The following is a 71333-nucleotide window of genomic DNA, read 5'->3' as shown; positions in this document are numbered from 1 at the left end:
TGACTAATTAATATATTGTGCTGAACACAGTCCAAAAGATTCAGTAAGCTACATCAGTGTCTACTGTTTACTATCATAGCCAAGTGACATTTCACTATCCCTACTAATTGATGTTATTTTGTTGTATCTCTGTTGTGGTCAGTGCTATCCTCTATGCTGTTGCATGCTGAGGCAGCAGGTTGAGGGTCGCAGATGCCAACAGACTAAATAAACTGATCCATAAGGCCAGTTATGTTGTGGGGATGGAGCTGGACTCCGTTAGGGTGGTGTCTGAGAGACAGATGTTGTCCAAGATAAAGACAATGTTGGATAATACCTCCCACCCACTCCATGACATGACATGCTGGCTAGTCACAGGAGCACGTGCAGTGAGAGACTGAGTTGACCAAAAAGCACCACTGACCGACACAGGAAATCATTCCTGCCCGTGGCCTTCTCCCTGTACAACTCCTCCATCTAACACACTGTAAACACTGCAATAGCTACACCCTTTTTACACACGCTCTTTTCTACTCTGTAATATTCTTGTCAATCTTCTTGATATTTATTTATAATCACCTCTGTTAATCCTTGATATTTATAAATTGAGTGATCTGTATATATTAGTGATATTTCTTAAATGTGTAAATCTGTAACACAATGTATTGTTTGGAGTTTAGTCTGTTACTGTTACTATTTTTACCATTTCTTCTTGGAGCAACTGTAACCCACATAATTTCCTTAGGGATTAATAAAGTATTCTGATTATTATTATGATTTTTTCAGGATACATGACCTGCCATTATCCAATGACACATCTGCTTACCTGTATCTTTTGCTCGTTTCTCCTCCTCTTCTTTTCTCTTTTTTCTAAACTGAGCCCCTGATGGCTTTGAACTTTTCTTGTCCATCTTCCATTGGTTTTAATTTCGCACTCCAGTATGAACACCCATCCCCCAACCCGAGGATCACCACAACATAACCTAACAGACCTACACCTTAGGCTACGTTCACACTGCAGGTCTTAATGCTCAATTCCGATTTTTTGATCAAATCCGATTTTTTTGTCTGCTTGTTCACACTACACATAAAATGCGACATCAAACGCTCTCCAGTGTGAACGCTCAAAGCGGCCCGCATGCGCAAAAGAAGATGTCACACACAACTCGCTCTGTTTAGACCCAGAGCAAACAGTATTGTTTGACTGATGGCCCTTAATATAAAGACTTCGGACTTTATGTTTCCAGATTTTTGCTTTAAGTTATTTTGTTATTTACATAATAATGTAGATGACCTAATAATGATCCTTTTTGCTGTTTTAGAGGAGCGGTGCTTCAAAGGATAGTTGCAGATTTCTGTCAGAATCTGCAGAAAATACAGTAAAAATAAAATGTTCACATTTCTCCAACGTTGTCTTCCCAACAGTTTCACCGGATGGTAGGAAATCGTTCGCGATGTCCTATCGGGAGCTTCTCCGGCGCTGATAATTGGCGTCTGTCTTGTGTCAGTGACGTAAAAGACGGATTTAATGCGACTTGACCGTTCACACAGCAGTCGCTTTCTAAAACATCGGATACGTATCGGATTCAGTACCACATACGAAAGTGACCCAGATCGGTTTGAAAATATCGGTTTGTGCCGTTCACACTGTCATACCATGATCGGATACGGGTCGCATAGGGGCGAAAAAATCGGATTTGATGCGCTTTCGCCTGCAGTGTGAACGTAGCCTTAGTTCACAGATTCGCTTTGTCTAAGGTGTATTTCTGGGATTTGCACAAGCCAGGATTCAAATCATGAATACATAATGGGTTTGGATTTACATCATTATGAATGAAATGTGCTCTATTTGGAAGAAGCCGCCCCCCTCCCCTTTCGACAGGTTGTGTGTGAGACTTTAAATCATCAAACTGTAAAATATAAATTTTAAATTGTTATTGATCCCTTTACCACTAGTCCTAAAGTGTATATTTATTTTCTTACTCTTCTTATATTTATTGTTTGTTTACTTGCACTGCTGTAACTGGAGCCTCGTCGTCTCGTCTCTCTATATACTGGACTGTATGTAGCGGAGATAACAATAAAGTTTACTTTGATTTCAGCAGCAAGCAGGCGCACCGAGGGCTCTCGCTCCACTTTTCGTGATATAGAATTTCGAAAAACATCGGTGCAAATTATAAGTCTGTATCATGATGTCTGGTGTTTTCGTGTTTGTTGGTTTGTTTTTATTTTATTTTATTTTGCGAGTTGGTTATTAGATGCTGCTCCAGCCAGAGAATCCCCTGCCGCCCCGCCCTCTCCTCCTTGTGCAGCAAGCAGCAGGTGCACCTCGCAAATGAGGGCGCCCTTACTCCCAGCAAATGGGCGATAGAAAACCAATTGGTGCCTAGTACATTCCCAATATGCGCTGGCTGACGTCGGGGCAGCATGAGTACAAGCAAAAATTATTATTATTTTTTTGCCAATGTCCGTGATGCCGCCCCCCACCACGATGCAACCGCCCGTGTCGCCCGTATCAAAAACCGCTACTGAGGGCCTATACCATAAAATGTGTGTGTACTCATACTCGTAAAAGTTAAAAGATGGCCGCTAGGGGGACATGTCGCGCTAAACAGGAACAGGGTTAGGCGAGTGAGACTGGAGGCTCCAGATAAATAAAACAAACTGGAGGCTCCTGTAGCTATGCTAAACAAAATGTCAGCAGTGTGAACTTAATTCATAATATGTGAAGATGACAGAAGCAAGGCCGAGTGCAAACTGTGTACTGGTAAGGTGTCCAGGGAAGGGAAGGAGAATACATCGTTTAATACAAGCAATTTAATAAAACATCTGAGGACACATCATGCGCTGGAGTACACCTAGTTTGCTAAGACTAACGCAAGACCAGAATAGCCAACTTTAACTCCGGTTTTGGAAAAGCGACGAAAAATGTCAAGAGAAAATCCACGGGCAGTTAAAATAACAGAGGCTCTGGCCACTGTCGGTCATGGAAGACGTAAGATTTCGCCGACTTCTCAGCGTACTCGAGCCGCGATATGGGATTCCCAGCCACCCATACATCACGGACATAATGGTGCCAAAACCTTTTGAAGAGGTAACCCCCCCCCCCCCCCAAATAAAGCAGTGTGTGCCCCGCGTGTACTTTACAATAGGTTCATTAATGTTATGTCTATCTGAAAGCTGGAGACAGTGCGAAATACTTCAGTTATTTTGTTTGTTTGATTACGGACACTCTGCAATAATTTAACATAAGTGTTTATTTTATTCTGAAACCCAATTTTTCTTATTATTTTCTTATTCTTATTTTTCTTCTTATGTTTTTTTATTCTTTTTTGTTTTAATCTTTTTTTTTTTACTATTTTATATTTTTTTGTGTTTTACGTTTTTTTTTGTTTTTTTTTTGTTTTTTATGTTAACCATAACTTAACCATATTTCACTTGGAAGAAGATATCTTCTGCCAACATACTCTCAATTAAATTTCTCTATGTTGTATTTTGTGAACACAAGCTCCTCCACATGTGAGAGGAGCAGTCTGGAGCGATGTGGAGACACAATATCTCCTGCTGTGCTAAAGATCCTCTCAGAGGAGACACCTGTTGGGGGGCAGGTGAGATATTTCATTGCCACATGAGCCAGGGCCTGCTGTGGCTGCATCATTTTTGACCAGAAGGTCACTGCAGGATCTGATGTCAGTGATTCAGTGCTGTCCTCAAAGTTAGTTAAGGGAGGTCATAGCACCTAATCAGGCAGATTTGGCTTTTGGTTTAGCAAGATTGTGCATTGACCCCCAAAAGGTTTTTTTTTTTGCCCACTGGTCTCAAACTGGCAGCTTCAGGTACCCCAGAAACATCATCCGCTTGGAGTTCTGCATCCACCTCTGCAGCCACATCCGCCTTAAGCCTGTCAAACTCTGATGTACTAAGTAGTGACATGGGCAAGCTCTTAAATTGGGGATCCAGTAGGGTGGCTTTAAAGTAATGATCCGAGGAGTCATCAAAGACAGCCTGGAAGTGCTGAGCCAACTAAGACTGCAATGTGGTCAACATTTTAAGTGCCTCTGGAAAAGCCTGTATATCCGCATCCGTCTTTAAGTTTGTTAATACAGTCTTCAGAGCCTGCACACAAGGGATAACAGAAGTCAGAGAAGCCACATCCTCACACACAGTGCATGTTGCCTCCTCAAATTAAGTGCATGTGATTGTGCATAGCAAATGTTGTTGACAGATTTTTAATATCTCTGCCTCTGCTGAAATGACTTTTGCACACATTACATATCACGTTGGTTTTATCTGTAGCACTGACTGTAAAATGCTTCAACACAGAACTTGAGCAAGTTTTTTTGGCTGGTGGAGGACCATGAGATGGCTCAGCAGCAGCCACGCTCTTTTCTATTTGGTTGCCCAAATCCGTGTGGGGAGTTTCAGCTCACGGGAAGCTATGCTAAGGTTAACTACATCTTGCTGTCTGCGAAAGACAGAGTAACTTAAACGTACCATATAACTCCCACAAGTGCATATAACTCCGACACAACTACACAAGCATTGTTTTAACCGTTTTAACTGAACGTTAACGTTACTCTGTCAACAGCCTACTGTCTAAATTACCGAGCTAATAGAGCTACGTAAACAGAGCGAACACGAGGGCACCCGACTACAGACGTCAATTATGTCGAAGGTACACAAACCTTGTACTAACACATGTTGTAGAAGCATTCAGTAAGGAAACGTTTCATTGAATACTACAGAACTTACTGTTTTAAAAATGTTAAGGAACAGATAACTGAACAAAAACTTGCCTTTTGGGAGCAGCACCATCCCAAGGATCAGCACAAACATCTGCATTTTGTGATTGTCAGAAAGAAGTGAATTTCAGTTTAGTTTCTGTTCAGGTTAGAAGTAATTCTCATTGTTTGGATCTTCCTCTTCCCTTTTACACCTTAGCTCTGCTGCACAAACCACAGTTTTGTTCGGAATGGTAATTGCTAAAAAAATTATTTTGACTCTTTGGAAGACGGATATTGTACCTCAATTCAAAATGTGGCTCACAGAACTGACTGCTCTACTACATATGGAGAGAATTAGGTATATATTAGCGGACAAACTTAGTAATTTCTTTGATGTGTGGCAACCATTTTTAGACCATGTATTAAAACAAAGTCCTATTTGATCGATCACCAATAACTTAGCCTTCCACCTTAGCGTTTTATTTTTGTTTATTGCCAGTGTTGAAGCAGTATTTTTGTCGTTGCAGTGTAAACTTTTGTCTTATTTGTGTTTTAGCCCTTGCTGTTGTGTTGTCTGTTGTTTTTTTGTTTGTTTTGTTCGTTTGTTTGTTTGTTTTTTCTTATATCAAAAAATCTCAATAAATATATTAAAAAAAGAAAGAAAAAAAAAAAGAAGTAATTCTCATTGTGGGGAGTGGTCTTCTCTCTCTGACCACTCCTTAATTCTGCCTTTGACAGTGAAAGAACCTGACTATCAAAAATAAGCCTTTGAAACAGAATTCAAGTTTTTTTTCCTACTTTTGTAGCAATTCTTTGTGTCCATTTATTTGTTTTATTTTCCACATAGTTCAAGTTAAGTGAATGGCAAAGTTTTTTTTATTGCTTAATTCTGTATCAGGACTGGGCCTTTGTAACAATGATATTTGGTGAATGTCCTTCTTTGTTAAATTTGTAAATAAATGTTCTTACTTAAAAAAAGAATAAATAAATTTGCTCATATATATAAATAGACTTCATAGGACCTATATCTAGAAAATTAAATTGGTATTTGTTAGAAATCTTCACTGTTAAAGTAGAATAACATCTAGGGTAAGTTATTCTGTTAGTCCTGATGGGATTTTATTAAAACTAGTTTAAAAACCTGTTTAGTTTCAATTTTGTTTATTTGTTTGAAATTCTAGTGTTATTAAATTTCTTTATAGATTTCTGTATCAGATATTTCACTGAATATTCTGTAAGGTTGTTTAATTCTATTGCTGAAATATTTTTAGGCTGCAAATAATTTTCTTTAAGAACAGAATTTGATGACCAGTGATTGTTTCAGCTGTCAGCAGAGTATGCTTTAACCAAGCAAGTTCTTGAAGAAAGCTTCATTTTTTGCGCTGAATGAAAAACAGAAATAAAAAACAAAATAAAAAAAACAAATAAAGCAAAATAAAAACAGACACACCAGTTTTCAGTTGTATATTATTCATTTGCATATTTACCCTACTCCTTTTACAAGTGTAATACAAAGACAGAAATCTGTGTTTTCACCTTATAAAACAAGTTAGCTATCAGTACATCGAAACTGAAACACAGTCAACAAAGACTTGAATTTAAAAACCATCCTCACATTTTTATTAGACATGTGCTGAGAGAAGACACATTTTTTTTCACCTTCACCACCTCTGCACATGTTGTAACTTTATCTGTAACTATCAAAAATCCTGAGGACAGTCTAAGGACACTATTTAACAAGCAGGACTCAAAGTCTGAATAATTATATTTATTTTATGCCCCAATGATGTTCATACTGACTCTTTCTTCTTTCTGATCTGATCAGTGAAATAAAATTGTACGTAACAGCAGTTCAACATGTGTGTGAGCAGAGCAGATGACTGTATTCAGAGAGGGCTGAGGACTTTTTCACACCATCCCACATACGAGCTGCAAACTGAAACCTGTAAAAACAAAGAAAGAATTGCGTTTGGTTAACTTTTTGTCTGTTTTGTTTTAGAATAGAATAGAATAGAATAGAATAGAATTCAACTTTATTGTCATTGCACATGTCACAGGTACAGGGCAACGAAATGCAGTTTGCATCCATCCAGAAAGTGCTTTAGTCGTGATATAGATATATTACAATATAAATTAGCAATAATAGAGATGTGTAAGTATATTACAGAAATGGGTCTATTATGGTATGTTATAATGTACACAGTGTGAAGTATGTTATGAATATTCTATAACTAAGTATGTACAGGCTTTAGTGAGTACAAGCTATGTACAGGCTATGAACAGGATATAAATATGAAATAAAAACTATACAGAAATCTGAGATATACAGTTATACAGAATGTGAACTATGTAAGTTATAAACAGTTGTGGGATTAAAAATTATCGTATGTACAGAATGATTATCTACACAGAACTATACAGTAGTGGTAAAGTGCTAGTGGTTGTGGGTGTGTGTATGTGTGTAGGTGGTTGTGGGTGTGTGTATGTTCAGTCCATGAGTTTAACGTGGGTCAGATGTCAGGAGGCAGAGTTCAGGAGTCTGACAGCTGTGGGGAAGAAGCTGTTCCGGTGCCTGGTGGTCTTAGTCCGGAGGCTCCTGTAGCGCCTCCCAGAGGGCAGGAGGGTGAAGAGTCTATGTGATGGGTGACTGGGGTCTTTGATGATTTTCCCAGCCCTTTTCAGACACCGCTTCCTGTAGATGTCCTTTATGGCAGGAAGTGGTGCTCCGGCGATGCGCTGGGCAGTTTTCACGACCCTCTGCAACGCCTTCGGTCCGAGGCAGAGCAGTTCCGTACCAGACTGTTATACAGTTGGTCAGGATGCTCTCGATGGTGCAGCGGTAGAAGTTCACCAGGATGTCTGAGGACAGGTGGTTCTTCCTCAGAGTCCTCAAGAAGAAGAGGCGCTGGTGAGCCTTCTTGACCAGCTTGGAGCAGTTGGTCGTCCAGATGAGATCCTCGGAGATGTGGACTCCCAGGAACTTGAAGCTGCTCACACGCTCCACAGCCATCCCCTTAATGTGGATGGGTGGATGTGGGTCAGCATTCCTCCTGTAGTCCACGATGAGCTCCTTAGTCTTCTCGGTGTTAAGCAGCAGGTTGTTTGTGTCGCACCACTCAGCCAGACGATCCACCTCCTCCTGTAGGCGGCCTCATCGTTGTCACTGATGAGGCCAATCACCGTGGTGTCATCTGCAAACTTAATGATGGTGTTGGAACCATCAGCAGGTCTGCAGTCGTGGGTGAAGAGGGAGTAGAGGAAAGGGCTCATCACACAGCCCTGTGGTACACCGGTGTTCATTGTGATTGTTGATGAGCAGCGGTTATCCAGTCGGACATGTTGGGGCGGTTGGTCAGGAAGTCCAGTAACCATTTGCAGATGAGGGAACTGATGCCCAGGTCTGTCAGTTTCCTGATGAGTTGTGAGGGTGGATTGTGTTGAACGCTGAACTGAAGTCTATAAACAGCATTCTGGCGTAGGTGTTGTTGTTGTCCAGGTGTGAGAGGACAGAGTGCAGTGCGATGGAGACTGCATCCTCTGTGCTCCTGTTCTGGCGGTATGCAAATTGGTGGGGGTCCAGGGTGGGGGAGACAGGATTTGAAGTGTGCTAAGACCAGCTGCTCTAAGCACTTAGTGATGATGGGGTGAGGGCTACTGGGCGGTAGTCATTGAGGCTAGATGGGTTGGAGTTTTTGGGTATCGGGACGATGGAGGTGGATTTGAAGCAGGCCGGTACCACAGCGTGGGCCAAGGACAGGTTGAATATGTCTGTGAGCACTCCTGCAAGCTCCCCAGAACACGCTCTGAGAACACGCCCGGGGATACCATCAGGACCTGCAGCCTTGTGGACATTGATCCTGCTCAGCACCGCTCCTACATCGGTGGGGGAGAGAGTCAGAGGTTGGTGGTCTGGCGTCATGTCTGTTAAATGTTAAATGTCTTGGTATTTCTTTGTGAAGCACTTTGTGATCTTTGTCTTGAAAGGCGCTATATAATAAAATTTTACTTTATTTTGCTTACTTTAAGACTGGAAACAGTTCATTGAACTCAAAAATCTGAATAGTGTCCCAAGATTTTACAAAATAATGGTGAAATAACAAAACAGAACTAAAATCCAAATAGTATGTATTTCTGCAACAACCCTATTTATTCACACTTTTATCTTCTTTATATCTTGGGTAGATATATATACTTCTTTTCACTGTAGTATTTTATTTTTTAATTGATATGCTACTGAGCATGCCAAGAAGAAAATTAACCTGATATCATGCAGCAAGAAATGTTTTTCACCCCTCTGAATATGTTGTGCTCAAGGGTACATGCAGCAGGTTGCACAATGCCACAGAAAACTATTTTGCCATGTGTAAGCTACAAACCACCGTTGCTCAATTCCTGTTGTAAAAAGAAGCAGGTTGTGGTCACTGCTGTGACTTAACTGTATAAAAGTAAAGTCGAATTGAGACGCTTTATGCAGGTTGGAGCAAATAAGCTTGGAGCCACAGTTCTTTACAGTCATCTTTTCCCCTCCTAATGATGTTACCAATTGTGGAGATGCAGTAGTCCCCATTTCCATTGCAGTTTAAAGTGAGTATGTATGTATGCCTGTATGTATACACACACACACACACACACACGCACACACACTTACTTTCTGGTAATTAAAGTTAAACTCCAAACTTGATAGAGCCCTCAAAGCATAGTTTCCAAAGAATCCTGTTATGTATTTGTAACATTTCAATTCATAGGCTGATAAATGAAAGATAAGGATGAGTTAAATCAACTTTTCTTGCCTCCACTGCATGGACAAAGTCTAAAACACTCACTAAAATAAACAGTTTAAAACATAAAGGGCTAAGGATCAGCACAAGGACATGCATTGTATGACGGTCAGGAAGAAGAAATTTTAGTTGAGTTGGCTGGCTCTCATCCTATATCTAAGGGAGAGGCCAGCCAACCTTGGGAGGAAGCTCATTTCCACTACTTGTATCTACGATCTCGTTCTTTTGATCACTACCGACAGCTCGTTGCCATAGGTGAGGGTAGGGACGTAGATCGATGTGTAAATTGAGAGCTTCGCTTCTACACTCAGCTCTCTCTGTCACAGTCAGCAGAAGCAGACTGTGGGTCTTCTGTTCTCATTCCACAAATGCATACTAAATGGAGCTTGGAAACGAAACTTGATTTTAACAAAAGGCGAGCCATTTATTGTGTCTGGTAATAAGGTACAAAACAAAGGGCGAGGTATAATGGAGATCAGTGGTTCCATTACCCTTACCTGTATTTGTATTAATTTGAGTGATTTGTATTTAAAACCTACATTTAAAAAAAAAAGAGAAAGAAACATTTGTTGGTTAGTGATTCTTTATTAGGTTCATTAGCTAGTATTTAAGTGAACTGCTTGTGGAACTAGGCTGGTTCTAGACAGGCATATATTAAGGGGTGGACAGAAATGTAAATGGGGCACATGGTGGCAGTGGAGGCAGGAAAGGGGTAGGGTGCTCTGGATAACTGATTTTGTCATGTAATTGTATTGCACTTTGTCAGGCCTCTACCCTAAGACCTGACCAACCTGGGTGAGGCACTGATGTTTATTCTCACTGCTTTTCAGGTGGATCTGATCAACCTATGAAGAGCAGTACATCGAAGTATAAGACATGACATTTCCTGTTGCCACTAGGTGGCGCTCTGACTATTGGTAGCGATCGGACTGGATTTCTTTGAGTTATAGCATTTTCGTTCTTCATGGTGAGACAGCAATGTTCGCCATGCTGCTGGGGTCAAGCCCTTTTGCGAAAACACACAGTTTTCAAAATAATCCAAGACTGACTCTTTAAGGCTTTCCTGGAGAAATGTGAGGCTGCTTGGGTCACCCACCTCTATACTGTACCCCAAAGTGTAAAACTTCACATTTCCTGTTGCAACTATGTGCCGTTCTCCCCAATGTCAAATATGGCAGTTGAAATATGTTCAGGGGCAGAGCCCTATCATATGTGAGAAGTTTGGTCCAGATAATGTATGTGTGAATGAGCGCAAATAAGAAGTTCATGGCGAATGATCAAAATTCGCCGTGGTGCCACAGCCAGGTCAAAAACTCAAAAGCTCTGCAATTTAATATGGCAAAAATTCACAGGTTTTTGAGCATTTTAAAACCCTCAAAAGCCTATTCATTTCACTGAAAAATAATAACAATAAATGGAGCAGATACAATAGGTGCTCAGGCCCTAATAAAGGCAATTACATTTAGAAACATGACTGTGTCTTAAACATAAAAATATAATGCTATATTAGCTTGTCTCACATATTCAGTGAAATTAAATAACTTAAACCATCATGTGACATGGTTTTCAATAACACTGTTATCAAAATAAACCCAGCAAATAAAAGTGTAGAAACATAAATACCTGTTTATTGTAGTTTCATGGAAACTCAAATTAACAGAGACATTAAGCGCACCTCATTGCTTGCCGTAGCCAGATGGGAGAAAGGGTGTTCTTTGCAGCTGCACTTCATCTCAGAAAGAGTTTAATAAATTGAATTGAACTTATCCACAATACTTTGACATGGTTTCTTTATAAAGTCCAGCTTGAAGGCAGTGGCCAGATGTGGCAAAACCCACGGTGCACCCGTGTTTTACTTGCTTTGTGTCACTAAAAAAAAAAAAAAACCCCAAAAACCAAAAAATATTTGTTTGCAACCTAAATTCTTTGTATATGTATTAAGAGAAGTTTGTTAACAGTACTCATGTTTCCTGGTTGCTTCCTTTGCAGGCTGCAGCACAAATAATCAAAAGTAACTCAATCACCTGCGTAAGAGCTCCTGGAGCAAACAAAGGTTCCAGGTTAGGAGAGTTTGGTTAAGGTGTTTCTAATTTATATATAAGTGGTTGAAGTCTATGTTATTTAATTATTTATAGGACTTGGTACAAATATAAATATGTCTGCCATGTGTTGTACTGTGGTTTGATGTTTTGCTCTTGTGGATTTTTATTTTTTCATTTGGTTTGCTAAACCCAGACACATGGGGGACACTGCTGATACAAATGAAGATGACACCACAGTGGAAATTAAACTAAAGACATTAAATATGGAACACATGTCAAAATAAAACAGAAAATAGGCAGACTAAGATACTCAGACTTAACAAGGGAACTGGAAAGTGGGAATGGGAGACAAGACATGGACACAATTACGGAACACATACAGAGGGCATGACAGATAGGGAGGCACGGAATGAGACACAAGGGGAAACATGTAAACAAGAGGAGACAAGACAGAGCGATAGAGAGACTGGGGACACGAGAGAGGGGGAGTGAGAGGAACACAAAGGGAGACAAAGGCATCCCTGAAACACACAAAGGGTGAGAGAGACTTGAACACAGGGGACTTGACAGAACTCAACACATGACACTATAACCAACATAGTGGGGATATACAGACATGGGAGGAACCTAAACAGATACGAATTATATATGGAAACAGAACTCAAACAGAACTAACTGAAGCTTAAACTATACAAATTAGAACATAATAATAGAAAAAGGCATGAAACTCAAAATCCTGGGTCAAAATACCCAGAACTATGACGCTGTCTTAACCATGACAGACCAGTACAGCGTCCACATCGCTGCAGCCACAGCACCAACCCATCTATTGGTCTCCCGCTCCCTTCTCCTGTCACTTGTTAACAAGACCCAAAGATACTGAAACTCCTCCACTTGGGGCAGGAACTCATCCCTGATCCCGAGTGGGCACTCCACCCTTTTCTGGCTGAGGGCCATGGCCTCAGATTTGGAAGTGCTGATTCTCATTCCCACTGCTTCACACTTGGGTGCAAACAGTTCCTTTGCTGGAGGCCATCACCCGATGAAGCCAACAGAACTACAGTATCTGTGAAAAGCAGAGATGAGATTCTGAGATTCTGAGAAACCCTTCTGCCATTTGGCTGCACCTAGAAATTCTGCTCTTAAAAATTACGAACAGAGTTGGTGACAAAGGGCATCTCTGGTGGAGTCCATCACCCACCGGAAGTGAGTCCGGCTTAATGCTGGCTATGCGGACCAAGCTCTTGCAACGGTTGTATAAGGATCCAACGGCCTGTAGCAAGGGGCTAGACACCCCATACTCCTGAAGCACCTCCCACAGAACAATACTGTGCAGGGTGAACTGTTCCCTTGGTAATACACTGGTATTACAAGTTTTGCAATGACTTAATTCTCTATCAGAACTGGCCATTTGGGGTGGTTATAGTGATCTTTGCAGGATGTTCACTGTTAAAGAGAGCAACAATAGCCTTTGTTCAATTTGTAGATAAATCATCTTACAAAAAATATCAATATATACAGTATATTGATACTAGAAGAGGTTTTTGGACTTCTCCATATTGCTTCTTCTGAAATCCTGTGAAAGCTGGTAAGACTGAAGGATAGCTGCAATTTATCTTTATTTCAAAGGGAAGGCTAGTCCAACAATAAACCTTTGCATGCTTTGAATATGATTTGGTTGACTTGAATGACTGGCTAGCTTTTTACAACCTTGTGGCAGACTGCAGGCTGGGCATTGACGGGGCTCATGCCTATTTCCACATTTATGACATTCATTTGTTGTTTGTTTCTTATTTCTTTTGCCTTTGTTTCAGCCGCTCATTCATGTCTGTTCTTTCGTTTTCTTTATTGCGTCCACTGATGTGCCCTGGACGACAGGTGCTATCTGCATCGCCTGTATTTGTGTTTTGTGTTCTGTGGATTTACATCTCTCTGTGGCTTTGTGTAAGGTAAGTTCATTGTCACATAGCAGTCTCTCTTTCATACAGGTGTCATTTATGCTGAATTGTCTGTAATCATGTCGTCCTCATTTTTTTCTGGCGCAGGTCCATGATGAATATGTTGACTGAAATTCCTGGTGACATCGCATGCAACCAGAACTGATGGCGTTGAAAGACAACATTTTTTCTCAGGCTACAGTAATCCCTGAATGCCATCACTCTGCTTCAGTGAAGCAAAGGACTTCAGTTTCCTCGTCTTCAACATCATCAACACTATACAGACTTGTAAATGATTTTCTTAGATGACCGATCACTGTTCAAAAAGTCAGCAGAGTATGCTCTAACCATGCAATCAGTTTGTGTGGTGATTCTCAAAACAAATTATGTGCAGTTGTCCAGTTTAAGCCCAAAGTGAAAACCCAGCCTGATTCTGTTATCGGAGAAACTGTCACAATGGGGCCCGGAGGCCAAAGCATGGATGTGGACCCACACGCAGATTCAATCATGGGTGCCAAGGTTACTCTTCTCACACTGTGGCATGTCCAGCGGGGTGGCCTGGGGGAGCACAGGCCACCCCCCCAACCAGACTGGCCACCCCAGGTGCCACCCCGAAGCTAAAACAATAAAATTCAATGAAATATCAAATGTACGATTATTTTTTCACAGTGAAGCTCAGATATCCGAGTGTAAGTGAATGCAGCATCGGCTTCTGCGCTCTGAGCATCATGTTAGCAAAGGTAGGAGAGCCAAGCACGAAAGACAGCACTGCAGAAAACAATTTTTCGGGGAAAGATTAACAGTTTAACATAGCTGGACTGGCCATCGAGCATACTGGGCATTTGCCCGGTGGGCTGATGACTTATTTATTTATTTTTTTTGTAACGGCATGAACAATGAGAGGTGGTGGATAGTCCAGATGCTGGCCGATGTGTAAAAATAACTCAGTTGTTTGGTGGTGGCTATGGCGGAGCTTCCACAGCGGCCAGCAGGTGGATGAGGGAAGGGGAGGCAGGAGGAGGAGAGACCCGAGGCAGCCGCCAGTCCGAGTGTCAGGTGAACTGAACTTCAGGTAAGAAGTTATGACCTGCAGTCTATCTGGGTCAGATATAAACCAAGTTTAGGTGGAGTTTATTTTCGCTGTGCTAACTTTTTACAGTCAGTTACAAAAACTCGTACTGCGTGCTAGCTAGCATGACGGGGTTTCTATACAGCTGGGTGGGTGCTGTGATGTTAGTGATAGTGAACTTTATTTTATTCATAAGGTTAGTTAGTAGAGTTGCCAATGGCTCCTTAAAAAATGGAATGGTCCCTCATTCAGAGAAAATATTACACGTTTCGTATTGAGGTGAGAGAGATGCAGTTTGTCCCGTACTTTAGCTATAATGAAAAAAAGACACAAAGCTGGATTTATTCTGTCCTTATGCTGCACAGCTGCCTCTTCTTCTCTCATTCTCTCCCCTCCCTCTCCTGTTGCTACTTCAATCATGAAACTGATCAATGATCAGCTGATCGGCTTTTCTCTTGTTTGTTTATCGCCCACTTTGCGCCAGAAAGAGGAAACCAGCGGATGTCGCGCTAAACAACAGCAGCACGTTTAAGCTTGATCAGCTGTTGTTAGAATTTATTCAATATTAATTTCTAGTATCAGCTGAGGTTTGCTGGAGCCACAGCTGTAAAAGCTGCTGGTCATGATGTCGGTTTGGACATGTGGTGAGAGGGAAACATGCAGATGAAACCAGGAGATGTCCTTACTGAATCATCAGAGCTGAACAGGTGAGGGAGAAACAGGTTTACCTTTTAGGTGACATGAATGAGTTGAAGGGAAGTTATGAAGTGTTTCTGAGAGACAAATAACACCAGGATCCTTTTCTAAGTAGCTGACAGCTGGTAACTGTGCAGGGGCGGGTCTAGCAAACTTTTGCCAGGGGGCCAGGTAGGGCATTAACAGGGAGAGGGGGGCACAAAGAAATACTTTTCTTACTTATTCTCATTTAAAATATCTAGCTTTTATTAAATAATTATCTGAATCTTGCGAACAAAGTTTTTATCTGACGTAAAATTTATAGAAATCATACATATACCAAAAGGACAGTGTACATCACTGTCACAACAGCGTTTGTTTTCATTCAAAGGCTTTATGGCTTTAATACCTGGTGGGCCGGTCTCTGGTCAAAATGCCCACTTTTTTGTCCCAGTCCAGCGCTGCAGTTTAATACTGACAGTGTCACCATGCCAGCTGACTGTATTTCATCATCAGCCAGTTTTGTTCTTTATACATCAATATTACCATAAGTTTACCATAAGGCAGCATAGAAAGTATTTACTTGCTTTCAGGTTTCATTAAATGTTAGTCTTTTCAGTTGTTTCCCCACTTTTTTCAAAATTTCAAAATCAAAATCAAAATCAAACACCAGTTTGTAAGAAGATTATCTTCTTTTTTTAATAGGCAGATAAAGTTTTGCATTGGCATTGTGTAATTTGCCAATTGTATGTTAAAAATGTTCGTATTTTAATATTCAAAAATGTTTTTGCCCAAAACATATGTGCACTATATGTCAGTAAAGATACTATGCAAATATTGCTGTCCTTGAATGCTGAGTAAACACTGACAAAGCACTGATTGTATCTCTTGTACTTTATCAACGCAGTATCTAAAAACTTTGCACCGTAGTGGTTAAAATCTCATTCTAATAAGAGTCAAAAGCTAATTCAGTTATTAGGTTTACAGGGTTATTGAATTATGGTTAACGGTTGGTAGAATTTTTTTAACATTATCTGCCAATTACATCTGCCACCCTTCTCCAAATCTGTGCCCCTACCTGGCCCCCCCAACAAAAATTTTCTAGACACGCCACTGTTCTCACACAAGCTTTACTGCAAAAACAAGGGCACACGGGAGAAACTACTGAGCGTGGAGGTCTCAAACAGGTGGCACTGTGAACAGAGGGAGAGAGATATTAGAGGGGCCGCAGCAAGGAGAAGGCTGGGGAGACAGTGGCAATTCTGAACTGAGGAACTACTGTGAGCACAAGGAGAATGAAGTAAATTAATCATAGACATAAATTGCAAGGTGCAAAGGCAGCCTGTTACCAATACAGTTTAGCTGACAAACTATTGAGAAATAGATAAGGACACGGGTCCTAAATACTGCCTGTTTTTAGCCCTGGGTCACTGAAAGGTGAGCAAACAGGGGCAGGGATGAGGCTCCGCCCAGGGGTGAGAACATGGAAAAAACAGCCAACTCACCCGGACCATGATGGAAACAAACGTGACTGACCATGTAACAATACACACATACACACAATAGATACCTTCTAAAACACACACGTATATTTTACAAGCATGTACATTTGTATATGGTACTATACAATTACTCTTACTCTTTATAGTTTTTTTGTGGCTTTTTATTTGTGCACTATCTTTACTTATTTTATTTTTTTTATTTTTCTAAGATATCTTTAATTCACTTTTCTTCCTGACACATGTGGTTCTGTCACATGTGAATTTCCCCAGTGTGGGGTTAATAAAGTCTATGTCTAAACTGCCTACTATAAAAGTATTTGTCCATTAGATGGAGAAATATAACATCTAATTCTACCCACTTCCAACATTAACCTTTAAAACAGTGAGTAACATGTAATCTAACAAGCTAATATCTATGATAAAAGTTAGGCAAGTGTAGATTAGTTCAGCCATATTTTCTTTAAATGTCTTATTAATTTGATAACCCCTAATATTAACTATCGCATACACATACATTTTAAGAATGTATTTATATGTGTGTTTATGTCAGAACCATCAAACAAATCTTATATGAGTTTATATTAGATTATCAGAGTAAATAAAAACGGCAAACAAAATGCAAAGCACCCAAACCTAGCTGGATCATTAATGCCTACGATGAGTGTATTTACACTTTTGACTCTACATCATCATAAGTTTGTGTCAGTCACGCAAACTTGAAAGGCAGTTAGTGGGTGACAGTTTGGAAGACAAGAATAATGAGTTCACTTTGCACTGTAAGCACTCCTTCACAAACTCTGTGCTATTCTGTTTACACATATTTGTCAAAATCCAGCATATTTGTATTTTACTTTTCTATTAATTTAGGAAAATGTCTCACTGACTCCTTTTATCTTACCATAACTTTTAAATGTGCATGCAAAATGTTTTTGAGACTTAAAGAAAACAGAGATCTGTACAGGATTTTAAGAAATGTATTTGTTTATTTCTTCCACAAACTGAAAATTATGTTTAGTTACAAAAATTTCCCTAAACAAAATTAAGCTCTGGTGAAATGGGAGGAAACATTGTGACAGTCATATAAAAAGCTGGGCTGTGATGTTGTTGTTTCCATCAGCTAAGAGAACAAGACCAGAGAGATCAGCGGTGTGACAAAGAGCAGAAGGCCAGCAGTTGTACTGCTGGCACTGTTGCAGAGGTCACCCTGGCAGCAGCTGATTTCTGCTCCAGTGATTGCTGCGATCTGTGCAGATTGCGTGCCTGAGCAAATCACCTTGGAGGCGCAGCCTTTTAGAGTCGCCTTTTGCCCTTGTGCAGTCACTGAGGAAATGAAAAGAGGGAATCACTGAACGTTTTTCTGAGCAGACAAGAACAAACATGCAGATACTGAATGCTGACGGCCTGTTACCTGCTGCTGAGATGCAGTAGTCCTCATTTCCGTTGCAGTTTAGAGTTTTTGCGCAATCGTTTCCATCACATTGGAAGCACTTTTTCCCATTTGGAGAGGAGAGGCTGCCCTCTGTTGAATACAGAAATATTTGTAGTATTTGTTTCACTGCTTATTTTAGCTGTGTGCCAAAAACATCAGCATGAAAAAAACAACAGAAAACAAAAGTAAAACCGTTTATGTTAATAGTATATTTATTGTTTGAGATTTTTCAATCACAAACTTTTCACAGATTGATTATTTTGCCCTCATCTATTCAAGCGAATACGACGATTGAGAGAAAGGTTTTGACTCATTTCAAAACTTTCTCAACATATTTAATAAAAAAATTTATTATTATTATTTTTTTTTTAGTTTCAAGGACAGGAAATTACATTTCAAAATACCAAGAAACATGATAGAAATTACCAGGGACATCTTGAGAGTTGCAAAGCTCAGAGGTGCAACACTTGGTGTTAATTAGAGTTCGAGAAACTCCAAAGTTGAGTGAGGCCTGAACACACTCCTCAGCTGCAGCACAACTTTTCCCCTTAATGTCAAACAGTTTTGAACCACCTGCAAGAAAAAGAGGAACCATTGAAAACTGAACCAGTTCAACAGAAGAATAAAATAAAAACTATAAAAAATCAAACCTGCATATGAAGTCAGTCTGACTGATCCACACTGAGTGTTGGAAGGACAATCTTTTGTTGTCTGAGTGCAGCTTCCTGATGGTCCCGGTATGCATTCGTAACATTTCAAAGCACAGGCTGATAAAACCAAGATAAAGATAAGTAAAAAATTTTCTTGCTTCCAATGCATGGACATATTCTAAAATATTCATTAAAACAAACAGTTTAAAAAATAGAGGGCAAACAGTACAATAATTAGTACAATCATTTGTAGAACATAGACAACCCTTTACTAAGACATAATAATCCTTGTTGTAAAAGATTTAAAAAAAAACAACGTTTCATCGAATATTACAAAACTTACTGTTTTAAAAATGTTAAAGAACAGATAACTGAACAAAAACCTGCCTGGAGGGAGCAGCACCATCCCAAGGATCAGCACAAGGATCTGCATCGTGTGATGGTCAGATAGAAGTGAATCTTAGTTCAGTTTCTGTTCAGGTTATAAGTGATTCTTATTGGGGGGAGTGGTCGTCTCGCTGTGACCACTCCTTAACTCTTCCTTTGACAGTGAAAGAACCTGAGTATTAAAAACAAGCCTTTGAAACAGAATTTAAGTTTGTTTCCTACTTTTGCAGCAATTCTTTTTGTCCATGTATTTATTTTATTTTCCACAGTTCAAGTTAGGTGAATGGTAAAGTTTTAATGATCTTTGGAGGATATCTCCCTTTGTTCAATTTGTAAATAAATGTTCTTACTGAAAAACAGAATACATAAATTTGCATATATATATATATATATATATATGTGTGTACATAGACTTCATAGAACCTATATCTGGATAATTAAATTGGTATTAGTTATAAATCTCCACTGTAAAAATAGAATAACATCTTTGCTGGGTTTTTTAGTCCTGATGGGATTCTATTAAAACTAGTTTAAAAACCTGTTTATTTAGTATAAGTTTTAGTGTTAATAAAATGCTTTATGAATTTTTGTATCAGTGTATTGATGACCAGTGACTGTTTTAAATGTCAGCAGAGTATGCTTTAACCATGTAATCACTCTGTGTGGTAGTTCTTGAAGACAGCTTCATTTCTTGCACTGAATGAAAAACAAAACTGACTGTGATTCATGAGAAATGAAAGTTACCGACCACACAAACTAATTTAACCGTTACTGCCACATACATTCTACCTTACAGCACATATCAATAAAAACCAGACACACCAGTTTTCAGTGGTGTATTATTCACTTGCATATTTCCCCTTATCTTTTCAAAAAGGTAATAAAAAGACAGAAATCTGTATTTTCAACTATCAGTGCATCAAAACTGAAACACAGTCAAGAATGACTTGAATTTAAAAACTATTCTCGCATTTTTATTACAGATGTACTGAGAGAAGACACTTTCTTTTCCCGCTCACCACCTCTGCACAGGCTGTAACTTAACCTGTAACTATCAAAATTCCTGAGGAAAGTCCCAGGACACTATTTAACAAGCAGGACTCAAAGTCTGAATAATTATATTTATTTTATGCTCCAGTGATGTTCATACTGACTCTTATTTCAAACATCTCATTCAGCTGCACTTCTTTCGTCTTTGTGTGATCTGATCAGTGAAATAAAACTGTGTTGTAACTATGTTGAGATGAATATTAACCTGATATCCCACAGCAAAAAATATTTTTCACCACTCTGAATGTGTTGTGCTTGTAGGTACATGCAGCAGGTTGCACCATGCCTTAGAAAACTATTTCACTACAAACCACCAGCACTCATTTTCTGTTGTAAAAAAAACAGCAGGTTGTGGTCACTGAAAGTAAAGGGAAGCAGAGAGTGACAAAATAATAGATATTTTGCATTTTTTCCACAGGGAAGCTGTGGGAGCTCAATGAATAACGACATTTATTATGGCTTTGTTAAGCAAACCAGTTTAAAATGTGCAGGATGCATTTCCTCATTTATACTTGGTTGTCTTCCTTTTTGTCACTGATTAGTCACCTACACTTTTTAAATACTGGAATATGAATAAAATAATTATTCATTTATATATAAGTAGTACCGATACGATGTTTACTAGTTTTTCTCAGTGAGAATAGTGTGTGACAGCTGACAGCGGGGCATGGCCAGTATTTGGCTGCGGAGTTTTGAAACCATGGTGGAGAAGGCCGGGTGTCCTCTATAGCCGGGGAATAGAGAAAACAGTGGGTATGTTCCTGACCCTAAACAACATGCAAAGATTTATTTACTTGTCACACAACAGGCCTCAGAAGTTTTACCTTATCAGAAGAAAAGATTTTTGTAACCTGCTTTGGTCAAATTATCCTCCCCATCATTTTCCTGCACAGGAAGCAAGAACATATTGACCTCAATGAGATTTTTAGATTTCTTTTTAGAGATGCTTCTGATATCTCATTAAAGCCGGTAATACGGAAGCATAGTTCCATCAGTCTTTATTTCAAAGAGAAGGCTAGTCCAACAATAAAACTTTTCATACTTTGAATATGGTTTGGTTACCTTGAAGGATTGACTAGCTTTTAATGACTTAAAATCCAGGTACAAAACTGTTGTGCAAATATACTGTACCAACATCATTAATCTACTACAAAATTGCAATCTGCAGATTTATTCATGTGAACATTATAACACATCCGTATTTTGCTTCTTAAAGGTTGTAATATGACCTCTGTGTTCCATGTAGCTTTTCTTCTTTTGTTTGCAAAGTTAAATAACCAACTGGGCAAAGACATCAAAGAACCTATAACTCACTGTTTTTGAGTCTAAATAATTAAATTGGTATTAGTTAGAAATCTTCACTGTTAAATTAGAATAACATCTCTCCTGCGTTTTTCTTTTAGTCCTGATGGGATTCTATTAAAACTAGTTTGAAAACATGTTGTTTTAGTTTTAATTTTGTGTATTTGTTTGAAATTTTAATGTTATTAAATTGCTTTATGGATTTTTGTATCATATATTTAATGGAATATTCTGTAAAGTTGTTTAATTCTATTGCTGAAATAATTTAGGCTGCAAATCATTTTCTTTAAGAACAGACGTAAATTGTTTTTTTTTCTTTGATGACCAGTGACTGTTTTAAATGTCAGTAGAGTATGCTTTAACCATGTAATCACTCTGTGTGGTAGTCCTTGAAGACAGCTTCATTTCTTGCACTGAATGAAAAACAAAACTGACTGTGATTCATGAGAAATGAAAGTTACCGACCACCACACAAACTGATTTAACCATTATTGCCACATACATTCTACCTTACAGCACATATCAATAAAAACCAGACACACCAGTTTTCAGTGGTGTATTATTCACTTGCATATTTCCCCTTATCTTTTCAAAAAGGTAATAAAAAGACAGAAATCTGTATTTTCAACTATCAGTGCATCAAAACTGAAACATAGTCAAGAATGACTTGAATTTAAAAACTATTCTCGCATTTTTATTACAGATCTGCTGAGAGAAGACACTTTCTTTTCCTGCTCACCACCTCTGCACAGGCTGTAAGTTTATCTGTAAATATCAAAATTCCTGAGGACAGTCCCAGGACACTATTTAACAATCAGGACTCAAAGTCTGAGTAATTATATTTATTTTATGCTCCAGTGATGTTCGTACTGACTCTTATTTTAAACATCTCATTCAGCTGCACTTCTTTTGTCTTTGTGTGATCTGATCAGTGAAATAAAACTGTACATAAGAGCAGTTCAACACGTGTCAGCAGAGCAGACGACTGTATTCAGAGAGGGCCGAGGACTTTTTCACACCATCCCAGATACGAGCTGCATAGTGAAACCTGTGAAAACAAAGAAAGTTAAGACAGGAAACGGAGGGATGAACTTAAACAAAATCCCAATAATGTCTCAAGATTTCACCAAAAATCCAAATAGTATGTATTTCTGCACCAACCTTACTTATTAACACTTTTACTTTCTTTATATGGCATGGAATTATATGTTTCTTTTCACTGTAGTATTTCATTTTCAATTGATATTGTGTTAAGCATGTTGAGAAAAAAAAATTAAGCTGATATCCCACAGCATGAAATATTTTTCACCACTCTGAATGTGTTGTGCTTGTAGGTACATGCAGCAGGTTGCACCATGCCTCAGAAAACTATTTCACAACAAACCACCAGCGCTCATTTCCTTTAGTTTAAAAAACAAAAACAAACAGAGAACAGAGAGACCCCTTTGTCTCTAATAGAAATTCAGCATTTCTTCCAAAGGGATTAGAAACTCTTTCTATGGGAGTTCAAAAATAATAACATTTATGATGGCTTTGTTGAGAAAACCAGTTTAAAATGTAAAATTGATTCTCAACCTGAGTGCAGGATATACTTCCTCATTTATACTTGGTTGTCTTGCTTTTTTCCCACAGATTAGTCACCTACACTTTTTAAATACTGGAATATGAATAAAATAATTATTCATTTGTATATAAATAGTACAATATGATGTTTACCAGTTTTTCTCAGTGAGAATAGTGTGTGACAGCTGACAGCGGGGCATGGCCAGTATTTGGCTGCGGAGCTTTGAAACCATGGTGGAGAAGGCCGGGTGTCCTCTGTAGCCGGGGAGCAGAGAGAACAGTGGGTATGTTCCTGACCCTAAACAACATGCAAAGATTTATTTATTTTTCACACAACACACGAGAGGTCACTTGAGTTTTACCTTATGAGAAGAAACATTTTTTGTAACCTGCTTTGGTCAAATTATCCTCCCCGTCGTTTTCCTGCACAGGAAGCAAGAACATATTGACCTCGGTTGTCAGATAGTCCTGCCCCAGGCCTGGGAAGATATTGCAGTCGAGCATGGATAATGTTCCTGAGAATAAAGCATCCGTTATAGGTGTTGCCTGCCTGTTAATCCACTTCGGACGTACTGCTTTGTTTACAGGACTACTAAACGAAACACATTCACTAAAAACCTTTGGACAGTCATAAAACAGTCATATTGCCATATTGTCATATTGCTCATAAGTACAAAGCAAACAAAAGGTTTTCACCTAGAAACACCATAAACCTGATGGAGCCTTTTACCAGTCCTGAATCCACATTTGGAACTTTTGGTTCAAATCATTCTTAATATGTATGAAGGAGGTCAGAAGAGAGGTACAACAGTGATTGTCTACAGCCATTTGTATAACATGGTAGAGGCTCATCACAGTTTGGGGACGTATTTCAGCCAGCTTTGTTGATAGAGTCACGAACGCAGAAAAGGATTAAATTCTGACACTGATCATGTGAGAATGATCCCAAACACACTGGCGTAAAAGCATACCTGGCTAGAAAAACACTCAAAGGAACACTATCAGCCAAGGGGTGGGCAATATACCCCCACCCCCAACCAGAAAATCTTCTACCCTGCGCTGAGAATATGTGTTTATATACTTCTGGATAGGGAAAAATAAAGCAACAGCATGAGTTTCAGATGAGCGAGGGAATGAGACTCGCTGTCGTTTGGATTTCACAAGGAGGATGCCAAACAAAATGTGGTAATTTGCAAAAGATGCTGTAAAATTATGCCCGTTAAAGGTATCAGTACCACAAATTTATTCAACTGCAAAATTAAGACTGTTTTAAACCCTGCATGTCAACATCTCCCAACGTCTTCATTTTCTTCTACCAGACCCCTTACTGGCATTCATTGCTACTTACACATAAAACATTAACATAAACATAAATTTGTTGTAGTTTTGCACCTTTGTATTTGAGGTGAGAATGAGCCATTAATTTGTCGACCACCATATGCATGTTCTTCAGATTTCTTGGGCAGAAATCATCCCGTCTGGCTTTGTTCTGGAGGAAAACTGGGGGAGAAAGCAATTTAAACTTTGACATGCTTAAAATTGGTTTGTGTGTCAAATATAGCGCATCAGCATTAAACAGCCACCTATATGTGGATAATACTCTGCTCCATCATCACTGCCTGAAGAGCCAGTGCTGTCGTGGCTTGCAGACGGTGTGGAAGGTTTCAGCATCTCAGCAGTCTGAAGAAACCTGTACACAAAGGTGACACAATGATATAACTTCAGCTGCGGAATCAATTTGTGTCACAAGACGTAATAATAATGAGAATTAGATCATTTTGCTGAGTGGGAAGAATACAGGTAAAATTTGCTTGGATAGTTACATATGTAAATATGTAACTATTTACATATGAAACTATGTAAATATATTTTCCTGCTGTGCCAATGTGAGATGTCACATAGTGATAACCCTGGTAAAGAAAATTGTTTGGTAATCTGACATCGATGTTTCACCAAAAGCCAAAACAATACATATTCATATCAATATTTGTGCTGATTAAAACTGCAGCTTTCTACTACAGAGATATCATTTTAAGCTATGTACAAAGTCAGTGAAAACCTGCTTTTTTCAGCATTAGGCAAGAATGCTATGCACAGGGAAAAGGTTTTTAATCACATAGCCAGAGTTGCTCAGATTATTTTTTTTATGATGCTGTGTGAAGAAAATGAGTCATGAACTGATTCCAAACAGATTGTGGTGTACTAAAAGTAATGAATGTCAGCACATGTTAGATGGGCACGTAGTCTGAGATTTTACCCAGGTCTGGATTTGCCTGTTTAAAATGTCAGACCGACTGAAAGAACCACATTGCTGAGCTTATGAAAAAGCAAAAACAAATATCCTTTTAAGATACAGCATGAAATGCTCAGCATTCCTTTGAGAGTATGGGGCTTTAAAATTATAATCACAACCATCTTGAGAGCACAGGTCCATCTCAGACCTAAAGTACTTACCTGTAAAGGTTCAAATCAGTGAACCAGTCTTGAACCACAATTACAACATGGCACACTGTAAACAGGAAGGCAGCGATCTGAAGAGACTGTAGAGGAATTATACACAGAGTACAAACATGCCTTATTTGTAGAAAAGAATAAATACGATCACTAAACCAACATCGAACAATGAATCCCCAGTGGTGGGAAGGTTACTTTTAAAATGTATTCCACTACAGATTACAGAATACATGCCCCAAAATGGATTCTGTAATGTATTCCATTAAGTTACTCAATGAGAGTAACGTATTCTGAACACTTTGGATTATTTAATATATTGTAATTCTTTTTACAACTACATGAATTTACAACTGTTGTGTGATTTATTACTATTACTGAAGGCTACTCACCAAACCAATACCAACTAGATTTTTGAATCTTAATATAAAATGAGTAACAGGTAAGGCTGCACTTTTTGCAGCGATCTAATATAGAAAACTATTTCTGTATCAGTAATATGTTTTCTTTTTGTCTGTAAATAATAATGTGGAACTGCACATGATTATTTGCAGCTAGCAGGTTGTTAATGCTATCCATCAAGTCTAAAAACAGCATGTTAATACGTGGAGATCCCAAAGGCTGCTCCACAAATGATCAGATTATATTTTAAATATTTGTTCAATTCTCTTCCAAACTCCAGCTGTGTGTTGTAAGTTTTGAGTGTTTACTAAAATAAAAATAAAAGCGTTCTACTATTTCCCTTGCTTGTTTTTATTCAGGCATACATGTATACTATGTTTATTAAGAGAGATTAAGCTTGTGTTTCTGTCATGTAGTGATTGTGCGTAACTGTATGAAGCTTATTAGACATTATGAAACAAATGATATGTAAAAGCAAATTTTGCCAAAGTGCTTACTTTATAAAATGATCTTTTTTCTCTTAAAGAAATCTACTACATAATGTGTAATTTTTTATGTCATGTGTAATTTCCATTGCAAATATTAATCACAGTTAAATTAAGAGAGGACGGCAGTAAAAACTCCAGAGCTCTGATGTCATCACGTACACTGCCGTTCCAATTGTAGAACGATCGCGCTGCGTTCTCGGGAAGTCCAGACTCACATGTGACCTTATGAAGTCCTGACAAGTGAAAATGCGAGTACGGACTCACGTACATGAGTACTGAGAAACGGCCTAACAGTCTGCAGTCTATGAACTAACGCCAGCTAACAATGTTAGCTCGGTGGTGAGTATCCTTCATTAATAGTAATAAAAAAAATCATACATCAATAGTACATCGAAGATACTGAAGTTTCGCCCATCCCATTCTTCTTATGAAGTGGTGTCAGAAATGCATTCCTGCCCGTGCACTGCTGGCTTTGGGTCCATTGTGTAACTGACGCCACCAACATTAACAGCATGCTTACATTAGAGCCTCTTATTGTTTTGTTTGGGTTTCCAGCAATCAGAATCAGAGAAACTGTATTAATACCAGATGGAAATTGAGTTTAATTAAAAAAAATAAATAAATCTGGGCCGGCCGCTCTCCGCCATGCGACATATGACTACATGCTCATCCAACTGAGCTAAACCTGCGCCCGACTGCGTTTAATCACCAAAATTGGAGAAGGCATAGAGAGGGGATAGCCTAACATATGAAACAGGACATGACCTCTGTGTATTCTATTTATTTCAACGAAGTAACTGTATTCTGATTACCACCTATTTAAACAGTAACTGTAATGGAATACAGTTACTCATATTTTGTATTTTAAATAGATGTATATGTATTTCGTTACTTCCCAACACTGTGAATCCCAAAACTAAAGTTCTCAGATGTTTAGCACCAGCATTCATGTTATTATATACTGCACTCTGCAAGCCAGCCACATACCTGCATCTCAACATATGTATGAGGAAGATTGTATTCTGGAGGTAACTTCCGATCATTGTTGATAAGATGATCCAGAATTGATGGGCTTAGCATTGGCTGAAGAACGACATTTAAACACAGTGAAACATGCTGTTGCTTCAGCACAAGAAATCCTAAACCAAAGTGAGACATCTTGCAGTTCCAAGGTTAACATTGCAGACAGTTTGTGACCAACTTACATTCTGACAGCAAAAAGAAAATACTACAGTAAACGGTAGAAACTGTCAGTCTAATCACAATACTTCATTCATCATACCTGCGTATCCAAGAAGATAACTCTCTCCTGTGTGATGAAGAAATCAATCCCTGTGCTCTGATTTCCGCCTCTTTCCTTGATTTCTTGAGTCTGTGGTCTGAATACAAAACTCCTGTTCAAATAAACACACGTTTTTACTCAACATCACTTCCAAAGAACTGTTCAAGTGATTTTTTTTTCAAATCAATGATTAAAGTAATTACACTGATCATTAAAAAAAAAAAATGCATCTGTAATTATCAGACAAATACAGAGTATTATATTGAGTATATTCCACATTAGAAAAATCACACGACACACAACCAAACAAAATGTTACAAAAAGCATATTTGTAATTTTTCCCTGCGCACCAGGTGTAGCGGAATTGGCTCGGTTTGTCTCCAGTATACCTATTTTGCTTTCTTCTGATCACTACTCATGCTAGGGCCTTCATCTAGGTCTGAATTTTCTCCAGGACCGAGGTCAGATTGACTACTTTTTCTCTTTTAAATATTTATCTATTGCTATTACGCGCTGCGTCGTCTCACAGCATGACTTTTGTAATTTCTTCTTCATCTTCTTCTGTTTTTCTGGCAGTTGGGAACCCATTTAATTAGTGGACGAGAAGGTAATTGTTCTGCCCGTTACTCACGCCTATGGCTTAGAGTACTAATCAGGTGGAACCAGATAATCTTCCAAGACACACCTATGTGCCGCGGCACAGTGGTTGGGAAACACTGAAGTAGATGTTCTGTTAGAAAACGCCACTCTCTGGAGGCCTTATAACGCCCCTGTGTGTTCACAAGCGGTACCTAACTTTTATGCACAGCTTTAAACACAAGGTTTTGATAGGATGGATAAAATGTATGCAGACAAGTTCTACTGATGTATGGACTCATCTCTCTTAACTTAAGGAGGGAATAAGAAGTGCTTCCTAGGCACCTCCTGGGTTATGTGCATCACACTCTGATGGATGCATCAGAGGGGAATTTAGGAATCAGTATGTTGCCCAAGGATATCTGGCACGCAGACTGGAGCAGCTAGGGTTTAAACCAATAACCTTCTGATTAGTAAATGAAATGCGCCACCTTTTGAACTACAGCCACCACGTCACATCACAGTTCCCTACAGTTTGTGTGTTGGATCAAGTTAAGTGGATGGCAATTATAGAGTTCTTTTTTATTATCAGTGACTAATCAATGTGCTTTAAGACAAGCCACAGACCTTTTTCTTGACAACATCTTTTTGTGTAGTTAAACACTTTAATGATTTCAAATCCAAACCTTCTGCAATTTAAAAATCACCAGTTAAGCCTATGTGCATGACAGTTTGCTGCCAAAACCAAAACACTACTGAGATTTCTCACGTGAGTCATGCGGATATTGCTCAACAGGGAGGGTTTTGTGTGGACAGGTCTCTAACTGGTGTCTAATTCATTTGATCCTAACCCATCAGTATGATTGTCACTAAGGCTGACACAAAGATTATTTTGATAATCGACTAGTCACTGATTATTTTTGTGATTAGTCGACTAATCAGATCATGCATCTATTGGAGGTAATTTGGACAGCCTTCGTCACGTCACTGTAAAATAATAGGCCTACAAATGCAGCCTCCAAAGGATGCGGCCCCTGAATTTGGACACAGCTATGATTCCGGAGACTGCTTCTTCTTCTTCGGGGTTTAACGGCAGCTGGCATCCTTGTACATGCAGTGCTGCCATCCTCTGTTTCAGTCCGTTATTACACTCTTAAATCCCACTGCTTATTCCTGCATCTTTCGGGATCTTACAAAGCTTCAAACAACACGTCGACTATTAAATAAGTCGTCTACGAATTTGATAGTCGATGTAATCGTGACTAGTCGACTAATCGTGGCAGCCCTAATTGTCACAGGTCCAAACTTAACACCGCATATTTAGTTGTCACGTGTCTGCAAAAACCTCAGTAGTGTGTGTAGTGCAGAAAACTTTACATCTTGATCTTACTCTTTAACCTTACCTTTGATCTTCCTCAGGAGTGTTGGCAGATAACAGCGACATGATGGTGGATTTCCCAGTTCCCTGCAAGCCAATAACTCCCACCACCAACATGTCTGTCTGGTCCCTCAAATACTGCAACACATCACAACAACATCACTCAGCTTCCTTTGACCACATATCATAAAATTAACTGAAAGCACTGTCCAAAATCAAATAAACTTATTAAATGCTATGAATTTACCTCCATGGCACTGTCACACCAATTCATCTGATCATCCACCAGTTTAATGCTGTGCTTCATTTTCTCTGGAGGAAGGAGTTTGGACTGCCCGACCATGGCTGGAAGTCACATGAAAGGTTTTGGCCTTAATTATTGTACATGCACATACTTTCGCATTTGAAGAAGAAAATAAAAAGACTTTTTGTAGAGTCTATAACAACTCACGGTCCAATGCACCGCTCGATGCAGAAGCACTCATTCCTCTGTTTTGGATCTGGTATACAGGCTGGGTAGGTCGCTGCCCTTCCCTCTCTATCTTAGAGGGTGGACCAGAGGACTGAGCAGCCGACTCAGTAGGTGTCCCTGGCTTCCCTCCATCGTCCCTGGCCTTCATTAGCATGATGGGCTTCTCCAGGACTGGTGCTCCACTGACAGGTGCATTCTGTGAGGGCTTAGCCTTAGAATATATAAACAACAACATGAATTGGAGATGGAAGTGCTTCGTAGGCACAAACAAGCACGGCTCGTTTTGTTCTGGCATTGTGAATATTCTTTGATTTTGGCTATTCTTCCTATTCGGTTCGGTAAGCAAAATGATGCCTCACAAATCTAAACTGCAGACTATAGTTTGTGGTCTCAAAGACAAGCCAACCTACCCTTTCCCCGGGAGGTTTTGCAAGAATGATGGGGGTCTTCTGAATGAGAGGACCTGGTGGATCCTCGCTTCCATCCTGGAAAGAAAATGATTCGAGTGAGTATTTTGATGTAGAGAAGATAAAATCAGAGGCCGAAGCAGCATATCGTTTGAAGTACCCTTCGCTCCCTCGGTTGGTAATCCCGATCTCGACTGGGTCCGGACAGGTTTTGTCCCGGAGGGCCAACATCTCTGTCCCCTCGGCGTCGCCTCCTCCTGCGGCCTTGCCCATACATGCCGGGTTGACTGTGACCGGACTCGGACATATCGCGACTCACCTGGAACAGCTGATGTTTATAGAAAGCTTGTAAACGACGGGTAGTAGAGCCGAGGTAAAGCTATTAATTATAATGAAAATTATGTTTCCTAAAAGACAGACCTCTAATACCGACGTCTCAATGTATGGCTTTAAATATCGTTAACATTTAAACGTAACAATTAGCTAGGAGCTATCATTATAACTCAAACCTAACTGTGGTTATAAACAACGCTAGCCAAAGCTTCCTAATGAAGTGTTTATTTCGGGGCTTGGCGTTTGCCGTGTACAGTTCAACTGAGCGGATAAGGAAAGCGCTAATGTTCCACCCGCCTGGAAATCTGTTTTGTACAAAACAAATGCATCGTGTTCGTCATGTAAAAGAAGTCGATTCGAAACACAGTTAAAACATGACTAGTTCCCCCGTTATCGACTATTTTATCACACATATTATATTATATTATATTATATTATATTATATTATTATTATATTATATTATATTATATTATATTATAGTCAAGGACTCGCTGCATATTCTCAATTTCAACCAGTATTTGAAACTATTGCTAAAGCACTTTCTGGATGGATGCAAATTCCATTTCGTTGCCTTGTACTTGTGACATGTGCAATGACAATAAAGTTGGATTCTATTCTATTCTATTCCATTCTATTCTATTTTTTCGTATTACTAAAAAAACCCACCGTTTTAATATGACACTGATCTAAACAAATTTGGAAGGATAATATTATAAACGAATAAGGAAAATCTATTCTTATGATCTTCTCCTTTGCTTCACATTGTTTAACTGTTTTGGTTTATTTATCCTTTTTATCTTTCTTTCTTAAAACCACTCTTGTTGCTGTCTTTCTGACACAAATTACCCCTGACACTTGTCTCACTCCACTGTGCCTGCACTCTCTTCTTCACCTCTCTTGTGCACTGTCTCTTACTTTGGATGGATGACCCCAGGTATCTAAGCTCATCTACCTTCACTACCTCTACTCTTCACAGCTTCACTCTCACACCTGCCTCTCGCTCATTCGAACATGTATTCCATCTTGCTTCTACAGACTTTCATTCCTCTTGTTTGCTGTAACACGCTCCCTTTAGGCAAACATCACATGTGTAGTGCCGCTTCTATGGATCAAGTCTTACTTCTGCTTACTGACCATCACTTCTCCTCTTAACCCAGCTTAAAAAACTATCTTCCCGGTATAAGCGTTATCCCTCTTTAGTTACTACAGCACCAACATTACCCATGTTCTATGTTGTTCAGGTATCCCCTCACTCTTTTTATTTATCATAAAATGCATATAAAAAGTATGAAAGAAATCTTTAGAAGATGCAGGGGAATAGGTTTCTTACTGTATAATCTTGGTTTGAGAAAAAAGAGTAAGGCGTGTCATAATTTTCTTTAAGTAAAAATTAATAAAATGAAATAAAATAAAATAAATAATGCATGAAGCATGAAATCGCTTTGCATTAAAGTTGTATTTTTGAATAAATATGTAGACTGAAATTGCAGCAGTAAGCTGCAAAAAAATAAAATATATTTACTCTTTTTATATTTACAGGAAGAAAAATTGAGACTTGCTTTGGCTTGTCCGCTCAGTGGATAAAGCACATCGATGCATTGTGGGAGATGGAGGCTCGTCTCTTCCGGTTTAAACCGGATGTAGATGAGTTCAGAACAGCGATCTTGGACGCCATAAAGGACAGGACGATTTTCCGATGTAAAAGTGAACTCTTCTTCTTCTCTTTGAAATATGGAGACCTGTTTTTTATCCCACGTACAGCTGTATTTGCTCATTACACCAAGTTAAAATGAGCATAAGCTACTTATATTTTAACAGTAAATGAGTTGCACGAACCGTCTGCTGTTACCGGTATTTGTGGACAGGGTAAGTGCATCTAGTATAGTAATAGGTCAGCCACAACAGATAACGTGTGTTGGTTCTTCCAGCAAATCTTGATAGTTAAATGGAAAGGTGGCACTGTGATACTGGAGTGTGTGTGGATGCCGTGAGAAGAGTAGTCGTTACTAAACAAAGTATGATTATTTTAAGTGTTGAAAATTTTTATTGAATTATTCTTTTGATTCTTGTTATTACCCTCTGTACTTTGAGAAAAGTGTAAACTTGTCACAGTTTCACAGGAGGAAGGTTATATGTTGAATTTTTTTGGGGGGGGGGCGGTTGTGATTATAATTTCATTTGTTTTTGTTTTGCTTTGTTTTTTTTCTAGCCATGGCCTTGGTTTACTCAACAACTAAGCTTCCAGATAATTGATTGATTGATTGATTGATTGATTGATTGAATCTTTGTATTGAACATGTTGAAAAAGTACAACAACATAGAATTAAAAGAGACAAATGAACAAAGCAAAACAAAAGGAAAATGAGCAACCACAACTACAAATAACTTTCATGTTCAAAAAGGAGAGATTAAGCTATGTAGATGACATTTAAATGTTTTGTTTAGTAATAAATATTAATCAGTTAACTTATGTAGTTGTGGAAGCCAATAGACTGTGCATAAAAGATGGATGTGGAAGCAGATGCCTCTTCTAGCTCCACTCGATGTTGAGTTACAAAAATATTCAGCCTTTTGTGGAGTTGCAGTAAACAGGGGAATTAATGGAAGTCAAAACAGTTTTTCTGTACCTGTCTTTTAAGAACAAATTTAGGACTTTTAATACTTGAGTATTTGGAAAGTGGATTTTTTTTTTTTTTTTTAATTATAACTTGGAACTGTAGTTTTTAGCATTTCCATGATGACTTAATTTTTTCTGCCTCACAGATTGCCACTTGACTACCTTAGGGTTCACACTCTTCTTGAAATAAATGTTGCAAGTTGGTTAACTAACTTTAATTCCATTAGGGCATAAAACTGCTAGTACAGACTTGTACAACCCAACTTGTGCTAAAGAATTACCAGAAAGACTTTAAAAGTTGGGCAGGTTTGCTTTACAATAAGGTTTAAAAACTATATACTATATATTTGCCATATCAGAAGCTCTTTAACTGAATATAAAAGATGGATGTAGCTTCTGGTTCTGAAAAGTGAAGCCAGTGCTAAAGTTCCTTAAACATTCCTTGAACCATTCCATCTAATGACCAACAGGGAGCAACTCACATAATAGCAAAACAATGGAGACCCCACAGGCATCCAATTATACAGAAGTCTATATGGAAAACAGCCTTCAGCTACATTGCTCTGTGTTCAGATGAGTATTTTCAATTTTTGAATACAAGTTAATTTAGTTAATTCAGGTTTCCATTAGTGCCATTACCATTTCAGTCTGGTTTCAAAAAGTTAAAATGGCTACTGTAAAAATTCTAATCTTGTGGCTTCATCATGGGTTAATATTTCATTGACTGAATGATGTATTTTTCTGTCTCTTTTATAGTCCACAATGCTGACACATTTCACTGTTGCAGTACTTATTACTGCTCATACCTATGTAAAGAAATTAATTTGGGGGCATTCTGCTGGAAAATGCTAAATCACATGAATCCTCATTTCTGTATTGTGTTCAGTTATAATGTTTCATATCTTCACACATCATAAGTACAAACAAGGAGCCTGCAGCCATGTGAGCAGGTGTGTGAGGCTGAACTCTTAGTTAATGATATGCTGTGAGCTAGTCATAGGTTCATCTTTTATTTGGTATAACTACTGTGGCATCACCCGTTCTTGGTGTTTTAAAACAACATGTGATGAGTGAGAGGAGCAGATCTAACTGTGACAAGCCATAGGTCAAAGAGCACATTTTTTTTTCTTTCTAATGCTCAGAAGCACCAACATTTAGAGTACCGAGAGACCATAAATTTAACAGCCATCTTCCCCTGGTGGCCATTGAATAGAATGATAGTTTAAGACACTTTGAGGTTGGCTTCACTTTCGAGACACAAAAGCGGCATCTGTCTTTTATACTGTCTGTGCAAGTTAACAGGCAGTTGTTAATGTTAACTAGATGGCACTTAAGAGTTTGTAGGCTTATGAGAATTTAATTCCAACTTTATGTAGACAAAACCAACCTGCTGGGCAAGTTAAAATTTTGTAGCAACACAAGGGAGCACAAGGGTTCAGCAACTGTTCTGGAGATTTTTCTCACAGAGCCTCAGATTTGTGGGAAAAATGTCAGGTAATCATCAATGTGTGGTTCAATAGAAAATCTAGTTCAACCATTGGTTGTTGAGCCATTTCAGACAGTGTTCTGTGTTTGTAAATCTTAGGAGCGTGTTCACACCCGTAGTTTGTTTCCTGTGGTCTGAATCAGTTGAGTTTGTAAACTTGTAGCTTTTCTCTGTGATTTGGTTTCTTTTCACACAGAAGAATTCAAGAGAACTCAAAGCGAACTGAAGTGCATCACTACAAAACGTGTGACAATGTTCAGTGAACTCATTGGCCACATGTGTCTGGGGCCTATAGGTACAAAAGTAAATACATGAAGAAGGTGTTATATTCTTCCTGAATTTACTACCAAAGCTGGTAGTTGGGATTGATCGAGATCAGCTTGAGTTCACACCTTAACAAACCGCTCTGGCGTTAGTCCACCTCCTCAATGGGATCTTGGGTGCGGTTGTTTTGGTCCACACCCGAGTGCAATTATTGTGCTCACACCTGCACAAACGAACCACATCAAGGGGGAAAATATACCAGAGTTTGATTTAAAGGGACTAAACACTGCATGTGTGATTTCTGCTTTGATGACTGTGCTTTGACCTCAAATGTGGATTTGATCTCAAACATTTCAAGAGATTTTTGTCTTTTCTGCTTAAAATTCACAGACTGCGCAGCTACTTATGTCAGCAGCCTCGAGCAGCGACGAAGATGTGCAACCGGCAGCAAAATGTTGGGAATGTGGGAAGAACATCCACAACTTTAAGAAATTGATGTCACATTATAAAAGCCACAATACCAAAGCCACCTGCCACATCTGCAAGGTTACTTTCCGTCGCCTGACATCACTCTCCACACACCTGGATAACGCGCATCTGCCACCAGTCTGCAAAAAATGCCATCAGTTTTTCAGCAATGTCTGGGAGCTGAACAAGCATGCAGGGAAACACTGTACGGACTCTGAGTTTATTCAAGAAGATTCCTCTTTGATTTATAAGAGGCAGAGCAGTGACAGCTCTCCTAAGGAGAAGACAATGCAGCAAAATGCAGATACTGTTCAACGTGACTCACTGTCAGCACTGAGGTCTAAACAGAGAGCTGAGATAAAGCCTGAGACACCTAAAAACAGTGTGGCGTATATACTGGGTGCAGATGATAAAGATATTAGCACTGAAAGTGATTCCGACATGGCAGAAGATTCAAAAAGCTCTGCTTCTGAAGATGAAGTCATGACACACTCTAAACCTAATAAACTGCATCCAGAACACTCTGAAACAGATGTTCGCTCCAACTCCAGTTTGCCCAATGATTCTGGTCATTTTTCAGACTGTCCAGTTTCCCAGACGACATGTGCACCCTTTCCTGCTGCAAACAGTGTAATGTGCACAGTGTGTGGCAGAGGTCCGTTTAAGTCAATTAAGCTCCACATGCTGCACTGCAGTGGCGTGAGAGTAAAATATCAATGCTTTCTGTGCAAGAAGGCCTTTCTAACTGAGAGTGCTGTTAAGAAACACCACTTGGCTCTGTATGCCTGTGACATCTGTGGCCAAGTTTTCAGTCATAAGAACTTGTACTATAGCCACCAGTGTCCCAAAGGGAGCAAATCGCCTTTGGTGCTCTTCTGCTCTGAGTCGATGCCGAAAGCATGCAACATATGCAAATTCCTTTTTACCTCTGAGAAATATTTAGTTGAGCACGTAACCAAAGTTCACACGTCAGTGGTCAGCACCAAGACGTGCACTTTTACTACTCCATCACTGGTGAATGGAAAGGATAACCGAAGAGCCCAGAGCACAAAAGTCCAGCTCCAGTCAGCCAAGTTCGTGAGCAAGGCCATTAATGGAACACACAGTGATGGCCAAACGTCAGGGACAAATGGTGCCCTAGCTCAGCCAAACCAACTGCCTTCAAGTCACCTTCATGCCCCTTTTGCTGTCCTTTCCAGCCCCCCTGACACAAACCAAGAGGGTGCGCTCTCTAACCCCCCCTCACAACCAATGCCCACCATCCTGGCCATGTTTGAGAATGACAGCCATCGTTTGGCTTTGATGAAACGCATGAACACCAGCTGGCGCTCCAAGGTGCCTTACCCTTGCAGGCAGTGCGGCGCTGTCCTGCGGCAGCCCTCGCTCATCATCAGCCACCGGTACCTCCACCGAGGCCGCCGGTCGCACCAGTGCCCGTGCGGACGAGCTTTTAAACACCGGCTGCACCTCCTGCGACACTGTGTTCAGCACGCGGAGGCCATAAGCTACATCTGTGTCAGCTGTGGGGACACTTTCACAGGAGCCAAACTCCTGGCGCAGCACCTGAAGGGCCGGTCTCTAAAGAAATCTCCCTCTGGCTGCACGTGGAAAAGAAAAGTCAAGAGAACGTGCAGAATGACTTTCATGTGCGACTGCGGAGAACTGTTTCTCAGGCCTTCAGCATACATATGGCACCAGCTTAAAAACAGCAAGTAACAAATCAAAGAAGCCTACGATGTGACAGAAGTACGAACAGATCAGCTTTTATTTCTCCAAGCAACAAATCAAAATAGATATTCCACACATGACACCTGCTTGTCACCATTCTGTTTAATTCATGTGTCCCCCAGTGACAGAAATAAAGCATAAAGCAAACATAAACGCACCCATTCTAAATGACTTTGAATTGTAAGCATGTCTTAGATGGTTATTAACATGTTTTTACCATGTGCAAATGTTACATATTTAGGTTCACATACATTTCTCTGCTGCTACACTAACTACTGGAGTTAAAAAATAAAATTAAAAAAAAAAAAAAAAAAATGAAGGTAGCCAACAAGGAGTTTTTTTTTTCCAGCACTGGATTAAGTTTAAACAAAACTCCAGTTAATCCTCCAGAGAGAGCGAGAGATAGAGTTGGTCCAGTTTTGCAGCTGTTCTCACAAAGTGCTTTCTTATTAGTGACATTTGTACGGCGGTTTGATTAATCTTGTTTTCTGTTTTAGTACAGCTGAAAATGTTATGCTCCTTTGAGACACTGAAGAAATTATCAAGAAGAAAATCGTGTATTTTTTTTTATTATTATGATTATTGTTATGCGATTTAATATTAGCAGTCCCAAACATTTTGTTGTTTAATCATGTGACCACTAGATGGAGCAGTTGGATTGCTAAAAGATGAGCTTATAAGGCCACTGAAGTTTCTTCATTCTCAACAGGTGTAACGTGTTGGATGTTTTCCTTCCGTCAAACTGTTGCTGACGCAAGTCTGCAAGTTTCAGTTAATAGCTATGGGATCCCTTCGACTTACAGTTTGCAATAAAACTCTTTTCATCAAGCTTAATTTGATATTCACTTCATTCTTTTCTCTCACCAAAGTCCATTTACCGTTAAACACATTTTCATTCAACTTTTACTTAAAGGGCTACAGGAGAGCACAACAGTGATGAATTATTGAGGCATTGTATGTCTCTGATGATGGAAAAATGGTTGGATTAACACTGAAATACTGCAAAAATTAAAACATGCAAAATGGCTTATTCCACAGGAATAAGCTAGGAATGTACAGCATCAATAATATCTTGCAAATAGCAGTTTACAGATCTGTTGTTATTGCAGATTAAAGGATCCTCCACAGTCCTTGACTGAGATCAGGTCAGTTCTTGGGCTCCGTCACAAATCCCTTTGCTTGAAAATCCAGCAAATTTCCTGAAAATGCACTCGGATTTCCCAGCAGTGAATTTAGGTCTTATTTTATCTGTATAATTTAACAGCAGTGAGTCACTGTGCAGTGCACTCAGAATGGGGCCAAAAGATGATCTTTAGTGAGTATGCCAGTCCTCCAAGTGGTTCAGCATGTTAAGAGTCTAAAGCAGCTCTGGTTGGAGAGGATTCATGGATACTTCAGATGAAAACACTACGGACTGTTTTTAACAACTGTGTGTAGTCGTGTCACCTACAAAAAAAACAACAACAAAATAATTTTGTTATTCTCCAAAGCGAATATACGTATGATATACGACATCCTGCAGTGTGTTTTTAGCAGATCTGTGCAGTGACACTGGCATCTGTAAGTGTTGTTTACCTGATCTCTGGGTTGCGGTGGCGTACAGCCTGAGACAGCAGATCAGACGTTTGTTGGAAGCAGCGACTCAGCTCGTCCAGCTTCTGCTCCATGGAGAGGATTCGCTGCTCCAGCTCCCGATAGGAGTTATTCCAGTTGGCACTGAGGTCGCACATAATCATCTGCATCTGTTGAAATCCACCACACAACACAAATATTTTGGCTTTGAAAAAAAACACACTTGGAGTTCAAACTAGAACCAAAAGTCTAACGTTACTGAACTCTGTGCAGATACATTTTAAAAGTATGTTGCAGAGTTTGTGTGGATTACTGACTGATTGACAGTGATTTTGAGGGAATCAGACAAAAACATTTGGATCGCTTTTTGTTTTGTTTGAAGCTGTTTGTTTTTCATGCTGCGGCTCAGCTGCACTCAGTCAGTAAGCAGGAGTAGATTGTTAGACCATAACTGACTGTAAAGTAACCATAGAACGGGTTACTTAGTGAAACTGGGCACATTTTCATATAATTCCAGCAATTACAGCGCTCCAGAATTACATTTGTGACTCTCACTGGGTGATGTCTTTTTAATGTGTTTTTTCTTCATGGAAACCTTTTCTGTGCCTGTTCACGTCTGACAAATTAAAATCTCATCATCCACATTTTTTGTATGCATTTATCCTCTATGTCTTCAAAGAAACCCCAAACAAACAACAATATTGAATTTTGGATTCCTCCTCGTAGCTGGCAGATGTCACACCCAGTGTGGTCTTCTGCTACTGTAGCACATCTGCTTCAAGGTTCAACATGCTGCGCTTTCATAGATGCTCTTCTGCATAGCCTGGTTGTAAAAAGTGGTTATTTGAGATTTGAGTTACTGTTGCCAGTCTGCTCAGTCTCCTTTGACATCAACAAGAAGTTTGTGGCCAGGGAACTGCTGGTCACTGGATATTTCCTTTTTTTCAGAGCATTCTCTGAAACCCCTAGACATGGCTGTGTGGGAAAATCCCAACAGATATATGAAATACGCAGACTAGCCCGTATGGCATCAACAACCCTGTTTTAAAGTCATTTAAATCACCTTTCTTCCCCATTCTGATGCATGGTTTGAATTTCAGCTGGTCGCCTGGACCTGACGTACAAGCCTAAATGCACTGAGTAGCTGTCAGGTGATTGGGTGATTAGAGATCTGTATTACAGAACGATTGAGCATGTATACCAAATGTAATGGTCGGTAAGTGTAAATAAATGGAGTTTTACAGTGAATCATATGTGCTGTTATTTACCTTTGGGAGATCCACCATCTCACTGACGTAATCTCTTAGTTTTCTTTGTTTAAGGCGTAAATGCCGAAATCTGTGAAGTTAAAAAAAACAAAACAAATGTAAATGTGATGTTTGAGCCACGTGGAAAAATTCAAACTGTATTTTTTTAAACCTTATTCTAAATGCTATACTGAGGCACAGGAATGGAAACAAAACAAATGCTGTGAAGTGTTGATCGTCCAATATGAGTGACTACATTGAGATAAAACACTTACCAAAACTCTGATTTGAGGAATATTCTGACAATCAAGTATTCCATTACTCAGTATGGAAAGAGTCACACTGAGTTTGTTGAAATGCTATAAAACATTGCTAGAAGGTTTGCGAGGAACGTGGAAAAGGTCTAAATTTAGTACCTTAAATAGACAATCCAGACAATCAGCTAACAAAGACGTGAAAACCAATTTTGCAATCAAGCACCTGGTCAGACAGCATAAGGGTCTCATTACAGTATATACTGTAACTCTTAAAGTAGAGAGGTGCCTTCTTCTCACACTTTCCACACAGGGTTTATTTATAATAGTTCAGAACAGTTCAAAGCAGGAAGTACGACCCCGTTCACACAGGCTGACATATTCTCGCACATGTAATGCTGTTGTCAGGATAATGGACCACATGATCAGCGCTTTGGACATCCTGTCTTGTGTAATCCACTTGTTCTTAGAAGAGAAGCTTGTTCAACTACAAGCAGACACAATTTATGGAGGAAAAAAAGCGATTCTTCTTAAAAGTATCTCCCGAAAGGTTTGCATAATAGCTTGTCAGTTATTGTCAAACACTTCAAATAATCATTTAAAAAAGGGGCCTTTATTTATTTACTTGCCAGGAAGAACTTTACATTGGACTCTGAAGAATAATAAAGCAGACACTTGTTCACACATATCCTGTCCACATAAAAGAGGCAAACAAATCTAATTAGTGATCTAAATTAGCCTCTTTAAACTGGTGACTCTGTGGTTAAGCATGTTGACAATTAGTTAATGACCCATAAAATACACATGTAAGGCACACAGACCACCACCCACATACTGTACATCCCTCACACAGACTGAAACACGCACGCAGACATCCTGCCTGAAGGTATTATTTTGCAATACAGTAACTCACACTCTGATGGCTTCCAGAAGGCATCTCTGGTGTTTTCTGTGCTCACCGCGGTTGCCCTTTGTCACGTTTGCACGATGAAGAAGCCAGCATTCTCTTAGCACATTAGCAGCGGCATGGCGGATCTGGGAAAAGAAACATTAGAACTGACTGCTTAAACATACAGAAATGTGGTGACAGCACTTAACATCGATCAACTTTGCAAGTTCGACCGATAAAAGTCGTGCAGAGCCGCTAACTGTTAACTTTTAAAGATTTTAGTACAGCACACGTCGTCCAGGCCAGCTGATGAAATCCAGATAGCCTTTCCTGTTCCACCCTTTTGTACAATGATGCTGTTTTCAGATAGTGGCTGTTATGGTCAGTGAGTCTTATATACAGGAATTTACAAAACAGGCCATAACGGCTAAACTAGGAACCTGAGATTTCTAGATTTCTCTTGTATTCTCCTGTTTTGTTTTGGTTTTTCTTTGATTCTATTCATGTCTGTTTACCTTCCTGCTCAAATCACTGTAACTACCCTGTGATGATGTCACTATGACCTTGTTGTGAGGGTTATTAATAGAGGTTGTCAGTGTTTTGCATCCAGATGTCTTCCCTTGTTCCCATCAGTGTAAATCTGGACTGCACCAGTAAGCTCAGGAGGATGCATGCACATGCACACACACAAACCAAAACAACCAAAAGCGAGGCATAAAGATGCACCTTGTGACAGGATGCAGCCACCAGGAGAGAGGAAATGGTTGTATCCTCCAAAGCAGTGCTTCTACTTCAGTCAGACATTGCTACACGGTTTGGGGAGGAGCTTTACCGCTTTATACAAAACACAGCTTTAAACCAAGACTGCACAATCTGTCAGTCGTTGCACATTTTTGCGTATTACTGAGACACTGAAAATGATTTCTTGTAAGCTTCCCTTTTTCCCATCAACAAGCAGACACTTGAAACTTCCACACTCCTCTCCTACTCACTTTCAGACACCCTTAAAAGCAAAACACACGCGTAAGCAGTTTCCTGCCCACTGCTGCACAGGCCTGAAGTGACACAAGTTTCTTTCCTGACAGAGATAAGATTATTTCCTCTGTTTGACGCCTTGAAAAGGCCATCAAGAGCCTGGCAGATCTCCCTTCTCTCTTCCCACACTATCCTGTAGTAAAGGAATCAAACACCAAAGCGTGCATGCAACATGGAAAGCAGTGACTCATCCATCCTGACATCTCGATCCGTTTTATCCTGTCTCTTGTTTGGCTTACAACACTGCAGCTACCAGTGATGGGACGGAGGGTAATTGATGGTTACAGCATGTTTATTGGATTGTTGGACAAAAATTTTCATGCAAATGCTACAAAAATTAGAGCCACTATTTATGAGAACGTCCACACAGCTCAGAAAATGTATGTGTTACTCTTTTATATTAAAATAAATTGTTATCAGGATTATTTTTTGTTGGACAAGAGAGCTGTTGATGTCATTTATATTTAGCTATTAGTAAACAATATTTTCTTTAAACTTTCACAGAATTTTGAACCATAAAAACTCAAATTCTCCTTTTCTTGTGGCTTCCTTTTTATTACCCAGAATACCAAGTATTCAAAGCATACCAAAGTGTATTAGTTTGTTATATCAATGCTGTGTAGCAATGCAGCACAGACTTCCAATTACAACTGCACTACCACACATTGTCCCATTGACTCTGACAGCAACAAACACGGACATGGTGTTCATTCTGAGGGATTATCTCAATTAAATGGTTCTCAAATCTGCACACTGAATGTGGGTATGAACAGTTACCAATAGCTGTCCGGAGACCTACTTCATGTAGCCCAAAGGATATATGATTTGCAGTGATTGCAGGGGGGAAAACAAGCAAAACCACAAATATCAACTTTGAAGTAAAATAATAATAAGCAGGAAAAGACCCATACATTCAAATGTCACATGACAATTACAGACTATTTCAAATGGAAGCAAAGAAAAAACAAAAAAAAGAAAAAATTTGATAAAAAGCCCTGCTGGCTGATTACTGTGTGTTTATACAGGTTTGCAGAAAATTGTTGCATGCTCTTACCCTTTTAGAAATCTGGATATCCATCATGAAGAAGTGCACATGTTTCTCTCCTTTGTTCAGCGCCAGCTTCTCTGTAACAATTGCAACCAGCATGGCGGTGCAGGCAACACCCTAAAACCCAGGACACACAGAGCTTTTAGTATTTTAGCTGTTGCCTCAACAGATTATCAGCGATTATGTAAGACTGATCCAGAATACTGAGACAAAACTGATGAGCCTGAATTTGGGGTTTAAGATCATCGACAGTGGCCGGCATGTCTTTTGACGTGTCCATTACCCTCTAAGGAAAGAACTTCTTCAGAAAACTCAGTGTTGATCCTCGTACTTCCATCTAATAAATCAAAACTATATTTACACAAAAAGTTCAATGCTTAGACAGGCCTCAGTGGCACTAAAATAGTGTGGGTTTCCTCTGAGAATAGCTTAGCGCTATTCCTGGATAGGGAACTACAGAATGATGGTGAATATTCGAATGGGTCTCAAAGCAAAACACATCCACATCTATAAAAAGATGCATCAATGGAGACAGAGACAAAACACTGCACTCATATCCATTACGGATAAAGATAAAAGTTGACCAGATTTTACCTGTTTTCCACTTTTCAGCTTGCATTAGAAAAAGAGGAGAGAGAGAAAGAGGGGAGAGAAAGACCAAGCGTGAGCAATAAAGCTTGAGCCAGAGTTCTGAAAGATATATTTATCCTTCATTCCACCAGCCACAAAATATCTATCATTACATCGTCTGCTAAACCTGGGAGGTACAAACTTTTTCCTTGGATCCATCCTCACACAGGGATGGGATGCAAACAGTGGTGTCAACTCCTTAAAACAGCTGCAAATTGAGTTATAGCTGGACAGAGGCCAAAGTGCTGAACATTGAGGCTTTCAACCATATTACAGGTGTGAGTATCACCCCAAGTTTCTCGCTCCCAGAGCTGCCCTGATGGGAGTGGGAAATCTATTTTTTTCCAAACCCTGGGCACAGGTTGGCACACCCTCCTGTTGTAGTGGTGCCAAAGGCAATAAACCACCTAAAATGGATATGGTGGAAAGTTTTGCCTTATAAGGGGGGAACTTAATGAAAACAAGGGAGATGGAGAAAGAGAGAGGAAAAGATTGGGAGGACTGTTTTCCACTCTGTCACAGAGGTGTCTAAACCGGACTTATGCCCACATCCAGAGCCATGGCCGAGATTCTTATCTGCTTGTACCAGAATTCAAGGCAGCAGCAAAATGTGTTGCCATTTCAAACACGGAGCCACTCCTCGCTTGCCCTCGCTTGACCTTTCCTTCCAGCTTTTTTTCAGTCTTAACTTACCAACATTTTTGCATTGACATTAAAAACTAACTTGTTTTAAGAAAAACATGTCACTTTAAGATGTTTATATATGTCCTTTTTTGCTCTTTTACACATAAAAAACCTTAAACCTGGCTGTAATTCTCTGAGACACTATGGCGCACTCAGCAGAACCATCACACTTCACACAGATCTTTGTGCAAACTGCACAGGGTACACTGCATGCTGACAGCTTCCCTCCCTCAGTCTTTTCATGTGAGCGCCTGGTAATATCAAGGTCTTGCAGAAGTACACTGTGTCAACTTACAGCTGCAATCGAAATCACACACACACACACAGAAGGGAAGGAAGGCATTCAGGCAAGAAGAATTTAATGTATCCAAGATAACTAGTGGAACAGTGCAGAATAGGCTGGATTGCAAACAGTGGAGAAGTGAACTGAACCAAACTGAACTGACCTGAAAATGAAATAGGAAAAATGAAATAGGAAAATGGAGGAATAGTTGTTGCAGTGGAACAGAAGGGAATGAAACAAACCAGAGATGATGCACGTGGAACAGAACATTAAGGGTGAGAAGGCAGAATAAAGTAGAACAAATTACACTAAAATCCACGGAGAAGGGATTCGATAAAACATAATAAACCTGAGCAGACGATAACAGATGTTAATAGATAGCATATCGATTTCATGCTATCCATGAAATCAACATGTAATACAGTGTGACAGAAGAAGAAATGGAACAAAAGGGGAGATAACAGGAAATTCAACCTATTTAGAGACAACATAGTTTGACAAAGTGAAAACAGTGACAGAAACTCTTGGTTTTGTGTGTTATTGTCTGTTTTTGCACTCAAAAGTGTGTCAGGTGGTTTCAGTTATAACAAAGACAAGCAAAGCAAAGATTAAAAAACCTCCACTCCCTGTGCCTCCCGATTGAATTGAGTGTTTTTGTCTCACAGCTACAGTAAGGAGATAACAGTATGTACAGTGAGACAGCTTTTATCATTTTGTCTCCATACATCACCACAGAGGACTCAAACAGTCAAGACTGTTGTGCAGACTTTTAGCAGTATAACAAAAGTATTCAATTAAAGAATTTAGGAATTACAGTATACACATTCCCTAATTTTCAGAGGCTCAAAAATAACTAGAAAATTGAATGCCAAGTAGTTTCAGGTAAATTATGTCTTTTTCCTTTTTATTCCATGACAAAATAAGCAGATAACAGATTTGGAATTGATTCAAAGTGTTGAATTTGCATTTGCTGAATTTTTCCTGTAAACAGCAAACAGGAGGCCATCATTGGGCTGAAAAAACATATTAAAGTAATCAGGGAGATAATGAAAGCTGTGAACATTCAGCTATAGTCTTAAAAAGAAGGCATGACCTGGTCATCTCAGTAACAAAGCAAATGCCCTGAAAGACCACTAGCAACTAAAGTGCATGATCACAGAATTATTACCATCGCTAAGAAAATCCCCTTCACAACATCTAGAGCACTCCTCAGGAGGTAGACACTGACAATGTCTACAATCAAGACTCACTGAATGGAATTACAGAGGATTTACAACAAGGTGCAAACCACTGGTTAGACTCTAGAACAATAAAGCCAGATTAAGCTTTGCCAGAAAACATCTAAGTGAGACTGAAAACTTTACAAACATCAAACTTTGAAGGCGACTGCAGTCCATGGGTGCTAGAATTTAGGCAGTCATCAACTTCATCAAGTTCATCAAGTTGTATATAAATGATTGTAATTCCTCATGGAATACTTTTGTTAAACCTCTGGAATTTAAGATGAAAATCTTTATGTTTGTCTTTTTCCTAATACTTCTGGGCCTTACTGTACACAGCAGGACTTGTTGAGGTCTCTTAATATGTTTGTTATTAATTATATTATTTTTTTAACTTTAAGATATTCTATATGTAATTTAAACTGTTTTGTCATTGTTTTATATTTGTAGCACTTTGGCCAACATTGTTGGATGTAAAGTGTGTTATAAATAAAGATGCTATGCTAAAGATGCTACACTTCTTTTTTCCCTTTTTCATACACTGTCTGACACAAGGCCAAAACAATCATTTGATGAAGAACAAGCATTGTGTGTTTTATTTTATTCAGTATGCCCTTAGTTGCTATATGAATCTAAAATAATTTTCAGAACTATATTTTCTCAAATCAGCTTAGTTACCATGACTCCAGTGAAGAGACACACGGCCTTGCCACAGTTGGTTTTGGGTGCCACGTCCCCATAGCCAACTGTGAGGAAGGTGATGGCTATGAGCCACAGCGCTGTATCCATATGGCCTGTTGATTCTTTGGTCTGCCTGCAGGGGAAACAACGTAGCACTGAGACTGAAGTGTAATGAAACGATGTGTTAGTCGAGTTAAAAAATAAACACTTCCACAATTAACCCCCCCCCCTCAGCTGTTAAACTGTATGAAACAGAAAACATTATTTTTTTATTTATTTGTATTTATGGTTGTTTCTTTGTTTGTTTTCTAATATCACTGCTTAGTTCTCTAATCCTATTCAACAACTGCTCTGGACCAGCTGAGTATAAGTAGCAGCTGATAATTTTGACTAATATCAGTCTAATCCAGCAACCTGTTCATAGATACAGTTACAGGCTATATCACTTCTTATATTTAACTATTTCAGTGAATCAGCAAATACAATTAAGAGCTGAAGTGATGTAATGCATAAATTGTATTTATGACACTCTCCCTGACTCTCTGAGGTTCTCATTTTGTTTCTTCACATCTCAAACACAGTCTGTTTGATGAAGGTGTGGTATACTAATCAAACCTCCTTATCAGTGCAGATTTTTTTACAGCACTCAGGAGTTCGGGAAGTCAAAACCAGTATAAACTTGTAAAACATCAAAAGTACAAGCCCAATATAAACTTTGCTGAAGCCTCACAGCTAGATAACATAGCATGTTATCCGTCTGGCTCACGGATCTAGTAATCAGCTAGCATAATGGTTGCGTGTTGACAGATTTGGTGAAATTATCTGCTATCAGTAATAAGCTCTTTTATTACTTCTGACAAATCAAAATGTCAAAATATACACGAATGCGAGAAAGAAGCGAAAAACTGAAGGCAAACCTCCCATTAAGGTTCAAACGAACAAATGACCTCACGCTGTTTAAACAGCCAGGCAGATTGCAGAGGATCAGGCTGACATTTAGCTGGCAGACGTCAAAGAGAATTTTGTTACGGGAGAATTATGAAATCATTTATTGGAAATCCATTTTGAACCAGAAAGTCAAACTGACTATCAAACCCTGAAGAGGAATGTTAAACTACTGGAGAGCATTTTTGTTTTTCTGTGTATAATAGTCAGTTGACATCTGGGTGAAGATGGAAGAGAGATTAAGAAAAAGAGCTAATTAATTTTTTTTTTTATGAGAAAACCTTCATTTTGCCATTGAAAATGTTTGGTTCGTGACTTTAGAAAAACACGTGATCTTTCAATCTGTGGTTTCTGATTCCAGTAAAAGGTCAAGTTCACAGAAAATGTGAACATGTGATGATTAAAGGTGACAATAAAGACAATTAGAATTCTTTTAGAGTGACTTTTTTGTTGTGTTGTCTTCAGGTTCGACTTGTTGAACAGGCCCTGCTCTCTCGTAAAAGTCAAAGCAGCAAATAAAAAGATGACACTACTACTCTATGTCAAAGCATTATTGAATTATAGGTCCCAAACACAGATCCCTTTATTACTATACAGTTTTTTTCCCTCATGACTTTTGTTTTGGCCAATTATTTTAATATTTTCCATTAAAACAGTATTCAAAATGTATAGAAAATTTATATACTAAATCTGTACAGCATATTGGTCCTTTTATGATTACACATATTTTTCTATTATAATGACTGCATTCGTGCAAATGAAAAATCAGTTTAATGCGATTCTGAATCAGTTTGATTACACAAAGTCTCAGTTGTGCTTCATACCTCTCACACAGTGTAAGCATCCAGGACACAGTGAGCCAGAAGAACAGGATGAAGACTAGCAGCATGCGTGCCGGGTGTTTGTTCATCAGTACCTTGAGAACAAATCGAAAGGTGAAGTTGATATTGTTGAGTGAGCCTATGCTCCTGTAGGAGGCACTCAGCAGCACTTTGCTGTGCAGCAAGATGGCTCTGTGCACCAAGTACAAGCGGAGGAACATCAGCACTGATAACAGCAGCTCCATGTCCATCAGGGCCTCGCCGTGGTGGCTGGAAACACAGAGTGGAGATGGAGTGGGAACGGTGGAAGAGGAGTTCACATGGAGGCCCACCCCCCAGTATGATCCAACAGGATGGATAACACAAACTAACAGCTCCAGGGTGATGACAATAATCCTGTGGCTGGTCATGGCGATACGCCAGTCCACCTGGTTGTGGTCAATGATGAACAGCTGAGAGATGAGGAAGGACAGTAAAGAGTAAAAATAGAAAGGAATTTGATCAAAGTGCAGTTGGAGATGGAAGACAATAACATTACAGTTGCATCTTCTTCTCATACTGTGGATATGATATGTAATGAAATGTAATGATATGCAATGATGGTATGTAAATATGGTGTAAATAAAATCTGTGATTTTTTTCTTCAAAGCTTATGTCATTAGCTTCATCTTCCATTTCTATTTCACTTACTATATGTTTATACATCACTTTGCATTTAATCATTTGTTACTGTCTGGCTCTCTTCACAGTCTGTTTTTTTTTCTTCTTTTCTCTTCTGCCTGGTTCTGCTGGCGGTTTCTTCCTGTTTAAAGGGAGTTTTTCCTTCCCACTGTCGCCAAGTGCTTGCTCACAAGTGGTCGCCCAATTGTTGTGGTTTCTCTGTATTATGAAAGTGCCTTTATCTTAGAATATGAAGCACTTGGGGGTGACTGCTGTTATAATTTGGCGCTATATGACTAAAACTAAACTGAATTGAATTTGCCTACAATATTTGCTAATGACATTAGCAGGGTGCTTTCATTTTGCTGATGTGTTTTTTCAACTATATGACTTCCATTTCTCTCAGTTTCCTCAGTAAAGTTATTATGGGGAATAAAAAGTTGTTAGAAAGAACAAAATCCTTTGGGATACACATAGTATAATCTCATTATATTTATTACTACGACATGCATACTTTGCATTATAAGCGGGAAAGATTGCAAGTATACGATAGTTGGGCTGTGCTAAAAGGGAAATGATAAGAAAATTATTTTTGGCCCGCTAAAGATTTGAACCAGAGATATTTGACAGAAACCTGTGAGATAAACTATGAATGTGTATTGAAATTTAGTCTCGGATATTTCCACTTCTTCAATTTGCAGCTTTATTTTGTTTAAGAAAGTGAAGCAGGGACATTCTTAGAACTTCCTCTTTCATCATTTCGTTAATTATTACTTTTTCTTTACTCCACCGACTGAGACACTTTGACGCTTTTGAGACAGTCTGAATGATTTAGCCTGCCACTTCTGACACCAGTTACAGCATGCATCACTGTACACTGTCTCTATATCAGTCCCCACCCTAAGCCTGTCCTTCCTTATCTCCTCTACACACTTGGACAGTACCCCTCTTGTATCAGGTACACGTGACTTATGACCAAACTAAACACTGTAGGTAAGAATACAAACCCAGCAGGCAAAAATAAAAGAAACTGTTACTATACAGACACACAGTTCTTTCTGCACTTGTTTTTGTTACCACTCTTAAACATGCATGCTGTTACTGTGCAAGAGGGGAAATGAAAGAATGTTTACTCTGTTTAATTTCAACCAAATCCCTTCATGTATATTAAATTCCCACACAAATCGGCAGCGAGCCATGTAGACTGGAAAAACATTACTGCTGCAATATTGTGCATGCCTGTGTGGGCTGAGGTTTTTATTTGGGGTTTTCCTGCATGCAGCAAATATCACAGATAATCAGTGTTGGGGCCACCAGACATGGCCTGAGAGGGGCTTTTTAAAAAGTTGCCTTTAAGTATCTCTAAGAAAATAGAATTTTAATCAAATTAATGTTGAGTGACATTAAATTACAATAAGTAATGCCAAAAAACATAAAAAGCATACTCACCTGGATGTCCTTATAATGGAAAGCTGTAATGAGGATCAGAAGACACCCAGTTGACAGGCTGATGGAGCAGTTGATGATCAATGCAATGTTTGAGCCCTGAGAAGAAAACAGATAGAGTTAGAGAAAACCGAACCATGAGTGATGAAAACACAGCTGCTCTTCTGTAATGTCTAAAATTTCACCACTTTTCATGTTTTCAGATATCAAGGTTTGATATAGCTCAAGAACTTGATAGCTGCTAGTCCCTTCTGTAGCACTGAGTGAAAACACTTACATGCAAATCAAGTCCTTCATTAAGCACGTACTTTATTACCCTAAGACCCAGCAATTCAATTTTGTCCTCTGTGGAGGACATGAATCTGAGACTTCTACATCAAAGGACATTTATGTAATCTATATGAGTTCTGCTGCACTGTCAAGAGAACATATTGCACTTTCTATTTATGCTACGTTTGTGTCTGTTTGGCTAACAGAGCAAATGGACTTTCTTTTCAAAATAACAGGAATTGCAGCTTCCACATTTTATGGCCGCAAGGGAGGTTAAGTGATCATTTTTTGCAGATATTATGATTCTACTTCCATAAACCAAATCATTTAATCAATTAGAGAGTCTTAACTTTGATTTAGTAGAATTTCAGAAATGCCCAGTGATATTATCTCTTCCAAAGCATTTTATTTAGTATCCTTTGTAGTGGACAGCAGGACTTGCTACCTCACATTTTCAACCTATTTCAGGAAACAGAGGGCAGGGTGAGACAGAAAAGATTAAACTCAAAATTGTGGAAGGAAAGTCAGATTAGAGCTGTCAGGAGATGAGGTGGAGGGAGGCCAGACATCAGAGCAGGAAGGTGAACGCTCAAATTAGGACATACTCTATCAGCTTCTGAGGAGCCTGAGCAGGCAATATGACGGCACCCACCATCCATAATAAGAAGTATTTTTTAAAGTAAGTTCTAGAAGAAGAAATAATTCAGACACACACACACACACGCACACTCAAGCACATGTCAGGTATTCATATCAACATCTAATTGACATAATGCACTCCCTAGCCCTTACCCTGACCCTAATGATAAAGAATGAATGCCTAACCCTTACCCTAGACCTGACCATAACCAATTGTAACCCTGTCACTAAAACCACATTTTGCATCTCAAAAATGCCTTCAAACTTGTGGGGACCAGAATTTTGGTCCCCATAAGAGCTGTTGGTCCCCACAAGTATAGTAAACTTTCAACTTTTGGTCTGCAAAAAGATATGAATATATGCTCTCTCAGACACACACACACACACACACACACACACACACACACACACACACCAAATATATCTTTGATTTCTTTTTCTTTTACTCTGTTGATTTATATCATTAATAACATATATGTAATGTTAGTGCATTAAACTCTCCTGTCTTTATCAATTATATTTAAATGACACGGAAACTAGGTCAACTTTTTTTCAAAAAGCATGAAAACCCACAACAACCAATCTGATTCCACCAAACTGTAAATAGGAAACCAGCTTTTTGAAAAACACGTCACAGCACACAAACCAGTATGCCAGGGGTGCCACGTCCAAGCCAGGTTGAGTATTAAGTGTGCAGAATGAAGTTTAATTTAAAAAAAAAAAACCCTACAGAATGAGAACCCAATAAGTGGATTCTGTTCATGTGGACATAGCATTTTCAGTGGGAGAAATGTTTCTTCACTCATCCAAGTGACTTCTTAAGTCTAGACTATGAGAAATTATTTGCTGTAATTATGTTTTAGTCTTCCTTCATCCACCTGTTTTGTGAAAAATTTTTTTTTTTACTAGATATCCACACAAACATAACAATATCCTGAAATTACATCATTCAGTGATCAAACCAGACCATAAGGGGATGGAAGATGAAAAATAAATAACTAATATTTTTAATATATATTTTTTTAATATATTTTAATATATATATATATACATATATATATATATATATATATATATATATATATATATATATATATATATATATATATATATATATATATATATATATATATATATATATATATATATATATATATATATATATATACATATATATACATATACATATACATATATATATATATATATATATATATATATATATATATATATATATATATATATATATATATATATATATATATATATATATATATATATATATATATATATATATATATATATATATATATATATATATATATATATATATATATATATATATATATATATATATATATATATATACATATATATATATATATATATATATATATATATATATATATATATATATATATATATATATATATATATATATATATGCATCATAACATTCTTTTCTTCTTGGTCTAAACATGCACACAGAGATAAAAATAAATAACACAATAAGAGCTCTCAACAGACAGAAACTTGCTACATGTGGTTACTGTTAGCCAGTATGGGTTCCAGACTGTTAACACGCTCCTCAGGTAGAGTCAAATTCTCCCATTTGCAGTAAAAAAGTTTGTCCTTGGTGCAGTCTGTATATGACATTTTTCATTTGATTTCAAAACTGGGAATGGCTTTATTTCATCTAAGGAAAATTCATTTATTCTGAGGCATTGTGAAGAGAACACACGTCTTTGTCTTGTTCTGCTGTGTGACACTGTAAATTTGATCCTTTCATCTTTCTAAACTAAAGAGTGCACTGAAAAAAAATCTGAAAAAAATCTATCAATATATTGTCTTAAGTGCTTGCAAAGCTCAGGTTTGCAAGGGAGCCTGGAACCTATTACAGCTCTCACAGGACAAGAGAAGGACATGTCACAAGTCCATGACAGTGGAAAAAATACATAAATAATAATAAAACACAACCCCAATTCCAAGATTGGCCCTGTAAAACTTAAATACAAACCGAATGTAATGATTTGAAAATCTCATAAACTGATTTTTTAATTAACAACAGATAGATAGACAGATAGATGATAGATAGATAGATAGATAGATAGATAGATAGATAGATAGATAGATAGATAGATAGATAGATAGATAGATAGATAGATAGATAGATAGATAGATAGATAGATAGATAGATAGATAGATAGATAGATAGATAGATAGATAGATAGAATACTGATTTTCAGCTCTGTCCCCTACACAGATATTTCTCCAGATTCTCTGATTCATTTGACTGTATATGCTGTACATGATGAGATATTCAACATCCTTAGAATTTTATGTTGAGGAACATTATTCTGAAATGTTCAAAACACTGTAGCCACTCTTTTTTTTTCATTTGTAGACAACTGCCCATATTTACTGAAAAACTGTGCCTCTCTAAGATTAGACTTGTTTTATGTCCAGTCATGTTACTGACTTGTTAGCGGTTAACCTAATTAGCTGCAAAATGCTCCTCCAGCTGTTTTTGTTGCCTGCATCCCAACTTTTCTGAGATGTGCCATCAAATTCAAAACGAGGTAACATTTTTCATGAAAAAAAAAAAAGTTTCATAGTCTTTGTATTCTGATTTTATTTAGATATTGCACAACATTCCAGCCTTTTTGGAATTAGGATTGTATTCACAAAGTATAATTTAAAAAAAGTTGCATGCCAGTGGGGGGATCAATCAATTGCTTTGTTTGGAAAAAAGTGCCAAATTGTTCAATGATCAAAAACAAACATAAAAAATAAAATTCCCCACTATTCTTGGGAAAGAGTAGGAATATCCATTTTGCTTTTGTATACAATAGCCGTCAGTCAAACACCTGCCTTCCAGAAACTGCCCAGATGGGAGTATTTCACCAAATAGTATTACTCACTCACCAAGTTAAAAATAATACTAGACCTAAGATATTCAACTTCATAAAACACGAAATGCTATCCACAACTACAAAATAGTAAAAACAAATCAATAAGCTACTAGCTTAAATGCATGTAGTTTACTACTGCCCAATAATGGCAGCACATCTGTTACTTTGCGTGGTCACCATACAGTCTCTGCAATCTGATGTGTTCTCAAATGTACATTAGCCCCCTTTTTGTTTATGATGAACCTATTGTTGGAGTTTCTCTTTCCATACTATATTATATTGAACAATTTTTGTCTTTCTAACTGTTACATAACAGGACAATTGCAGGCTACTATTTGACTCTTTCCAAAATGAGCTTCACATAATTTACAGTAATTAGACCTAATGAAAAAGGAGTTACTAATTCTACAGTGAACTCCAAAAAATACATACAAAACCACTTAATTAAAGTAATGTGTGCGCTTGTAATTAAATACTTTCCATTCCACGGAACCAGCAGTTACAGGCTCAGATACTCACACCATAATGCTTTGCTCCATCGTAAAATTGAGACGGTGTCACGTGATGAATCAAAAACCAAATCACCTTGGTCTCAGCAGTTTTAAAAGGCCCTATATTTGTCTGTAATGCTGAGTCATACATGTCAGTGCAGGTGATGTATTAGTGGAAGCTTTTTTGCTTTTTCACAAGAAGCATAGTTCAATGTGGTTTTACTGACAAAAAGATAATTACAAACTTTCAAACTTGAGGCAAGTTCAGTGTGTAGGTGGTATGGTGTGACGTCCATTGGCAAGGTACATTGTTTTCCACAGTCTCTCCCGTAGCATCCACATCACGTCTGTGATTCATCCAGCACTAATTAGAAGACCCCGCAAAAGCTCAACATTTCACCACACACCATAACACAGAGCTCAACAGCATGTTTCGTGCTGAGTTTCTAAAATTATTTCTGTAACATTTTCCTGTTTAACCTACTTTGGGTTAACAGACTTGGACAGATGGTCTTGGACAAATGAGGATCCAGTGTCACCAGAACAGGCCACCCAAGGTATGGCAAAACAATATAAAAAAACAAAACAAAACACTATATCCAGCGCAATAGTCAGCGGTCTGGGTCGAGTTCTGTAATAAATAAATACTTTCCAAAGTAATAATACATGCATCTGACTTTAGTTTTCGAGTTTGGTTTGTTAGCCACTGTGGTTTCATTAACGTTCATGTACATTCTCTGCAATAAATTTAACTGTGGGTTTACAAAGAATATCAAACAAGATCAAAAGTAGTGTAGTAGAAAAGGTAAAAAAAAATAAAATCTTGCATTCTTAACATCAGAGAGATGTTGCTTTGTTTTTACTACCTCTTCATCCCATTTTTTTTTTACATTCCTGCTGTCTAGTTGGTGATATACATTGAAATCTCTCTGTTGTTCCATATGCCCATATGAGTTCAGAATATATTATTTAGAAACGGAAAATTATAAAGTGAATGTTTGCTGAGTAAGTCTTAAATCAAGAGTAGGTGAAAAATTAAAGCATTTGCTAACAAATGTTTAAAGAAATAATAGTAATTACCCCCAAAAATTCAACCAAATGAAGGGAAGCATCCATTTATCTTCTTTAACTTGTCCAGTTCAGGGTTGCAGACAATCATTCATGCTCACATTTATAACTATGGTTAATTTAGAGTCACCCTATGCCCACCCTGGATCTGAAGCCAGGACCTTGATGCCATGAGGCAACAGTACTAACCTCCAAACTACCATCCCACTAAAGGAAAGCAGTAAACGAAATAAAATCCATCTTAATCAAGCTGCCACCTTTGTTTGAGGTCTACATTATACCTACCAAGCCTCAGGCTCACCACCCAGCCTGATGATATACGCATGCTGTGTGTTCATATTTTCAAAGAATGCCAGTGACTGCCCAAGTTTCTTAGTGCAAAGGGCATAACCATGCAAACCTATGTTCACTATCAGCAGCTAATTTGCAGGCAATGTAGATTCATAAAAACGAAACAGGAAAAGCAACCACCGAAACATTAAACTCATCACAGCAAAATAATCAGCAAAAATGGATCATCTAATCAAAGATCAAACAAAACGGGGGAGAAATTCTTTTTTCACACATGCAGGGCACCCACACTTGGTAGCCGTGACCCAATCCCCATAGTGGAAATGACTTCTGTGTGAGTTTTGCTTTTGATTGATATGGGTTAAAAGTGATGTAAAGCTTTCTCTTTTGAATTTTACTTATGTAAATGTAGGCTGTGCAAGCCAGCTGTGTGGGTGTGCTGCAAGTACTACACATCCTGTTCTTTAAAAAAAGTCAGTGTAGTTAGTGGATGAAATGTAGCCACGTTAAAGTTGCGATAATGATATTAACATTCATTATCAGGACTTTCACCTGCTTGGCACACGGGATGCTTTTTGACTAAGTTTAAATATAATCTGCAAAGTAATGATTAGTGAGAGGTGCTGTTTCTTACAACAATAGGATGCTATAAAAATGTATGGGCTGTCTAACCAAATGATGTTTCCTGTATGAGACAAAAATCTCCCATTTATGTTCAGGCGGACCAATCTGTCACCAACTCTGATTTTTTTTTTTGACCTGCAATCTCAGAATCACTCAAATGCGTGCAATAATGATCGAATGCTCACATTTTCAGTCTTGGTGCATGGAACTTGTTTCAAACTGTAAAAGCCAGTTAATTAAAAAAGCAGCAGAAAAGATGACACAAGGTCACATCCAAGTCAAAGTGCACCCCCCTGGCAACTAGAACAACCGAAGTCAAGACAGAGAGACCATTAGACTGGCCATGCAAACGCTGTAATTATACACTAAATGATGTGGAAAGATCGCCTGAAGTACCGTTAACAATCATGCTGCAGGGGAAGAGGAGAAATGTGGAAAAACGTTCCATAAATAGCCTTGTTTTTGTGCATAATCACGAAAAAGGTTTGCTTGAATATAACTTTGTAGACGATTGTTAACTTTAATAGGACTGTTTCAAATATATGCTGAAGCATACATAAAAATGACATAAAAACAAATAATAATATATGGCGCACTTCCAGGGAAAGATATAGATGCTATGTTTGATTAACGCTGCTGTTATATGATCAAAAAATCCCAACCCCTCCCCAAGAGTCCATGGTGCAGCTCACATTCATGACTTTGGCACTGTATGAAGCTACAAAAAAGTATGAATCCTGGCATGAGTTATATAAGCTATGGTTAAATCAGAACTAAAGCCTCTCCAAAATAATATGCTTTTACTGTGGGCAGAGAACACTTTTCCAATGCATCAGCATTTCCATCATACCAAAGCCGATGCCTGCTGTTAGGAGCAGTTGAACAGCACCTGTTCTTGGTTCATATTTGTAAACTGAAATTCTGAACTCATATTTATGCCAGTACATTTAGTTTCACCATCATAATTTCTCCAGATCAATCTCATTGAATGTAACAGACAGAGTGGTGTACCTGGTGTGTATTAGAAATGTGAGGCTCTCTGACAGCATGATCAATCCCTGACTTCACAGCATGGATGTGGTCTGATGTTCTGCAGCACACGTGGTAGCTTTTTTCCACATGTGGAACTGGCGTGTACTGGGGGAGGGGTCAATCATTTGCTGATTGTGTAGAGTGGCGTTGTTATCCACTGAGATCTGCATGTTAATGTCATGAGTCTGTGCTACCAAATAGACTGTCTGGAAATGAACTAACTAATCAGCAGGTCACAGAGGTTCAAAGACCAGGTGCAGATTATGCTGTTGAGCTGCAAACGGTTTGTGTTGTCTGCTAACCAAGAAATTAGTCATGAAAAGCTGTGTACTGGAATGTGCTTCTAAAAAAAATCTAATCTAGGTGTGTATTATTGTTTTTGACATTGATTTGAGGTGGTGCTTGCCTGCAGCAGAACAGGTATTTACAGGCTTTAGTTCCTCTGAATTAAGGTAGTAGTGTTCATTTGTTAATTTATCAACTGAGTATGAGTCCAAAGGCAAACAATAATAAAGCGAGCTCCTGAAAATAGAAAGTGGGCTTAATGTTGCTGTCAGAGGTTTGTCTGCTCTTTCCAGAGAAGGGATGAACAAGAGGAGGACTAACTTTGCAAATGCAGAGTAGGTGCTATCATTTAAACGCTTTACAACATGCGCAAAAGAGCAATGTGTCACATCACTTCTAGCGTGGCCTTTAAGATCTTTTAAGAAAAATATTCACATGAATCCACATAATAAGAAGCTGACATAGACATGACGAAGGTAGCGAACTATACAAGATAAAGTTTTATGGTTAAACATTTAGTTTAATTTCAAATGTAAGCTTTGGATTTCGGTGTGGATATAATGTCTGAAAGACACTGGGGTGTTTCGTGTCTTAAACCTACCGGAGTGTAAACATAGGGACATATTTCTGCGTGGATTATCATGAGCAGTATCCCGAAGAGAGCGGTGCCCAGAGCCCACGCGCACAGACGCTTTTTATCCTCCAGTAATAATTTTCTGTCTCGAAGTCTGTAAAGGTCGTCTCCCTCCATGTGAGTTGTCCGTTTCCCGGGGAGTGTCAGTGGCACCGACACGTCTGCGGAGTCCCCACAGTTTCGGCTGATCAGGCCATCGCAGCTCACGCAGTCGACTTTGGAGTCGCCGTGTAGGCTGCGGTTTGTCATCTCCATCTCCGGAGCGCACACGAGACGCCCGCTTGCTCCCTTCTCCCTGTCGTCGCCTTGAGCTGTCCCGTCCTATGCTCTCCCTGTTGCTCTCCTCCAGAGGTGGGTAAGGCATAGTCCGATGGGAGAGTCGTGTAGCAGGCCCTTCTCACGTGCGTTCCTCATCCACGATGCGGGTTTACCAAAACTCTCGGGTCTACTCCACAATCACCGCTCCAGCCCAACCGGCGCGGAGCGGTTACGCGCACTGATCGCGCGCACCGCCATCAACACACTGCAGCGGACTTTGCGCTCTTATTTGCATGTCTTATTATTTAAGAGTGTGCGCTGATCTGATACAAACGCATTCTTTGTGCGCGGGTGGACGCGCTCGTCACGTGCGTGGCGCACTCTCTTTGCAGTGAAGCACAGGAAGGTTGCAGGTGCAGTGAAATGAGATAAACCTTCGTACATTTCTTTATTTGATGATGAGGGAGTGGAGAGAAAAAATCCAATGATTGTTATTTTAATTGAGATAAAACGGCAAATGTATGGAAATTCAGTTATGTAACCTGCGTGCTTTCATTTCAATCTTTTAATTTGATTCTGACGCAATGCAATCTGGAGTGCGCAAGTTTCACAATAGCTACAGAGCCATGGCGGGGATGAGTTGCACTAGGTTATATTATATTCTACTAGCAGTAGTCAAGGTTCACTAACATCGTTGCTGTCACTATTCCATTTCTACCTGATCATGTTTTTTTGTTTTTTTTTTGTCATTTTGAAAACATTCCTGTAACTGTGCCCTTTGATTTCGATGTCTCCATATTTCCTAAACTGCACAGGTAAGTCCCCAAATAGACTACACAAAGAGTGAGAAAAAAGCCTTTCCCCTAAAACTCTTTCAACTGACTCTGGAGGAACAGCGTCATGACCTTGGGCAACGTGACGCATCCAACGCACCGGAGTACTTCCGCTAACCAGATCCTGCTGTTCCGCTGACGGTAGTAAGAGTTCTACCCGAGGATACACTTTATACAGGTGATTTCCCAGCCAAGTGAATAAAAAAGAAGAAACACAAACAGGATTTAAACGCAACAGCAAATACTTTACTGAAAAGTACAATTCATGTCAGAACAATGATTTCAGTAAAAGCTGTATCTTCTGCAATAAAACAAGCGGCTCAAGCAAGAACTAAGAACAAAATCAATAACGCGTAAGCGTGAAATGTAAATAAATAAAAAATGAAGCGTAACAATTCATGGTTTATAAAGCTGTAGCAGGACATCATAGCAAGCAAGGAACAATAAAAAAAAAAGTCACGGCCTTAAGCAAGCCTATTTCAAATAAAAAAACAAAACAGTGACATAAGCGTTCTGTATATTACAGCAGAAAGCGTTTAAGCTATTAAATAAACATGTTCACGTTTGGAAAAGTGAAGTTTCTAAAGTACAACCAAAGTTTGAAATATATGTATAACTGACTGTATGTGACTTGACTGCCATCCATTGGTGGCTGAATAAATTACAACAAATATACGATTATAAAGTGCTCATCAGATGTGGTAATATTTACAAGCAGCTTAGTACAAAAAAAAAAAAATAGCCTCTTCTACTTAATATACAGATATTGTCACTATTGCTACAGTAGTTTAAAAACCCTGAATCACATTTCACAGTGATTAACTGTGACTTTTACACCCTGCAAAGATTTACAGGTGGTAGAATATGTTTTTTTTTTAAAAAAGACATACTTTGGCATTAAACATATTGCTGAGAATTCCTGAGTTCAACTTCAAGCACCCAGTGACTGATGTTGTTCTTGTTGAGTACAGCTCATCAATACAAAAGCAGCAGTGCAAACACAACAGATTCAAAGAGCAGTTTTCACTTGAGCTGTGGGGTATCCCTGTGCAGAGTAACAGCCGTCGTTGACAAAGGAAAATAAAGAAAAAAAATTCTGATTATGAAAGGAATAATTAAACTGTACAGCTAAACCTTTTGGTCCGAGTAGCTCTGTACTCAGGCCTGACATCAGACGCTCAGCTTATAATGCTAATAATGCCCCCAAACTTGCCCTCCTCATAGTTCACGATTGGTCTACTCCTTCCCTGCTCGCCATGGTTGCAGGGGAGCCTGAGGGATGATGAACTGCGGAAAGGTGCGCGGCACAACGTAGTATCCAACAACCTGCTGGGCTGGAGGTGGTGGCACGGTGCTAAGGAAAACTGGAGCACGCTTCTTGTACTGAGGCCACGCTGGTGTAGGGTGGTAGATGACCTGAAGGTTAGGAGGCACCTGAACAGAGACAAAGATTGGATTGAGTGAAATTTGAAAGGATGGTAACAGACACATTTTTTCCATATGTGATGAATCCTTGTGTGAGCGTGAGTCAGTTAATCCAAAAGAGATAAGGCCAGTTTCAACAAAAACAAATCCAATAAATCACAACACTGGACCTATACGGTTGCTAACAACAAGGCCATAAATCCTTAAAACTGGATCATGTATAATTCACATACAAGTCACACTTATTTCATACAGAATTTTTCAGCTGCATAGGTTATTAAAGCCATTAATTCTATATAATAGGTGAATTAACTAAGAGGGAAAAAATAAAAAAAACCAAAACAAAATAGCCTCAGTGTCCTCATTCATCTCTCAGAGGTCGTTCCATTACTGGAAATCCTCATCAACAAGACCTCATTAATGGCCAGCTAAAATAATTTACAAAAGGTATGGAAACAGGTTCTTCCTGGGTTCTTCCTTCCCACTGTCACCAAGTGCTTGCTTAAAGTGGGGTCATCTAATTGTTGGGGTTGTCTCTTTATTATTGTGGGGTCTTTACGCTAGGTGTTTGCCTTGAGATGATCAACAGATGTTGATCACTGCTGATGGTGAAAGCGCTATATTAAACTGAATTGAACTGATATGTGATGAGAGTCTGTAAGTGTATGTTTGTGGCAGCTGGATGCTGCATGTGGGTTTTTCTGACTACAGACTACTGTACTCAGGTTCATTGTGACAAAGAAGTCATTTCCTGCAGCACTATTGTTAATTAGTGTGCTTTTCTTTTACTAATGTAGACACGGGTTTGGCCACCTAGATAATTGCTCTAAGAAGCATTGTGGTAAACAGATGTCCAACAGATTGTTAAAAGAAAAGAAAAGAAAAGAAAAGAAAAAAGAAAGCAAGAAAAACTTACCATATTTCTTGGGTATTTGACCCTGTTTGATCCATCTTCATGTGGCTTTCGAATCCTGGGCACCATGGTTATTTTGCAGCTTTCGTCCATCTTTCCCTTCTCGGCAACCCGCCCTTCTTTTTCTTTTTCTCCCTGCACATCCCCGTCTTTTGCCTCCTCCTCCGTGTCGCTCGATGCAGCTGAACCACAATCCGAAGATGTGGCAGAGTGGTAATCTGAAGTCTCCTGGCTTAGCGAGTCCAGCGAGGACACATCCAGGTCATCCTTCACACACTCTTCATTCTCATCTTCCTCCTCTTTGTCGAAAGAAGCAACTTTAAAGGGACTGTTGTTCTCTTTGGATCTGTGAAGAAGGGAGTAGATGATTTTTAAGTCATGCCACCCATTTTCCAGCCTGTGACTTCATACAAGTTTGCACTTATTTTTTCATATATTGCATCACAACTGTGACTCGTTCACAAGAGAACAGACTGAGAAACGGCTGCTTCTTTGTCTGCCTCTGCAGGCACCCGGTGACTCACCTTGCAGACACCTCCAGCGGATCAATCCACAGAGTCATCTCGGATGGAAATCCCAGGCTGGTGGGCATGATGTTAGTCTCTTTGCAGGCCTGCAACACCACTTCATCACAGGGTATGCTTCTGTTTATGCGAATGCATCTGTGAAAAGTTCAGGAATTAAAAGTTAGGCGCCTTCTTTCTTTGCAGGAAAAAGTCACTCACTGACCACTGTGTAAATGTTTAAACAGCGATGATTACCTAAATGCTTGGCCTTTGCTGGGACAGTCGGGGTACCAGTGGTCCTTGTATTTTTCACATAGAAGTTTTTGAAGATTTTCTGCAAACAACTCTGCTTTGGCCCCGTCTAAGTCACCACGTGTCACAGCCATTCGTTTGAGGAAGTCCACCCCGGCCTTGATCTCTTGCTTCATGGCGACTGTAGACAAAGAAGGAAGAAAACCACACAATTTATCCATGTGATTCTGTGCATGTGTTTTGCTATGACTTCAGTGTGGTGTGGAAGACCGTGAACTTCAGTTATCACACTTCCCTGTGCAGTTGTCCCTGAAGTGTATATTTATTTTTCTTTGCCTTCAGGGGAGTGTTGAGCGTGGGTGAGATCTCCTGAGTGAATTTTACATATATTGCCATGCTCCGTGCCGACAAAAAGATAAAGTTTGTACACGGGCAAATCAGATGCAAACTATTGCCGCCAAGTTGACATCCATGTAATTTGACAATGCAAATTCAATGAGGTCATTGTGCTGTTTATTTTCTGATAGCATGTCTGTTTTGGGTTGAGTGTCAGTGTCAACTTGACCAGAAAGAGAAAAAATGTGCTCAATTAGGCCAAGGCTTTGGCCAACTTTGCAGACAAACCAGCTGACTGTGCTAACATCTTCCTGTTATCCCTGACAAGAAAGTCCATCCTTGAACTTTTGAGGTGCAAACTGTACTTTGTTATTGCGGCTTGTAACGCGCCACTCTTCAGTCTGGGTAATGTGTTGTCACAGAAAATTATTATTTTCTCTACTACATGGAGCCACAGCCTTCCCTTACGGGTACCCGTGAGCCTGTGATGCAAACAGCAACTTTAAATCCCTAACAAATGTTTTGCTGTAGCATGAACTATGAGAGCATCGATGTGTTATCACCGTCAGATGATAAAACACCAGTTCGGACGTTCCAGTTTATAATTTGTCCATGAGGTAAACAGGGGTAGGCCAGAATCTTTAGAACCGCAATGAAGAGTCAATATGGTTTGGGTGACCGTGCCTGGAGTAGACCCTTACCAGCGCTAAGAGACTTTAAGGCCATTAAAAACAGCATAATATCTTAAGAATTGCTTCAACGATTGTGGTACATGCCACCGCAACAGCTGTTTAAACCACACATCTGCAGATTTGAATATAAACATTGTTTTCTGGGGGGTTTTTTTAGATCAAACCTCAACGATACACATTTTCCTTTTTATAGCAGGCCTACACCTTCATTTTTAGACACTTGAACCAGTGATTTTAGTTACTGTCGAACAAAGAGTAAGTAATGCCTGTAATAACGCTTTGTTTTATTTATAAAAGGTTGTTTTAAAACTGATGTTCTTATTTTAAATCCATGGTTTATCTTGAACTTTTGTCCTTATAATTGGATGATTATTGACAAAATGTAACAGCATGCTACTGAAGACAGATGGTCTTACACGTTCATTTGGCATTATACAGATGAATGATTTACGTTTTGAAGGAACTTAAACGCGTCACTGGGGGTGTTTGTTTCTCTGATTACTTCTCTATAATCACAAGTTAGGTGAGCTCGAAAATGAGGTAGCTTCTCAGTCTGCACACCATGTTTACTGTGCTCGTTTAAAGGCGAGCGGCTGTCATTATCCGCAAAACTCTGATACAGTTTTGTTTGGAACAACTTGACCTATTTTCAGGCGCTGGCTTGTTCCAGCTGCTTATACTGCGGTCTTTAATGTTTAACTACGAGGGCGAAACTCTGTTAAAATGTTGCCCTGTTAAGGAAAGATTAGTTGAGCCATTTTTTAGGAGCGGTTTCGTCGATATTCTCCCCGCGCCCGCAGATGAGAACGCGGCGCAATGCGTGTTCACGTGCTTGTGGGCCGTTGGGACAGAAAATGAAAAAAGGCAGACAAAGAATATAAGAAAGCGAAAAATGTATATCCTCCAGCCAGCTGTGATGAAGGGAACGTCACACTACTTAGTGGAAATAACGCGCTTGAGTTTTCAGGCGGTGCGGAAACCCCCAAATGGAAATTCAGAAAGTTTGTGACGAGAAGCGTACAGCTGTAGGCAGCTCAGTTAAACGATGTACTAATTAACAATTAATAAACAATGTATTTTTTGGGTGGGGGTTATTTCCGGAGATGAGATTAGATAAATAAAATGTTTAAAAAAACATTAAGTGACCGGATAAAATACAATCAAATAAAATTTAGAACAACAAACCGACTTAACACAGCCGACAAAATTTCACCACATTAAACAACTAAACGCGATAAAATTAGTTAGTGCCAATTAGTTAGAAGTACAGAAGTGAGTACTCACGTTTTAACGGAGTTATTGTCGGTGTCCTCCTGCTGTAGTTTTCTGCCCCTCCGTACTGATGCGCTGGAACTCTCGTGGCGGCACGTTCCTTCCTTGTTCTCTTCGGCTGTAAAGCAACAGAGACGTAGGATTACCGTCAGCGTGACTCACTTCCTTCGCTCTGTGTCGTGAGCAAGCAGTGACGAGTGCCCGCCCGGCCCAAATATGGAACACCGGAGTAAACAGCTGATGAGCGTGAAAGAGAGCGAAATCACTCACCCTGCTGCTTTTCTAGGCGGAAGAGGTGTGTATGGGGGGGTACCTAATAGTGTCCTCACCTCTTAAAGGTGTGGTTTCACCCAAACTGTGAAGCGCTTAGCAACTATGTCCTATACAAACAAACCCAGGATTGTAATTAACTGTACCCCACAGCCACATACATGTCACATAGGGAATGCGTTCCTGTGAATCATATAATCATATATCATTATGAAGTTACTTTTTTATGGATTTACATGTTTGATTGTTACATACCTGAAGCTTCACTAGCAGCAGACTTAATTAACTGTTCGTAGGCTAATTATTGCTTGTAACCGATTCTAACGGCGGGCTGCATTGCTATGGTGACCATTTGCATAAGTAGTACAGTACTCCCCCACGCCCACGCCTACCACCTCTCTCACCCTCTCTGTCTCGGGAAACTGGAACTGATTTTGGAACTGAAGGCCGTGCTACATTTGAAAATAACTTAATTAGTACAATGATGAGCTTATATAAGGTGAGATGAACTTGACGAGTAAATTTGAAAATCACCTTAATAACTGAGCCAGTCTCTGGGTTTCTTAAGTAAACGGGTCGCTTAAGACCGTTAAGGTGTTGTTGCTGTTAGAGGCTGATTTATCTTGTAAATTTGTAGAAATTTTAAGTGTGTGTTAAATTTAACTTACAGTTTAATGCCAATGAGGGGTAAAGGCTTGTGATTTTGGAGAGATTATTGTGGCTTTACATCTGAGATTTTTATATAATATATTTTTTATATATGTCACGGTCAAGTTTTACTGCGATTGAAATCCTGGACAAACCTGGATAAAAGGGCCGCAGTTTGTAACAAATATAAACACAAATAAGTTGGAATACATGTAGTAATTACCCTGGCCAACATAAGTACTGAAAATGGACTGGGACACCCCCATAATGACCAGTTCTGTCAATTTCAGGTCCTTACGGAAAGTGACATACCCATAGAAAACCAAAGGCGCATGTCTGAATGTGGCTTAGACTAAAAAGTCCGACAAAGTGTGAATGATAACGCAAATTAATGACTAAAGAGTTACAGGAACAGAGAAGAAGTAAAACTATTGGTCTCGTGCAAGACAGTAACCAGGGTTGCTGAGACGAATCTAAAAACCCTGTCTGATAGAACCGTGGATATAATGATAGTATATCCAGGTTCACACGGACATGAAAAGAGGACATTTTCAAAAGATAACCAAATGAAAGAAACCAATTAAAAGTGTTTATCACAACTAACGATGGAAATCAAAATTTTACTTACAATCGGGAGCAGAGATTTAGTTTGAGGTGAGCGCTGTTTGTCAGTGTTCCTCTGGTGGAAAGTGACTTGGCCGGTATCCTACAACTATTTAACTGCTCAAGAGGTTGATTTGCATAACTGTTACACACCAAATAAACTAGAATGGGTGGGTGGTGCTATTGTGCTGAACTCACTTTCACTGAAGTCAAACTTGGATATTTTTAATGGTCATTTACAGATTAAAAATGTGGGATGTTAACTTTTTCAACTTTTAATTACATAAAAATATAATTAAAACATTAGACTCACTGGTCTGAAGCAATTGTGGACCGATCTGAAAAATGTTTATGCCCAAAATGCTGACTTTAAGTAATTTCATCACATGTAGATCTTCTGTGAAAATTTGGTACATAAGTACAACGGGAAACATTAGATTTAATGTAATTGATCAAATGAAATGTATCATTCATTAATTTTATACCAAACATTTTCTTTGGTGACTAATTATTTAAGCAAATTAGTATTTTATACAAAATTATTGGCTCAGGTCTATGAGGGCCAAAAATCATTGTTCTTTTTATTTTAGTTTATCTTTTAAAATTTCTTTATTATTTTTTTTTTTTAATTTTGCTTTAAAGGAACTCTGAGGAGGGAGATCTATACTAGAAATTTATTTATTTTTAGGGTGAAGTTGTCAGTAAAGTCATGCAAGCTTGGTTGGTTAAGCAGCATCTATAAAGTGACTGACAGATATAGATAGATGCTAATTAGTCCTAAGGGAAGTACAAATGTTAAACTATAAGCTTTAACAAAAATCAAAGTTTTAAGACTGATCTGGAGAAAAAACAGAGTTTCTGTCTCCCAAACCCCAAACTGGGAGTTGGTTTAGTGTGTGTGTGTAGGAGGGGGTCTTCATGAATTTTATACATTGAAGCCATTAAAACAAACAGGTTTCAGGTTTATTTAGGTCATTAGAACAGCTCATTCTAACAGCTTAAGGCTGGAAGGACGACAGTGTATAAAATTCATGAAGACCCCCTGCTACACACACACACAACCAACTCAGTCATAGCATTTCTAGCTGCCAATAAAACAGTTATCTCTTGAGTTTGTTTCAGTTCTAAAAGCTAATGGGAGGTCTCAGATATTTAGCCTTTAATGGGATAGTCGTCTTTAGAAATGGTCGTCTTGAGAGTTGTTGACCCACCCTGTCATCATTAGGGGTCACAAAGCCAGTTAAAGGGTGGGGTAGCATGAACCCAGGTGTGAATTATCCATGAGACAATTCACCACCCTGCCATCACTAAAGTCACATAATTCAATGTGTGAATGGGGGTTATGAAACACATAGAAAGAGATCTCAGAATTGTTTTATAGGTGGCTGGTATTTGGTGTTGTAGACTATTAGCTTCAGTTAGTTCAAGTGGATATATAGTTGGGTCCATAATCCCTAAGACAAAGACACAATTTATTTTTGCCTCTGCCCACCATCACAGTGGATTTTAAATCAGCTGTTGAACATGTGATTGAAGTGCAGATTTTCAGCTTTGATTATTGACAAGCAGTTTCATGGCCAGTTTCATGGAAGCAGCCATATCAATGAAAAGTGATGAATTAAAAACTACCATAGCGACAGCAAAAACTTAAGGAGTGGTCAAAATTACAAAAAAGAAGGCATGACCTGGTCATCTCAAAAACACCAAATGGCCGAAAGCTCACAAATGACAACTAAAATGGATAATGACAGAATGATTTCCAACATCTAATCGAGTTGAGAACTCAAGGAGGTTGAATTTATTTGTTGAATTTAAATGAAGAATTACAGCAAAGTGCAAATCACTGGTTACACTTAAGATCAAGAAGATTTTTTTTGCAGGTAAACATCAGAACATATCAGAAAAACATATTTGAAGACATTAAATCAGGATTAACTTGAGAAGAAAGAAGTACAAAGAAAGAATCAAAGAATCAACCCAGTTGAATCAACCCACATATACCACATCATTTGGCAAACATGGTGGAGGCAATTTTATGTCATGGGCATGTATGTCTGCCAGTGAAAGTATTCACTGATAATAATGCTGTTGATAGAAGTAGCAGGATGAACTGTGACGTGTACAGGGTAATAGTCTCTGATCATACTCTGTGAAACGCAACAAAAATGACCAGATAGAGCTTCACAGAGGAAATATATAATAACCCAAAGCATACTGCAAAAGCGACACAAGAGTTTTTTTTAAGGGAATGAAATTGAATATTCATGAATGACTAAGTCACTCATTTGATCTCAACTCAAGAGAACATGGTTTTCAGTTATTGCATAGAAATCTGAGTGCAGATAAACAAGCATCAACTGGAGGTAAAGGCTTAGCAGAATATCTCAAGGTAGGAAACAGTATTTGATGTCCATGAGTTCAAAACTTCAGGCAGTCAGTGATTGCAAAGGATTTTCATTCAAGTGATAAAACAATATTTACATTTATATTGATGTTAGTTTGTCCAAATATGTTTGAGCCTCTGAGAATAAAGGACTATGAATAAAAATGACTAAAGACTTAAATCCTAAAATCCTGAACTATTTTTTCTTACTTAACCCATTCAATTAAAGCAGAAAGTCAGCACTTCAACCACATTTTGATTGTTTTATACAGGCAAAACTACAAACATTGTCACTTTGTCTAACAAATTATGAACTGTAGATGGACTCCTTTACTCCTTTCTCAAACCACCTACCTTCTCTGTCCATGTGTCCCTTCTCCTTTAACCTTTAGCCTATCAACTGGGGTCTGTGCAAACCCCACAAGTACATTTTTCGTCATAATCTTCAAGGAGCTTTTTAAAATTCCAATTTAAATATCTTTGTTCCTAATCATGTCACAATATTGTTTTCTAGTTCTGCTTTGATTAGTACTTTAGAAATAAGCATTAATCAAAAAAGAAAAAAAAAGCAAGTTCCATCCATGTAGCATTGATAAATTGAACTATTTATTCAGCTGAAGTTTACTATGGGTCCTAAAAGAAACCACTGAAAGTATATTGAAAGAGCTGTGGGAGTTGGGGAGAGTCCTCTGAAGTGATGACCAATAAGGGGGATGTCTAGACCTGTTGTATTATGAATGGTCAAGGTGGTGAAATGGGGACGTGGGTGAAAAGTACTGGGTGGAGGTTGGGAGTCTTTCAGTCTTTCACTGTGTTGACTAGATGTGAATTGTTGCTTGTGGAGTGGGGATTTAGGCTTACCTGCTTGAGGCCTTTCCAGACATGAGCGGAAGTCGTTTTCCGAGAACTGGTGTCGCTTCTTTGAGCAGGCCTAAAGATAACGATAGGATTAAACTGGACTGGCTGTACCTGTGTGTTCCCACTTCACAAAACTTTCTCCATTCCCAGTCTCTGCCTCCCCAGCTTAGCTGTGAACCAGTGCTTATTAATATTATAACTGATCCTTGTGTGTCATGGTATACAGCTTTCCAAACAGAATGTGATATATGATGTCATAGGATGACTGTTGGTAGCATTTCTGAAAACCTCTCAGTCAGTGCACTCTATGCATTGCAGTTCAACCTCCCAGTTTCTGTCTGAGGGTGTTACTGGGTCTTAAGCTCAGGACCACCACAAAGTAACAGCTTCATTAGAAGTTAAATACCCTGGATCAGTTTTCAGAACTGAAGAAGTCTTTTGGATATGGGATGAAGCATCTTCAAGAACCAGCTGCCTTCAGTTCAAGCATTCAAGACTCTTAAGATGACTATTTTATCAACAGTGTTAGGCCTCAATTGTACTCCATTGTAGGCACAGACACAGACAGCAGGAGACCCAGAAATCCTGTAGTCATTTCTGTTATACTTCCTTGAAGTACCTTTGAAGTAACCTGCCAGGGGTGCATGCATAGTTTGTTAATTTTAATGTAGATATGTCACGCATACCCGAGTGGAGCCAGGGACACAGAAAATATAATCCCAGCCTTACTGAGAACCTGCACTGACACACAGCCACCTTGACAGTTTTTTTTAAATGAAATAAAATTCCTATCCCCTGAAATGCAGATACTTGCTTCAAAAACTAAATCTAAACATACATAGAAAATACATTAGTAAGTAAGTAAGGTTGCACTCTTAGAGCAAAAGCTGTGGAACAATACTATGTTACTATGAATCACAACTCAGAATGAACTCATTTTGTTTGACTTGTTGTTTCATGTTGTGAAAATGTATTTTTAGCTA

General features: G+C 38.9%; 5 protein-coding genes across 8 annotated transcripts; 1 reads left to right on the top strand and 4 right to left on the bottom strand.

Moving 5' to 3' along the window:
* Positions 1–17664: 17664 nt before the first annotated feature.
* Positions 17665–19324, bottom strand: LOC116318740 (urokinase plasminogen activator surface receptor-like). The gene is made up of 5 exons (XM_031737861.2): positions 19173–19324; positions 18786–18902; positions 18562–18708; positions 18115–18225; positions 17665–18026 (listed from the first exon to the last, which is right to left on the bottom strand). Exons 1-5 carry the CDS (start codon positions 19216–19218, stop codon positions 17824–17826), a joined length of 624 nt encoding a protein of 207 aa, XP_031593721.2. The 5' UTR covers positions 19219–19324; the 3' UTR covers positions 17665–17823.
* Positions 19325–19994: 670 nt separating this feature from the next.
* smg9 (SMG9 nonsense mediated mRNA decay factor) lies at positions 19995–31188 on the bottom strand. Of its 3 annotated transcripts, none has more exons than XM_039619703.1 (14): positions 30964–31187; positions 30704–30871; positions 30547–30621; positions 30116–30347; positions 29912–30009; positions 29690–29802; positions 27711–27822; positions 27416–27511; positions 25542–25627; positions 24671–24777; positions 24480–24587; positions 23477–23602; positions 23241–23385; positions 19995–22572 (listed from the first exon to the last, which is right to left on the bottom strand). In XM_039619703.1, exons 2-14 carry the CDS (start codon positions 30848–30850, stop codon positions 22494–22496), a joined length of 1524 nt encoding a protein of 507 aa, XP_039475637.1. In that variant the 5' UTR covers positions 30851–30871; positions 30964–31187; the 3' UTR covers positions 19995–22493. The 3 variants fall into 3 exon arrangements, with proteins under 3 accessions (XP_039475637.1, XP_039475639.1, XP_039475638.1); XM_039619705.1 differs by having other exon boundaries at positions 22067–22572; positions 23477–23566; positions 30964–31188; XM_039619704.1 differs by having other exon boundaries at positions 22067–22572; positions 30704–31187.
* Positions 31189–32471: 1283 nt separating this feature from the next.
* si:dkey-79d12.4 (zinc finger protein 91) lies at positions 32472–38274 on the top strand. Of its 2 annotated transcripts, none has more exons than XM_031737864.2 (2): positions 32472–32575; positions 35635–38274. In XM_031737864.2, the coding sequence occupies exon 2, from the start codon at positions 35650–35652 to the stop codon at positions 37426–37428; it is 1779 nt and encodes a 592-aa protein (XP_031593724.1). In that variant the 5' UTR covers positions 32472–32575; positions 35635–35649; the 3' UTR covers positions 37429–38274. The 2 variants fall into 2 exon arrangements, with proteins under 2 accessions (XP_031593724.1, XP_031593723.1); XM_031737863.2 differs by having other exon boundaries at positions 32490–32743.
* Positions 37528–59710, bottom strand: kcnn4 (potassium intermediate/small conductance calcium-activated channel, subfamily N, member 4). The gene is made up of 9 exons (XM_031737867.2): positions 59069–59710; positions 50859–50954; positions 48753–49201; positions 46981–47116; positions 43492–43602; positions 41427–41548; positions 40281–40350; positions 39016–39182; positions 37528–38886 (listed from the first exon to the last, which is right to left on the bottom strand). The coding sequence occupies exons 1-9, from the start codon at positions 59354–59356 to the stop codon at positions 38883–38885; spliced, it is 1443 nt and encodes a 480-aa protein (XP_031593727.1). The 5' UTR covers positions 59357–59710; the 3' UTR covers positions 37528–38882.
* A 706-nt stretch (positions 59711–60416) lies between these two features.
* Positions 60417–65867, bottom strand: si:dkey-79d12.5 (maternal B9.15 protein). Its single transcript, XM_031737868.2, has 6 exons — positions 65859–65867; positions 65601–65706; positions 63292–63469; positions 63055–63192; positions 62534–62876; positions 60417–61626 (listed from the first exon to the last, which is right to left on the bottom strand). Exons 3-6 carry the CDS (start codon positions 63462–63464, stop codon positions 61429–61431), a joined length of 852 nt encoding a protein of 283 aa, XP_031593728.1. The 5' UTR covers positions 63465–63469; positions 65601–65706; positions 65859–65867; the 3' UTR covers positions 60417–61428.
* Between the last annotated feature and the right edge of the window lie 5466 nt (positions 65868–71333).

This window comes from Oreochromis aureus, linkage group 11 (assembly GCF_013358895.1).
Source record: "Oreochromis aureus strain Israel breed Guangdong linkage group 11, ZZ_aureus, whole genome shotgun sequence".
In the NCBI taxonomy this organism is placed as follows: domain Eukaryota; kingdom Metazoa; phylum Chordata; class Actinopteri; order Cichliformes; family Cichlidae; genus Oreochromis; species Oreochromis aureus.
Note: the sequence above shows the minus strand (reverse complement) of the source record. Positions and strands in the feature narration are given on the sequence as shown.

What these genes read in the sequence shown, in the direction of transcription:
- LOC116318740 (XM_031737861.2), bottom strand. Translation starts at nt 19,218, where the DNA reads ATGCAGATCCTTGTGCTGATCCTTGGGATGGTGCTGCTCCCTCCAG. An exon ending in CAGACTGACTTCATATGCAG is followed by an intron (nt 18,709 to 18,785) that starts GTTTGATTTTTT and finishes TTTTTCTTGCAG; the next exon opens with GTGGTTCAAAACTGTTTGAC. An exon ending in CTACTGCATCTCAGCAGCAG is followed by an intron (nt 18,027 to 18,114) that starts GTAACAGGCCGT and finishes TCATTTCCTCAG; the next exon opens with TGACTGCACAAGGGCAAAAG.
- smg9 (XM_039619703.1), bottom strand. Translation starts at nt 30,850, where the DNA reads ATGTCCGAGTCCGGTCACAGTCAACCCGGCATGTATGGGCAAGGCCGC. An exon ending in ATCGAGCGGTGCATTGGACC is followed by an intron (nt 30,010 to 30,115) that starts GTGAGTTGTTAT and finishes TGTGACTTCCAG; the next exon opens with CCATGGTCGGGCAGTCCAAA. An exon ending in AGAGTATTATCCACATATAG is followed by an intron (nt 24,588 to 24,670) that starts GTGGCTGTTTAA and finishes TTTCTCCCCCAG; the next exon opens with TTTTCCTCCAGAACAAAGCC.
- si:dkey-79d12.4 (XM_031737863.2), top strand. Translation starts at nt 32,699, where the DNA reads ATGAGTTGCACGAACCGTCTGCTGTTACCGGTATTTGTGGACAGG. An exon ending in TACCGGTATTTGTGGACAGG is followed by an intron (nt 32,744 to 35,634) that starts GTAAGTGCATCT and finishes TAAAATTCACAG; the next exon opens with ACTGCGCAGCTACTTATGTC.
- kcnn4 (XM_031737867.2), bottom strand. Translation starts at nt 59,356, where the DNA reads ATGGAGATGACAAACCGCAGCCTACACGGCGACTCCAAAGTCGACTGC. An exon ending in GTCCCTATGTTTACACTCCG is followed by an intron (nt 50,955 to 59,068) that starts GTAGGTTTAAGA and finishes TTTTCTTCTCAG; the next exon opens with GGCTCAAACATTGCATTGAT. An exon ending in ATATCCAGATTTCTAAAAGG is followed by an intron (nt 41,549 to 43,491) that starts GTAAGAGCATGC and finishes TTCTTTTCCCAG; the next exon opens with ATCCGCCATGCCGCTGCTAA.
- si:dkey-79d12.5 (XM_031737868.2), bottom strand. Translation starts at nt 63,464, where the DNA reads ATGAAGCAAGAGATCAAGGCCGGGGTGGACTTCCTCAAACGAATGGCT. An exon ending in AGCAAAGGCCAAGCATTTAG is followed by an intron (nt 63,193 to 63,291) that starts GTAATCATCGCT and finishes AACTTTTCACAG; the next exon opens with ATGCATTCGCATAAACAGAA. An exon ending in CCGCTGGAGGTGTCTGCAAG is followed by an intron (nt 62,877 to 63,054) that starts GTGAGTCACCGG and finishes CCTTCTTCACAG; the next exon opens with ATCCAAAGAGAACAACAGTC.